General features: G+C 42.7%; 1 long non-coding RNA gene and 1 other non-coding gene across 2 annotated transcripts; both read right to left on the reverse strand.

Moving 5' to 3' along the window:
* Window positions 1–2,887: 2,887 nt before the first annotated feature.
* LOC116526765 lies at window positions 2,888–2,950 on the reverse strand. Its single transcript, XR_004258266.1, has one exon. It is a non-coding gene; the product is annotated as a U7 small nuclear RNA (small nuclear RNA).
* A 36,268-nt stretch (window positions 2,951–39,218) lies between these two features.
* LOC116526745 lies at window positions 39,219–49,749 on the reverse strand. Its single transcript, XR_004258251.1, has 3 exons — window positions 49,738–49,749; window positions 49,021–49,026; window positions 39,219–39,303 (listed from the first exon to the last, which is right to left on the reverse strand). It is a non-coding gene; the product is annotated as an uncharacterized LOC116526745 (long non-coding RNA).
* Window positions 49,750–72,089: the final 22,340 nt, after the last annotated feature.

The following is a 72,089-nucleotide window of genomic DNA, read 5'->3' on the forward strand; positions in this document are numbered from 1 at the left end:
TTGTGCCACTACACTCCAGCCTGGGTGACACAGCCAGAACTTGTCTTAAAGAAAAAAAAAAAGGCTGGGTACAGTGACTCACGCCTGAAATCTGAACACTTTGGAAGGCCGAGGCGGGGAGATCACGAGGTCAAGAGATCGAGACCATCCTGGCCAATAGGGTGAAACTCTGTCTCTACTAAAAATACAAAAATTAGCTGGGCATGGTGGTGCACACCTGTAGTCCCAGCTACTCTGGAGGCTGATGTAGGAGAATCACTTGAACCAGGGAGGTGGAGGTTGCAGTCAGCCAAGCTCTCATGAGAGCTAATGGAGGGAGAACTCACTGGCACTCAAGGGAGGGCATTAATCTATTGAAGGATCCGCCCTCATGATTCAAACACTTCCCATTGGCCCCCCTGCCTCCCAACACTGCCACACTGAGTATCAAATTTCAACATGATTTTTGGTGGGACAAATATTCTAACCAGGGCACTGATACATGCAGCAGGTGCATATCTACTATATGGCTCAGCAATTTCATACCTAGGTATTTTATCTACATCACATGAAAACACACATCTGCAAAAAGACCCGTGCACAAATGTTCATAGCAACCTTATTCACAATAGCACCAAACTGGAAACAGCCCAAATGTCCCCCAAGAGGAATATGGATAAACACATTGTAGTATGTTCACACAATGGAATACAGGTTAAATATTCCTTACCCAAAATGCTTCGGATCAGAAGTGTTTTGGATTTTGGATTTTTTTCTCTCAGATTCACATGATACTTACTGGCTCAGCCTTCCTAATTCAAAAACCCCCAATCCAAAATGTTTCAGTGAGTAATTCCTTTGAGCAGCATGTCGGCACTGAAACAGTTTTGTATCTTAGAGCATTTCAGATTTTGGATTTTTGGATTAGGGATGCTCAACCTGTTCTGCTCAGCAGTACAAAGTAATAAACCACTGATACCTACAACAGCATAAATGAACCTCAAAAACATTGTTTGACAAAAGAAGTTGGTCGCAAAAGGGAACATACTGTCTGATGGCACTTAAACAGTCTAGGCTTAGTCTACACTAATTGAATTTATGGTGACAAAATAATTAGATCGACCAGAAAGGGACATGGGATGATGGAGATGCTTCATATCTTATTTTGGAATGGTTGTTACACAGATGTATACAATAATCAAAACTCATCATAAGGTCTGGACATTTCATTCCGTGTAAATTATACATTGATTTTTTAAATATGTTTTTAAAAACTCTGCAAGTCATGTTTTCCATTTTTATAGGTGAATATCAAAGTTCAAAGTGAGTAAAGAGGTGGAGCCAGAATTTATGACCAGCTTTGACTGATTTCAAAGCCCATGCTATGGCGTATGACCACTATATTAAAACATTCAAAAGTTCTTCTGCTAGGAAAATTAGGCAAGAAAAAGAAAGAAAAGGTATTCAGGTTGGAAAGCAAAAAGTAAAACAATCTCTATTTGCAGATGACATAATCTCATATATAGAAAATTCTTTTTTGTTTTTGTTATTGTTTGTTTGTTTGCTTGTTTTTTGAGACAGAGTCTCACTCTGTTGCCCAGGCTGAAGTGCAGTGGCACAATCTCAGCTCACTGCAACTTCCATCTCCTGGGTTCAAGCAATTCTCTTGCCTCAGCCTCCCAAGAAGCTGGGATTACAGGGATCCACCACCTCACCCAGCTAATTTTTTTTTTTTTAGTAGATCAGGGTTTCACCATGTTTTGGTCAGACTTTCTTGAACTTCTGACCTCAAATAATCCACTTGCCTCGGCCTCCCAAAGTGCTGGGATTATAGGCATGAGCCACTAAGCCTGGCCATATATAGAAAATTCTGAGGAATACACACACACACAAACTAGTAGAACTAATAAACAAATTCATCAAACTTGCAGAATATAAGAGCATTATACAAAAATATTCTATACAGTAGCAATGATCAATCCAAAAATGAAATTAAGAAAACAATTACACTTACAATAGGATCAAAGATAATCAAGTATTTAGAAATAAAATCAAAAAGAGAAGTGCAAGACTTGTTCACTGACTACTGCAAAGCATTGTTGAAAGACTTAAAGAAGACTTAAATAAATGGAAAGACATCCTGTATTCATAGATCAGAAAGCTTAATATTGTTAGTCTATAGATTCAGCACAATCACTATCAAAATCCCCACAGCATTTTTTTACAGAAATTGATAAGCTGGCCCTAAAATTCACACAGAAATCCAAGAAATTCAGAATAGCCAAAACAATATTGAAAAAGACAGAGTTGAATAATGCACCATTCCCCATTTCAAACCTAGAGTTTCAAACCTAGAGTAACAGAAGAAGATAGTGTGGTACTGGCATAAGGATAAACACATAGATCAATAGAATAGAATTGAGAGGTCAGATATTTATAGTGAATTGATTTTCAATAAGTGTGCAAAGACAATTCAATTAGGAAACAATAGTCTTTCCACAAATGATGCTGGGACAACTGGATATCTCTATGCAAAAGAATAAAGTTGGATCCCTACCTCACATCATAAAGAAAAATAAGCTCAAAATGAATCACATCTAAATGTGAGAGCTAAAACTATAAAATTTCTAGATGGAAACTCAGGAGTAAATCTTTATGACCTTGAGTTAAGCAGTGGTTTCTTAGGTATGACACCAAAAGCACAAATGAAAAGAAAAAATACATAGATAAATGGGACATCATCAAAATAAAAATAAGTTTTGTGCTTCAAATGACACCATCAAGAGAGTGAAAAGACAACTCACAGAATGAGAGACAATACTTGAAAATCAAATATCTCAAAACAGCCTTGTATCTAGACTACAAAAAGAACTAATGCAGTTTTCTTTTTATTTGTCTTTTGGCTGGGGAGGGATTCCAGATAAAAATCAGAAAACCTGCTAGACAAATTTCTAAAAGAACTGCAACACTAATGCAACTCAGTAATAAAATGACAACCTAATTTTAAAATGAGCAAGAGATTTGAAAAGAATTTCTCCAAGGACACATAAATGGCTTATAAGCATATGAAAAGATATTCAGCACCATTAGTCATTAGGGAAATGCAAATCAAAACCACAATGAGAGATACCACTTCACACTCATGAGAATGGCAAAAATATGAAAGACAGGCGATTACAAGTAGTAGCAAAACTGTGAAGAAATTGGAACCCATATACATTGCCAGGAGGAGCATAAAATGGCGTTTCTCAAAAAGCTACCATATGACCTAGCAATTTAATGGTAACTCAGTTATCATTTTGAGTTACCACATGACCTGGCAGTTGCACTCTTATAGATATACCCAACAGGATTGGAAAGTAGGTCTGCACCAAAACTTGTACAAAATGTGCATAGCAGCATTATTCATAATAGCCCAGGATGGGAAACAACCCAATTGTCCAGACGATGAATGGAAAAATCAAATACATATCCATATAATGGAATATTTCTTACTCTGCCATAAAAAGAAATAAACTACTTGCATCTGCTACGACATGAATGAACCCTGAAAACAACATGCTAAGTGAGAGAAGCCACACCCAAAGGCCACATATTATATGATTCTATTTATATGAAATGTCCAGGATAGGCAAATCCTATTTTGAGACAGTAAGTAGAAAAAGTAGATTCGTGGTTGCCAAGGGTTGAGGAGAGGGAGAAATGAGGAGTCACTACTAACAAGTATGGAGCTTCTTTGGGGAGTGATAAAAATGTTCTAAAACTAGATCATGGTGATGATTGTACATCTTTGCCAATAGAGTAAAAATCACTTAATCATTTAATGGTACATTTTAAAGGAGGTAGGTTTTATGGTATATGAATTGTATCTCAATAAAGCTGTTATTTTAAAAAAAAATTTATCTCCTGGAGAGGAGAGAGTGGGGCTGGAATACTGAGTACTGAAGGACTTGAAATGATTAATGAGGTTTGAAATTGATGGCAGTGGGTGTGTAATAGGATTGCTAAGTGATGATGAGTCCCTGTCTGAGATATAATACCACAAAATTATAATGGCACCCATCTGTATGGTTGGGAGCATTTCACGCCTGTGCCTTTTAGTTTATAGGTCACAAGCTCAGAAGCCCCAGGCATTAAAGAAGTTCCCCCCTCCACCATGATGGGTACCATATCTGGCAGTCTTTAGCAGAAAGAGCTGATGGATACCTGCTTTTCCTTCCTGCCCTCATCCAAAACACCCTGGTCTTCATGCCCAACCAGAAGAAAACTGAAGACTTGGCTCACTATTTCTCAAGTAGAATTTCTGGAACAAAAATATCTACTAAACCTGCTGCCTAAGCGTCAGGCAGGGGAAAGAATAAAAAGAAAAAAAGAAAAGGAAGGCATTTTTCCTAGTAATTAAATCTGAATTATTCACAACCTGTTAGACACTTTTTTTCCCTCTGCTACAGAAGCATGCATTTTCATTTCTCCCCTAAGTCCTAAATGCCTTTGCAATCAAAGTTGAATTCTTGGCTGACAGCCTTCACTTTATATGGAGAGCCAGGGTCCCAGGCTACACCTTCACCTGAGTCATCAACAGACCCTGAGCTGATCAAAGGGGCTAGCTTTACCTAATGCTTTCATCACTACCCCTCAATTAATTCCCCTAAGGCTTGTGTATTACGAAAGTTCTTTCAAGTGTTGCAAGTGGCCTAGTTTCAACTAATAGAGGCAAAGTGGGGAATTTATCGATCAAAGTAACTAAACTTTGGGAAGCCTAGGAGGCAGCTGCCTTTAGGGACGATAAAACCAGGAACTCAGGTGATCCTGCTTAGTAAAAGACACCTCCCCTTCTCTCCCCTTTCTCTCCCATACAAACCACTCCCTGCTGGGTGGTATTTTTCTTTTTCTCAGACCTGTTTTCTCCATGAAGCTGCAAGCATGGCAGCATATGGTGGCCAAGCTCACGTCTCCTCTCGTAGTTCTAACCCAGAAAGTCCCCCAGCAAAGCTCTGGTTGTCTTAGCTCAGGTCATATGCCCTGTAACCAAAGAAACAGGGCATGTTGTGGTTGGCAATCCTCATTAAAATAATATCGTTGGAATGGGAGCAGGAGTGCCCCTAGTGAAGGGAGGCCAGGGCAAGCAAGGGTACAGATGGCCATATCCATGGAGCCACATTTCTGCAGCCTGGTGGGAAAAACTTCGGATCTGGAGCCATAGTTTGGCTCAGGTTTGAACATAGCTATATCAGCAAGCAATGTGATCTTGGGCTCAGTTTCTTTATAAAATGGGCATAATCATTCAAAAGAGCAGAGAAAACCTCCATCTCTTGATAGGAAGAGCCGCAAATTATCATGGCTGATTTTGAAATCTACCACAGTTGGAAACAGCCAGAAGAGGGTGCACAGGTTATAGGTGGAGAAACTGCTTAGAAGGTCAAAGAAGAATATTCCATGGGAGTTAGGGCTGAGACTGGGAGCGGGAAGAGGTGACCAGGGACATCTTGAGTAACTGACCTCGAAGGTGGGTGGGAGAATGAATAGGAATTGACCAGATGAAAGAAGAGAGGAGAATGTTCCAGGCAGAGGTAACAGCATACAGAGAAATGTGAAATTGAGGGAAACAGAGGGCACTCGGGGAGCTAAACATACTTTAATGTGGCTGTTGCATGGCATGCAAAGGGGGCACAGGATGGTAACAACTAGGCTTGAGAGACAAGCGGTAATTTATCCAGCAAGTGGGTCTTCCAAGTCAGGCTAACCAATTAGGGCTCAACCCTAAAAGCAACAGGGAGTTGCAGAGAGTTGTACGCAGGGAAGGAGTGTGACCAAATGTGCAATTTATGCAAATGGGGTACTACTGTACACCCATTGGAATACCTAGAATTATAAACACAGATGATAGTGAGTTTTGGCAAGGATGTGGAACAACTGGAATTCTCATACGCTGCTGGTAGAAATGCAAAATAGCAGCACCATTTTGGAAAACAATTTGGCAGTTCTTTATAAAGTTAAACACACACTTATCACATGACCCAGCAATCTCACTGCTATATATTTACTGAAAGGGAATGAAAATGTGTGTTCACACAAAAACCTATATGCAAATATTTGTAATATATCTGTTTATAATAACCAAAAACTAGAGATGATCCAAATGTCCTCCAACTGGCAAAAATGGCTAAATGAGCTGTGGGTCATCCACACAATGGAATACTCATCAGCAACAAGAAGGATCAAATGAATGATACACAAAATAACTTGAATGAATGCCAAATGCAATATGCTAAGTGGAAGAAGCCAGAGAGTCTACATGCTGTATGTGATTCCATTTATAGGACAGTCTGGAAAAGGTAAACCAATAGGGACAGGAAATATATCAGTGGTTGCCAGGAATTATGAGTGGGAATAGGGGTTGATGAAAACCTGATAGCATGATTGAATTTGGTTGGGGCTACTAAAAATACAAAATTAGCCAGACATGGAGGTACATGCCTGCAATCCCAGCTACTCGGGAGGCTGAGCCAGGAGAATTAGTTGAACCCGGGAGGCAGAAGTTGCAGTGAACCAAGATTGCACCATTACACAGGGCAATAAGAGCAAAACTCTATCTCAAAAAAAATAAATAAAAGAGTACAGATAATAGTAAAACAAAATTATTAGGAAGCATTTCAAGTATTTATTACCTTTCAAAATATAATTTAGTTAATTATGTTTATATAATTTAATTTTTAATAATAACTATGTTTAATAGCCAGCTTGCAAAAATCCTCAAAACTTAACAATCATCTCTACAAGTCAGCCCCAGCACACCACTAGACAGATCCCAGCATTGGGAAGGAACTCAGCCACACATTGGGAGGCTTCAAGTTTCACTCACATATAGGACTAAGGCAGACTCACCTCAAAGCAGGCGAGGAGCCAAGATGCAGGTTTGGGGGTTAGAAAACAGTATTAGTCTTCAATATCCATGCTCCCTTCATCCCACTTCTTACCCAGATAGGGATGTTCCTAGAGCATAGGTAATGGCCATGAAATTAGGGACCCCAAGAGTCGGTTTAACATCAACAAACAGATGAAGGAGGGAGAGTTCACTCTACAAAGGTTGTAGAGTAAAATCTACAGGTGACGTGGAAGGAACACTCAATAAAATTATTCCATACCCAGGAGACCCCAGGCCAATGAAACCCGAATCTTTAGGGATGAAGCCTGGTGATTTTTTTTTTCAAGCTCCCAGGTGGTTTTAATGCTCTGAGGATGGAAGAAAGAATCCAAGTTCCAGCCAGTGAATACACTTGGGAAGTTGCCTCCATCCTACACCCACCCCCATTCTATTTAAGATGCAAAAGTAAAAGGAGCTTTAATTGCTCTGGAGGAACAAAGGATTAAACTGATAAAGGAAATTCATAGTGTAAAAACATTGAGTGGTGCTATGTCTACGGAGTTTTACATCACAAGTGTTGCACAAGAAGAGGCAGAGCAACATTCTCTTGGTGTTTGTCTTTTCTCTTAGGGTTCTTATTTATGGGTCCCAATCTTGGTTTAGTTTTCTCTGATCCCAGGCCACTGGCAGGGTAGGGATGGGTCCAAGCCTTCTCCTACATAGAGGACCAAGGGGGATCCAGAGTAGAATATACAAGAAGGAAGCCTGAAGTGGGTTATGTAGATTTTACCAACTTGAGGCAAGTGATGTGCTCTGCATTCACATGAACATCAGCTCACTCAACAGGGGAGTGAAATTGGAGTCTGCAGTCAGCAATAAAAAATTCCCCTGGCAACTGGGTGCAGTGGCTCACACCTGCGATCCCAACACTTTGGGAAGCCAAGGTAGGCAGATCACCTGAGCTCAGCAGTTTGAGACCAGTCTGGGCAATATGGTGAAACCCCATCTTTACTAAAAATCCAAAAAAATTAACTGGCGTGTGCCTGTAATCCCAGCTACTTGGGAGGCTGAGGCAGGAGAATCACTTGAACCCAGGAGGCAGAGGTTGCAGTCAGCTGATATCACGCGACTGCACTCCAGCCTGGGTGACAAAGTGAGACTTTGTCTAAGAGAAAAAAAAGAATTCCCCTGGCATTTTCCTCTGAACCTAGAGGCGGTGAGCCTCAGTAGGTTTTGGGTGGAGGTTCATTGGAGGTTCAAGAATTTGGGTGGAGGTTCATTGCTCAGCTTTTTCTTAATCTTCTTCCTATGTATAAGACCAATGGTGTTATGGAATTGAACTGGTGTCCACTCACCTGGTGCAGTAACATCCACACCGAGGTTTGTAGCAGGAGAAATGTGGATGTTTATTTGCGGGGCACCAAGCTGCGCCAAGTAGGCAGCTTTCAAAGTTCTGAGCTCCCTACTGGCTTGCAAGTAACGGTTGTTTGCTTGTTTGTTTGTTTTTGAGACAGAGTCTCACTCTGTCACCCAGGCTGGAGTACAGTGGCACCTCACTGCAAACTCTGAATCCCCAGTTCAAATGATTCTCCTGCCTCAGCCTCCTGAGTAGCTGGGATTATAGACATGCACAATCATGCCTGGTTAATTTTTGTATTTTTAGTAGAGATGGGGTTTTACCATGTTGGCCAGGCTGGTCTCAAACTCCTGACCTGAGGTGGTCTGCCTGCCTCAGCCTCCCAAAGTTCTGGGATTACAGGCATGAGCCACTGTGCCCAGCCAAGTAAGGGTTTTCAAAGGCAAGCGTACATTTCAGGAAAGCAGACATTATAGGCAAAATCATAAATCAATCCATGAAGGTTATGCATCGGTTTGGTCTAAAAGGGTGAGATATCTTGGCTTGCCGGTCATGGGTAGATTCAAAGATTTTCTGATTTGCAATTGGTTAAGGAAGAGAGGCTTGGTTTAAAATTTTGAAGTCAGCAAAAGAGAATGTTGGCTCTGGCTCATGGGCATGACCTCCTCCAGGTCCCTGAGGAAGAACTTTAGAATAAAAGATGGTAATCAGAGTTCAGTTCTTGCTTCTCCCTTCTCTGAGGTCTATTTGCCAGCAGATCCATTCAGTGGGGGTCTGGGTTTTTTAAAATAAAAATTCAGGAATTCAGGAGCTGATGTTATATTTAGTGAAACCAAACATCCTGTGATTCTAAATTCCTGTCTATTGTTTCAAGCTACTATTGCAATTGCCTGATGAGTTCTTCCTGCCTGCTGCACAGACAAAACCAATTCAGTGAGATCATGGCATTGCAGTAAAAAATAAAAAAATAAAAAATTTTAAAAGTGTTTAATTGACACAAAGCTGGCCCACACAGGAGAACTGGAGTTATCACTCAAATCAGTCTCACCAGAAATTCAGAGGCTAGGGTTTTTTTAAGACAGTTTGGCAGGGAGGGGGCTAGGGAATGGGTGCTAATGATTGGTTGGGGAATGCAATCATAGGGTTGTGAAAAACAGTTCTCTTGTGCTGAGTCTGCTCTGGACTGGGGTCACAGGACCAGTTGAAAACAGTGTAGCAGGTCTGAATGGAGACAGCCAGTAGTCAGAAACGCAAAAATCTGAAAAGACATCTCAGAAGGTCAATCTTAGGTTCTAAGTTTCACTAAAAGTAATGGCAAAAAATCACAATTACTTTTGCACCAACCTAATACAGTAGTAATGTCATTTACAAGAGCAATTGGGAGGTTACAAATCTTGTGACTGGTTCCCATTTAACTATGCCTACATCTTAGCAGAATTCAGGCTCCTCTCATAATCCTAACCTTGTGGGTTTTCATTAGTTTGGTGGTTTAGCTTGGGGAAGGGCCATTATCATCCTTGTTTGAACATTAAACTATAAACTAAATTTCCTCCAAAGTTAACTTAACCTATGCCCAGGAATGACCAAGGACCGTTTGGAGGTGAAAGGCAAGATAGAACTGATAGGTCATATTTCATTCACTGTCATAATTTTCCCACTGTTACAATGTTTGCAAATACAGCTTCACTGTTACTCTCTTGATTATCAGGTTGTTTATTTTGTTCTCAGGGCAAGCTGGGCACCTGGAATTTCCCCTGATGAAACTCAAGATTTTCCTTTATTTCTGTGCTTGGCAGGGGGCAGGCAGGGGGGTAGGGTGTGCCTGCTGGCCTCCAAAATGGACCTCTGCTTCATCTCAAAAGGTATCAGTGGCCTTATATGCCTTTATCATGGAGGTATAACAACAGAACCAGCCCAAACTAGCCCTACTCTGTTGATAACAGAATGTTTACTGTCAGGTTACCTTTCAGGTATAACAGAGCCAAAATTCAAGTCATGTAGCCCAGGCTTGCAATAGAAAATGCATTGACCTCTAACAATGCCCCAAATCAACATTTCCTCCCTGCAGAAACAAGAAGACCGACATGTCCAGAGCCTGAGATGAACCTAAATGCTGGAACCCTTTCAGACGAAAAGGTTCTTCTGAACCCTTCTCAGAAGGGATCTGTTGGTCAGAACAATCCAGTGCTGAAATTTGCTTGAACATATATTACTGTGAATGGTCACTTTGAAGACCTCCAATCAGACTCTGCCAAGCCAACATTCTTGACACTGTAACAGTACTGATTCCACATTACAGAAAAGCTTGTTTAAGTGAATACAATTATTATTTTGCCTGAGTTTGTAGATTATTCATTAGAAGCAGCCTCAGGAAAACAGGACCTGGGATAAAAAAGAAATAGAGATAAGAGAGAATATGCTGACCAACAACTCTGGGAACTGGTTGACCAGCCTGATAAGAACAGCTTGAGGACACCAGCAGAAGGCTGCAAGACATTGGCCAAGAAAGCAATAATCAACTGCACCTCTGAGACTGTGCAGATTTCACAAGAATGTTTTAATCATCGTTTGCACTTTCCTAATTTCCCTCAAAAACCCCTGATTCAGGCCGAGCCTGGTGGTTCATGCCTATAATCCCAACACTTTGGGAGGCCAAGACAGTGGACCACTTGAGGACATGAGTTCAAGAGCAGCCTGGCCAACATGGCAAAATCCCACCTATACTAAAAATACAAAACTTAGCCGGGCATGGTGGCAGGTGCCTGTAATCCCAGCTACTTGGGAAGCTGAGGCAGGAGAATCACTTGAACCCAGGAGGCAGAGGTTGCAGTGAGCTGAGATGGCACCACTGCACTCCAGCCTGGGTGACACAGTGAGACTCCATATATATTTAAGAAAAAAAAAAAAAAAAAAAAAAAAAAAAAAAAAAAAAAACCTGATCCAGAGTCACAACTCGTGGAGAGGTGATCTTTGAGCACAAGTTCATTAGCCTCCCCTCAACCACAAGCTCATTGCTGGCTTCTCAAATAAAGCTCATTTTCTTTTTCACCAAATGCTTGTCTCTTGAATTTTAGCTTTCAAGCAATGTGTGGCGCAGAACTAAGTTCAGTTACAATCCTTTCCCTTGATCTCCCACCCCTTTAAAACTTGCCCAGATTCCAAACTGGGAGATACATTTGAGCCACACCTTGTGCCTCCTTCCTGACTTCTCTCAAAAGTCAATACCATCTTATTGGCTTCTTTATGCATCTGGTAGCAAACCCCATTACTCAGCAACAGAGGGAGTTGTTAAGAGCTAAGAGTTTGGACATTTACCCTTCCCTCTTAGCTCCTCCAAAATCAGTTTTCCCTTCTGTGTTCTCTAATGTTGAAGTCCAGAAACCGATATCCCAAAATACAGCACTTTGACATGTTGAACTGAAGACGTCTCAAGGTTTCTCTGACCTTCCCCCACCCCCAACCCCATCGTCTCTTCCAAAACACAGGAGGAAGTTGAAGTTCCCTTATCTGCCTAAAATCTAGGCCTACCAAGAAGAATAATTATTTTTCTCTTTCCCTCCCTGTAAGATCAAAAATGTAAGCATACCAGAACAGACCTTTCACAAAATGATGTCTGTCCAAGAGAACTATTTACAAGTTAATCTGTGTTCCGGGATCCATTCATTCTTCCTAGTAATCCCTTATTGCTCCCCAACAGAATTCCTCCTTTTCTTTCTCCCATAAGCTGATTTTCCATGATCCAAGCCCCCATTCTTTCTGTAACCTCAAGATGGAATTGAAGCTTCTGAACTCCTTTGTGGATAGGTAATCACTCTGTGTACGCATTAACACATTTTATATGTTCTTTCTCTAATTCATCTGCCTTTTGTGAGTTGATTTTTCAGTGAAATACTTCAGAGGGTGAAAGTGTTAGAGTTGGTAGACAGACAGACATGAGCAAGGCAGGACAGAACCCCAAGGAATGTCAGGCGAAGTCAGGTGAATGTCATGTTCCTCTTCAGGAATGATGGTTGCAGCTAGCACCAAGGAGAGCAAAATTTCCTAACAAACAAGAAACATCTTGAGCTTGTAAGTAACAACTTCCCAATAAGATCCTAGGAATGAGCAGACACATCCAGGTATGCATAGTAGGGAACAAAATGGTGGAGTTTGACCAGTATATGACCTTCCTCTGGGGGTGCTAGACTGGAAAGAGAGAATTGCCCTAAGAGAGTATCACATAACTTCATTCATCAAATGGCATATGAAGTCCTCCCAGACACTAGCAAGACACTGTGCATGCAGTGATTAGCCAACAGCCTGCCCAAGGGGAGGCTACCCGAAAAAACAAAAAACACAGGAAACAATACATCTATAACAGCCCTGAGCCAAAGATCAGGTGGAGCACTCAATCTTTCAAGTTGTCCACTTGCTCCCTTCCAAGAGTATTTTTCTTTGCTTCAGTAATCTCTCATTTGTATCTTAAATTTGTTTCTGTTTCTTGGCAAATTATTTCCTCCAAGAAGACAAGAACAGAGTGAGGCAATGTATTCTCTTCCCGGGTCCACAAGGGGGTGTAGTTTCAAAGGCAAGAACTTCCCAGTGCCATACCTCCACCCACATCTCCATCCAGGAGCTTAGGGGTCTTGTTTAACTTTCACACGCACAGGAAAAAAAATCAAAGATCAATCACTCCAGGGGAAATGTAAAGGAACTCCTTTCATAGGCCAGAAAACTTGGATGGGGCAGGAATATCTCTCAGGTTAAAAGTCCCCTTCCCCCACATCAGTGCAGACTCCATTTCTGGATCCCCTTCCCTGACCTCGTGGGAGCTGTGCTCTCTCTGTCTCTTTCTCCTTTCTCTCTCTCTCTCTACCTAAACAAATCACTTTCTGCAAAACTCTATGGGTCCAATATTTACTTATGAGCCCACCATGCCCGGCAGGGTCCTCTCTCCCATTCTTGGGTGAGTGAGGGACCAAGAGTCTGGAAGAACATACCCTATGGGGGAGCTAAGCCTCCCCCAAGTAAGAAACCCGGTCTCAAGAGGACCATGGACCCCACCCAGACTTGCCATTGTTAATAAGAGGAAAGCTTTCTCTTGGGCCCAACTCTAATGGAATGAGAATTCCACCCAGTCACCTAAGCTCAAAGCTGAAAAGTCCTCCTAGGCTCCTCCATGTCTACAGATACTTGAAAATCTCTTGGTTTTTACCTCCTAAATACCTCCCTCTTCTATCTCATTTTTCTCCATCTCCTTTACTGATACATTATTTACGGTTACCATCATTTCTCTGATGTAGTCACAATAGTCTGCTTTATTTATTCTTTCAAATTATTTTTAATTGCAGAAAATATGGATATATTATCATTTTTTAAACATTCAAACAATATAGATAATCAAACATTCAAGAGTTAACCATAGGAAACAGCTGGGAGTGTTCCAGATATTTTCTATGCATATCTACACAGAAATTGTTTTGTGATGAATTTTTTTTTAACATAAATGGTCTTGTAAATGATTTTGTCTCTTTCTTTTTTTTTCCTTACAACATGTCTTGAAGATCTTCCTTGTCAGTATATAGAAAACCACCTAAGGCCGGGTGCTGTGGCTCAAGCCTGTAATCCCAGCACTTTGGGAGGCCGAGGCAGGTGGATCACGAGGTCAAGAGATAGAGACCATCCTGGTCAACATGGTGAAACCCCGTCTCTACTAAAAATACAAAAAAATTAGCTGGGCATGGTGGTGCGTGCTTGTAATCACAGCTACTCAGGAGGCTGAGGCAGGAGAATTGCCTGAACCCAGGAGACGGAGGCTGCGGTGAGCCGAGATTGTGCCATTGCACTCCAGCCTGGGTAACAAGAGCGAAACTCCGTCTCAAAAAAAAAAAAAAAAAGAAAACCACCTAATCTGGGCTGCTACATAGTATTCCCTGGTGTGACAGGCACCCTCTAAGATGAGTCCTGCTTCCTGTTTTCTGGTATTTACAGCCTTGTGTAATCCCCTCTGGGTGTGTCTGTGAGGGTATTTCCGGAAGAAATTAACATTTGAATCAGTAGACTAAAAAAGATCCACCCTCATCCATGTGGATGGGCATCATACAATCTGTTGAGGGCCCAAATAGAACAAAAAGGCAGAAGAAGGGTGAATTTTCTCTCACTCTGCTAGGGCTGACATGTCTATGGCTTTTAAATTTGAAACGAAAAAAAAAAGTAAGTAGCTGAAAACAGTCAAGAAAATAAGGTATACAAAAATTAGCTGGGTTTGGTGGTGCATGCCTGTGGTACCAGCTACTCGGGAAGCTGAGGTGGGAGTGTTGCTGGAACCATGGGAGTCGAGGCTGCCATGAGACAGGATCATGACACTGCACTCCAGCCTGGATGACAGAACAAGACCCTGTCTCAAAAAGAAAAAAAAAAAGGAACGAAAAGAGAAAGAAAAAAAGAAAAAGTATGGAGTGGTGAGACTTGCCTTACCAGATATCAAAATTTACAATAACAGGCTGGGCACGGTGGCTCACACCTGTAATCTCAGCATTTTGGATGGATCACTTGAGGTCAAGATGGATCAGCCTGGTCAACATGTGAAACTCTGTCTCTACTAAAAATACAAAAATTAGCTAGGCAGTGTGGCACACACTTGTAATCCCAGCTACTTGGGAGCCTGAGGCAGGAGAATCACTTTAGCCCAGGAGACAGAGGTTGTAGTGAGCCGAGATCACACCACTGCACTCCAGCCTGGGTGACAGAGGGAGACTCCATCTCCAAAACAAAAAACAAAAAAATCACATTGCAATAACATAATTACAATCAAAACAATACTATAAACTACATTAAAAGACAAATGAATGTGAGGTGCAGTGCTATGTGCCTATATTACCAGCTACATGGGAGGCTGAGGCAGCAAAATCTGCTTGAACCCAGGAGTTCAAAAGTTTGTGGCTGTAGTGGACTATGATTGTACCTGTGAATAGTCACTGCACTCTAGCCTGGAGGATCCTGTCTCAAAAAAAATAAAAATAAAAATAAAAAATAAAAAGACAACCAGGTTCTGATACTGAACTAGAGTTACATAAGATGTTACCTGATATAGTTTGGATATGTGTCTCACCCAAATCTCATATTGAAATGTAATCCCCAATGTTGGAGGTGGGGCTTGGGGAGGTGATTGGCTCATGGGACAGGTTTCTCATGAATGGTTTAGCACCATCTGCCTTGGTTCTGTCCTTGTGATAATGAGTGAGTTCTCATGAGACTTGTCATTTAAAAGTGTGTGGCACCTCCCCCTTCATTCTCTTGCTCCTGCTCTGACCATGTGATGTGCCTGCGTCCCCTTTGCATTTCATCATGATTGTAAGTTTCCTGAGGCCTCCCCAGAAGCTGAGTAAATACCAGCACCATGCTTCCTGTATAGCCTACAGAGTTATGAGCTAATTAAACCTCTTTCCTTTATAAATTACCCAGGCCCAGGTATTTCTTTACAGAAAAGCAAAACATACTAATACATTACCCTTGAGGGAAGCTGGGTTAAGGGCACCTGGGTCTCTCTGTACCAGTTTCACAACATCCTATATTAACCTCAAGTTATTTATTTTTATTATTTTTTATTTTTTTAATTTTTTAAATTATTTAATGTTTTTATGTTTTATTTATTTTATTTTTTATATTTTTTATTTAATTTTTATTTTTTATTTTTTTAAACTTTTTATTTTTTATTTTATTTTTTTATTTTTTATTTATGTATTTATTTATTTTATGCCTCTATTTCTAATTTAAAAGGGTTTTTTAAAAGACATGATAATCTGATTAGAGAAGAGAACTTGTACAAAATATATGGATAAATATTAACAGTTACTAATATTCAAAAAGCTTTTACCAATTGAAAAAGAAAAGACAACTGAATAGCAAGCAATTCACATAAGGGAAAATGCAAATTGTCACTAGACAGCATAAGATCCTCAACATCTGTAATAGTCAAGGAAAGGTAAATTAAACCAGCCTTTTTTTCACCCATCACATTTGCCAAATTTTACAAGCTAAAGAACAATAATGTCCAGTTCTGGCTGACAGTGTTGAAAAATAGGAACTGCTATAATCTGTTAGAAAAGTAATCTGAAAACACCTATTAAAATTAGAACTGCAAACATCCACTGACCCAGAGATTCTACCTTTGTAAATCTGTTTTACTGAAAGTCTCAATATACCCAGGAATATTCTCAAGGAGTCATACTGCAGTAATTGTATCACTGTTAAAAACAGAAATTAAGCTTGATGTCCACCAAAAGAGAATGGTTGAATAAACAAAGAGTTAATCTAATTCATTCAGAGGGAAAAGGGCAAGTTGCAGAGTAATAAGTATATAATGTCATTTTTGCAATCCATGCTAGATCAAATAATCAACCCTGCATAAAAGAAAGGTGTATACTATTCATTACTAGCTCTGGTTACCTCCAGGATAGGAGAATACAGGTATTATTACCTTTCTGTTCTTTTTACATCATTTTTCAATTCTTTAAAATAAACATGAACCAGGTGGAGTAGCTTACACCTGTAATCCCAGCACTTTGGGTGGCTGAGGTGGGTGGATCACCTGAGATCAGGAGTTCAAAATCAGCCTGGCCAACATAGCAAAACCCTGTCTTTACTAAAATTAGAAAACTTAGCTGGGCATGGTGGCAGGCACCTATAATCCCACTACTCAGGAGGCTGAGGCAGGAGAATTGCTTGAACCCAGGAGGTAGAAGTTGTGGTGAGCTGAGATTGTGCCACTGCACTCCAACCTGGGCAACAGAGAGAGACCCGGTCTCAATAACAATAATAATTACAATAATAATAAAATAGAATTATAACAGTATATTGTAATAAAAGTTATGTAAATGTATTATCGCTTTCTCTAAATATCTTTTTGTTTGTTTTTTGAGACAGGGTGAGACTCTGTTGCCCAGGCTGGAGTGCAGTGATTCAGTCATAGCCATAGCTCACTGTAGCCTTTAACTCCCAGGCTCAAGTGATCCTCCCACCTCAGCCTCCCAAGCACCTGAGACTACAGGCACGAGTCACTATGCCTAGCTAAATTATTTTATTATTTTTAGTAGAGACAAGGTCACTATGCTGCTCAGGCTGGTTTCAAACTCCTGAGCTTAAAAGATACTCTCACCTCAGCCTCCCAAGTGCTGAAATTACAGGCATAAGCTACCATTCCAAGCCTCAAAATATCTTACTGTACTGTGCTTACCCTTCTTGTAATAATGTGAGATAATATAAATGCCTATTGGATGAGATGAATTGATGTGAATGATGTTAAGTACTGTGACGTAGCTTTAGGCTCCTATTGGCTTTGTTAAGATATGTCAGCAGGAGGGTCATCTGCTTCAGGAGATCCTGAATCACTGAGCCATGATGATGTCTATGGTTGAATGTCTGGAGCAGACCATATAGGTGACTAGTGGGTGGATAGCATATACAGTGTGGATATGCTGGACAAAGGGATGACTCATGTTCCAAGTAAGACGGAACAGGACAATGAGAGATTTCATCAGGCTACCCAGAACACCATGCAATTTTAAACTTATAAATTATTTCCTTCTAGAATTTTCCATTTAGTATTTTCAGACCATGGTTGACTGACCATAGGTAACTGAGATTACAGAAAGTGAAATCACAGATAAGGGAGACTACTTGACAGAGATAAATACTGTGATGAGTATTTATCTCAGATAGAGTAACTCCACCTGAGTTCTTTTGGTCTGTGCTACAGAACAAAAAATATCAGGGCTGAGTAACCCGATTAAAAAAAAAATAATAATAAGCCTCATGAAAGTTAAAGTTGTTAAATAAAATTCATGGCAGGCCATTGTTTTGGACTGAGTTCCAATAGACCAGAGGAAACCAGAATGAAATCAGTCATGCTAGGTGCCACGTAATCAAAATGAACTTACAAAGGGGTCCATTTTCTGCAAAAACAGGATGTTCACAGCAACCAATCCAAAGTGGCCTGGTAAACCTGAGGCTACGTTCTAAGGAAGTCCCCAGGGCTTTAACCCTACAAGGGAAGTAACTTCAAGTAACCTGATGTTAACCAACCCACTTTTTGCCCTATTCTGATTTCTTGTTCCTGCTCAAGCTACCTTACAAAAGCCAACTGGCCTGTCATGCCTGGCAGAGCATCTTTCCATTTCCATTGATAGGATGCTGCCCAATTCATGAGTCACGAATAAAAGCCAATTAGATTCAAAACTCAATTTGTTGAACTTCTGTTCTTTGACAAAGCCTTTTCTATAGTCCCACCACTGTATCTCCATTGCCTGACAAAAGATCAGCACACGGTCACTGGAGAACACATGTTTACTGAATACAAATAAAAGATGTGTATATGATGCTAATTGAGATGCAGATGAGAAGGAATTCTGAGAACAGGGAAAATCCTTACAAAAACAGGTGATTTATAAAATTTAGACTGAGAAAGAGTTGTCAAATTTTGGCAGGCAGAGAAGGGGATTGAAAGGAAAACCAAAGGTCCAGCATGAGCAACACAGAAGAGTGTCAAAATGTGGGTTAACTTCCCTGAGATGGTGAAGCTGCCCTTCTGGAGTCATCCTGGTACAATCATTACCCATATGTTTCTCTGAGCCCGTCTCTCTGAATATTCAGAAAGTGATTTGAGGCCTAAGCAGCTCATAGTTGGCAAAGAATGACTGCATTAACCTTCAGGCTGCTATGAAAAGTGCCCCCCCAATAAAGCTGGGTGCAATGTGAGTTTGGACAATTTCTCCTTGGGATTTGGGTGTTTTTGAATGCATGCCCAGAGGCTGCTGAAATAAATCTCTTTTTAGAATCTAAACAAACACACAGGAAAGCAGGGGAGTCAGAGGCAATAGCAATGGTTCTCAGGGGAGCTTGGTTGATGAGAAAGACATCTGGATCAGGGGATGAGAGGGACGCTGGTGAGAGTCAGAGGACTTAGCTCAAAGTCCTTTACCAAGCCACCCAGCCTGCTTCTCCATGAAAGAATAAATGAAACCTCCCTTTTTTTCTATCTGGGACCCCGTAAGACATCCAAAAAAGCTCCACATGGGATAGCATAATTCAACTGGGAGAACCTGCAGCCCCCTCCTCCTGCAGAAGTCAACCAGACAGGACAAAAGACCATTTAGAGGAAGAGAACCTGTATTGGTTCTTGATATTATATGGTGCTTCAAGTTCAAGGTGATTCAGAGTCTTAAATTCTCAACCCTGACGCTTAAATCTTAGAGCAATGCTCAACTTTTCTTCTCCCCCATGCTACCAAACCCTATAGACCCTTGTTTCAGTTTTTTTTTTTTTTGAGACAAGAGTCTTGCTCTGTGGCCCAGGCTGAAGTGCAGTGGCGCAATCTTGGCTTACTGCAAACTCCACCTCCTGGGTTCAAGCGATTCTCCTGCCTCAGCCTCCTGAGTAGCTGGGATTATAGGTGCCCGACACCATGCCTGGCTAATTTTTGTATTTTCCGTAGAGATGGGATTTTGTCATGTTGGCCAGAGTGATCCGAAACTTCAAACCTCAGGTGATCCCCCCACCTTGGCTTCCCAAAGTGCTGGGATTACAGGCATGAGTCACTGTACCGGCCAATCCTAATAGTTTTTAGGTGTACAGTTCAGTCATATTAAATACATTCATAATGTGCAACCAACACCACCATCCATCTCTGTAACTCTTTTCATCTTGCAAAACTGAAACTCTGTACCCATTAAATTATAACTCCTATTTCTGCCAGGCCCCACTCCCTGCCCCAGTTCCCGGCAACCACCATTCTATTTTTTTTTTATTTTTTTTTATTTTTAATTTTTGTGGCTACATAGTAGGTATATATATTTATGGGGTACATGAGATGTTTGCTACATGCATGCCACACATAATAATCTCATAATGGAAAATGGTGTACCCATCCCTTCCAGCATTTATCCTTTTCATTACAGACAATCCAATTATACTCTTTTAGTTATTTTTAAATGTACACTTAAATTATTATTGACTATAGTCATCTGGTTTTGCTATGAAATACTAGGTCTTATTTATTCTTTGTAAGTATACTTATTTTGGCCCATTAATTACCCCCACCCCTCACTACCTTTCCCAGCCTCTGGTATCCATACTTCCACTCACTATCTCCATGAGTTCAACCGTTTTGATTTTTAAATACCACAAATAAGTGGGAACATGCAATGTGTGTCTTTCTGTGCTGGCTTATTTCACTTAGCATAATGACCTGCAGTTTGATACATGTTGTTGTAAATGACAGGATCTCATTCTTTTTCATGGCTGAATGGTACTCCATTGTTTATAGGTACATTCTGTTTATCCATTCATCTATTGATGGATACCTATGTCGTTTCCAAATCTTAGCTCTTGTGAACAGTGCTGCAAAAAAACATGTGACTGCAGATATCTCTTTCACACAGTGATTTCCTTTCTTTTGATTATATACCCAGCAGTGGGATTGCTAGATCATATGGTACCTCTATTTTTAGCTTTTTGAGGAACCTCCAAGCTGTTCTCCCTAGTGGCTGTATCAATTAACATCCCCATCAACAGTATATGTGGGTTTCCTTTTCTGCACAACCTCCTGTCTTCTGGATAGAAGCCATTTTAACTGGGGTGAGATGATAGCTCACTGTGATTTTGATTCACATTTCTTTAATGACCAGTGATGTTGAGCACCTTTTCATAGGCCTGCTTGACATTTGTATGTCTCCTTTTGAGAAATGTCTATTTAAATCTTTTGTCCATTTTTTAAATTGGATAATTAGATTTTTTTCCTACAGATTGTGTTCTTTATATATTCTGGTTATTAATCCCATGTCAGATGGATAGCTTGCAAATATTTCCTCCCATTCCATGGGTTGTCTCTTCACTTTGTTGATTGCATCCTTTGCTGTGTGGAAGCTTTCTAACCTGATGATCCCATTTGTCCATTTTTGCTTTGGTTGCCTGTGTTAGTGGGGTATTACTCAAGCAATTTTTACCCAGACCAATTTCCTGGAGAGTTTTTCCAATGTTTTCTCATAGTAGCGTCATAGTTTGAGGTCTTACATTTAAATCTTTAATCCATTTTGATTTGATTTTTGTATAAGGTGAGAGATAGGGGACTAATTTCACTCTTCTGCATATGAATATCCAGTTTCCCAGCACGATTTATTAAAGAGACTGTCTTTTCCCCATTGTATCTTCCTTGTATCCTTGTTGAAAATGAGTTCACTGCAGGTGTGTGGATTTGTTTTTGGATTCTCTCTTCTGTTCCATTGGTCTATGTGTTTGGTCTATGTGTTTGTTTTTAGACCAGTAACATGCTGTTTTGGTTACTATTGCTCTGCAGTACAATTTAAAGTCTGGTAATATGATTCTTTCTGTTTTGTTCTTTTTCCTTAGGATAGCTTTGATTATTCTGGGTCTTTTGTGGTTCTGTATAAATTTTAGGATTGTTTTTTCTATTTTTGTAAAGAACGACATTGGTATTTTGATAGATATTGCACTGAACATTGAATCTGTAGATTGCTTTGGGTAGTATGGACATTTACACAATATTGATTCTTTCAATTCATAAACATGAAATATCTTTCCATTTTTGGTGTCCTCTTCAATTTCTTTCATCAATGCTTTATACTTTCCATAATAGAGATTTTTCACTTCTCCAATTAATTCCTATATAATTATTTTTTGTGGCTATTGTAAGTGGTATTGGTATTACTTTATAAATTTCTTTTTCAGATTGTTAACTGTTGGCATATAAAATGCTACTAATTTTTGTTGTTGGTCCTAATCGATTTTGTGTGTGTGTGTGTGTGTGTGTGTGTGTGTGTGTGTGATGTCATGTCTTTAGGTTTTTCCAAATATAAGATCAAATAATCTGCAAACAAGAATCATTTGATGTCTTCCTTTCCAATTTGGATAGCCTTTATTTCTTCCTCTTGTCTGATTGCCCTAACCAGGACTTCCATACTATGTTGAATGACGGTACTGAAAGTGGGCATCCTTTTCGTGTTCTAGGTCTTAGAAGAAATGCTTTTAGCTTTTCCCCATTCGGTATGATACTAGCTGTGGGTCTGTCATACATGACTTTTATTATGTCATTCAACTTTCTGTCTCTATGATTTTGACTACTCTAAGTACCTCATAAAAGTAGATCCATATAATATTTGTCTTTTTATGACTGGCTTATTTCACTTAGCAAAATGTCCTCAACATCAATATTGTGGCATATTGCAGAATTTGCTTCCTTCTTAAGGCTAAGTAATATTCCGTTGTATGACTATACCACATTTTGCTTTTCCATTTATTCATCAATGGGCACTTGGGTTGCTTCCATGTTTTAGCTATTACAAATAATGCTGCTATGAACATGAGTGTACAAATACCTCTTCAAGACCCTGCTTTCAATTCTTGTGAGTGTATACCCAGAATTCAAACCCTTTTGATTCTTACTAGTGTTCCTAACCCCTGCCCTTCAGGGATGGCAGGTTTTCCATAGGTTAGAGGAAATTCACACTTTGGGTAGGGGTCAGGTAGTGTTCTGGTCTTAGACAAGAAGATTGAAAATCAAGGACTGGAAAAAGTGAGAGGGCCAGTGAAGAGTACAGAAAACAGTGAATTAAGAATGGCATTGGCCAACATTTCCTTGTCCTGATTATTGGGCAGAGTTCCTTTGGGCATGCAGGTAGCTAGTTTGTTTTTGTATACAAGATGATTTCTCTCCTCTCAGAAGGCATGGCTACACAATCTTTCTGTTTTTTATTTTATTTTATTTTATTTTTATTGTGAAGATGGGTATGGAGAGTCTCCCTATGTCATCAAGGTTGGTCTTAAACCTGGCCTTAAGTGATCTTCCTGCCTTGGCTTCACAAAGCTCTGAGATTACAGGTGTGAGCCACTGTGCCAGCACAATCTCTGTTTATTTCATATGGTGCTCAGCTGAGGCTCACTTCCTTATTGCTCAAGGCATTGCAAAAACAAAGGGGTGCAGCCATAGAGAAGGAACTCCATGAATAGGAAAATGACCTTAAAGAGAGAAGACCTAATTCAAAATTTTTAATGCAATCAGAATCAGGAGAGAGCAGATTGGTTATTGTAGAAAAATCAATAAGTAGGCCAGGTATGGTGGCTCATGCCTATAATCCCAGCACTTTGGGAAGCTGAGGCAGGTCAATTGCTGGAGTTCAGGAGTTCAAGACCAGCCTGGGCAACATAGCAAAATGTCACCTTTACCAAAAATAAAAAAAGTTAGCCAAGCACGGTGGCACACGCCTGTTGTCCCAGCTACTTGGGAGGCTAAGGTAAGAGGAAGATGGCTTGAGGCCAGGAGGCGGAGGTTACAGTAAGCCATGTTTGTGCCACTGCACTCCAACGTGGGTGACAGAACCAGACTGTGAGAAAGAAAGAAAGAAAGAGAGGAAGAGAGAAAGAGAGAAAGACAGAGAGAGAAAGAAAGGAGAAAGGACAGAAGGAAGGAAGGAAAGAAAGAAAGAGACAGAGAGAAAAATAAGGAATTTAAAAAACAAGCTCAACAAAATCTGGAATCTCTTTATGTATTTACAATAAAGAGATAAAAGTTATGAGGAAAAAGATAAAACATGAAAAATAGATATGTGACATCCAAAAATATATGTATATTTAGCCACTTCAGAAAGAGAGAACAGAAAAACCAAAATACAGTATTCAGCAATTTAGCATAGATTTCACGGAAAAAAAAAAAAAAAAAAAAAAAAGACTTCAAAATCATAAATGCTTGTGCTTAAATCTGAGCTCTGGCTTTTTTTTTTTTTTTTTTTTTTTTTTTTAATTTTTTTTTTTGAGAATAGTTTTGCTCTTATTGCCCAGGCTGGAGTATAATGGCACAATCTCGGCTCACTGCAACTTCTGCCTCCCGGATTCAAGTGATTTTCCTGCCTCAGCCTTCAGAGTAGCTGAGATTACAGGCATGTGTCATTATGCCTGGCTAATTTTTGTATTTTTAGTAGAGACGGGGTTTCTCCATGTTGGTCAGCCTTGTCTTGAACTCCCGACCTCAGGTGATCCGCCCACCTCAGCCTCCCAGACTGCTGGGATTATAGGCATGAGCCACCATGCCCAGCTCCTCTGGCACTTTTAACTGTGTAAACTTAGGCAACTTCTTACCCTCTCTACTTCAGTTTTTTGGTTTTATAAAATGGGTTATAATAATCGTATTGATCTCTTAGGATATTTGGGAAATTATGTGAGGTGATGTTTGTAAAATATTTGCATGAGGGTAACACATAATAAATAATAAATGGTACCTGGTATGGAATGAATGGTGTCCCCTCAAAATTCCTATGTTGAAGCCCTAACACCTAGTCCTTCAGAATTTGACTGTATATGAAGACAGGACCTTTGAAGAGGTAATTAAGTTCAAATGAGGTCAATAGAGTGAGTCATAATTCAATCTGACTGGGGGTTTTTATGAAGAGAAGATTTGGACACACAAAGAGACATCAGGAGTCCGGACACGGTGGCTCACACCTGTAATCCCAGCACTTTGGGAGGCCAAAGCAAATGGATCACCTAAGGTCAGGAGCTCAACACCAGCCTGGCCAACATGGTGAAACTCCATCTGAAAATACAAAAAGTAGCCAGGTGTGGTGGCAGGTGCCTACATTCCCCCTAGCAACTCAGGAGGCTGAGGCAGGGGAATCACTTGAACCTGGAAGGCAGAGGTTGCAGTGAGCCAAGATCATGGCACTGTTCTCCGCCCTGGGTGGCAGAGGGGGAATCTGTTGAGAGAGAGGGAGAGACCAGGGATGACCAGGCACAAAGGAAAGACCATGTGAGGACACAGCAGGAAGACGGCCATCTGCAAGCCAAGGAGAGAGGCCTCAGAAGAAATCAACCCTGCTAACACCTTGATCTTGAACTTCCAGACTCCAGAACTGTGGGAAAATAAATATCTGTTGCTTAAAGCACCCAGTCTGTAGTATTTGGTTATGGCAGCCCTAGTGAACTAATATGTCACTCATTGTAATTATTTTTAAATCCAGATGCATAGTTGAAAATCAAGGTGTTCTTTGTTTTCTATACTAATGAAGGTTCTCAGACTATTGTGCAGAGGAAGCCAAAATCCATACTCCTTTCTTGCACATTGGCTGGCTCGCTGCAGAGACCATTGCAGAATGACTCATCCCATTTATGGATTCAGTATAGTCTGCAGAGCTTGGTAGAGACCATCTGACAATTGCTATGAGTCAACAACAGGGAAGTCCCTGAGAGTCTACGACCTGTTCCATTCCCCAGCCCCCAGCTCCTCTGGGCATGCCAAGACCATGACACCCCAAAATAACACAGTTCTCCCTTGGTTTCCAAATCATCAGAATTGCCCTCCCATCACCCTCCTGAAAGTCAGAAGGTCAGATTCCATCAAAGACGACCACAGATGTGGTTTTAAAATAGTCCCTTCAGAAGCCCACAATTAAAACCTAATTACATATTCTTGCCAATTAGAGAAGGAGTTGCCCTCTCTAGTGATGGCAGAGTCCCCAAAAATCCATAATCTGAAAAAAGGATGCGTGCTGTCCCCTAACAAACCACCCTCCTCTCAGTGGCAGATACCTTACAAACCTCTGCCATTATTTGTAATCTTGAAGAGCTATTTAAACTCTGACCCTGATGAATTATCTTTAAAATGGTGCTAACAACGCCCACTGTTTGAAGGATCAAATGAGATCGTTCAGGGTACTATGCTCACTTCCTAGGTGATGGGTTGTACCCCAAACCATAGCAACACGCAGTATACCCATTTAACCAACCTGCACATGTACCCCCGAATCTAAAAGTTGAAATTATAAAATAAAAAACAAAAGATGACAGCAACATGTTTTTAAATAATTCATTTGTTTATTCAACCCATATTATTTGAGCCCCTCTCCTGAATTCCTATGTACTCATTCTTTTTTTCACTTAACAAATATTTACTGAACATCTGCTACATACCATCCCCCGCCCCCAGGGATGCAGCAGTGAATCCTATCTAGAGAATCTCAGCTATTATAGAGTTTGCCTTCCTTCTAGGAGGGAGACAAAGAACAAGTAGATAGATAAACCAGATTAACATCAGGCAATGATAAGCTATCCGTGAAACAAGACACCGTAATGGGTTAGAAAGTAATAAAGGAGTACATTAGAGGTTGTGTGGTGGTGGAAGACTTCTCAGAGGCCTGAATATCAAGCTGGCCCTAGGAAGACCAGGAAAGAACATGTTGCCAGAAGAAGGCAAAGGGAATGATAGGTGTGTAGGTTCTAGAAGGAGAGATGTATTTGAAGAACAGAAAGAAGGGCAGTCAGGGAGAGGATAAGAGATCAGGGTTAGATTGGAGATATGGTAGAGACAAGAACACCAGAGCTATTTATCTCCCTGGGTCAGTGGTCTCAGAAGACATGAAAAGTACTCAACACAGAGCAAAGAACTGAAACATAGGATACTTAACCTCAGTTAAGACACAGGACACAGTCGGGCACAGTGGCTCACGCCTGTAATCTCAGCACTTTGGGAGGCTGAGGCAAGTGGATCACCTGAGGTCAGGAGTTCAAGACCAGCCTGGCCAACACGGTGAAACCCTGTTTCTACTAAAAATACAAAAAACATTAGCTAGGTGTGGTGGCGCACACCTGCAGTCCCAGCTACTTAGGAGGCTGAGGAATGAGAATCGCTTGAACCCAGGCAGCAGAGGTTGCAGTGAGCAAAGTTGTGCCACTGTACTATAGCCTAGGCAACAGAGCGAGACTCCCTCTCAATTAAAGAAAAATAAAAGGGAGAATAAATGTTCAGAGATGAGATCTGAGAGAAAGGTAGGGGTCAAATCAGATAGAGCATCCCTGGCTGTGGTCAGATTATTGGATTTAATTCAGAATGTAATGCAGTGGGGTTTTTTTCCTTCTTAATTTTTTCTCTTAAGAGGTGGGGTCTGTCTCTCTCACCTAGGTTGGAGTGCAGTAAAGTGATCCTAGCTCACTGCAGCCTCAAATTCCTGGCCTATAATACAGTGGTTCTTAACATTGCCTGCATTGGGAATCACTCAGGAACCTAACAAATACTGATTCTGGGCAGCAGCCTTACCGATTCTAACATAGTTGGTCTCAGGGGTAACCTGGACATTTGGGGTTTTTAAAGCTCTCCCACGATTCCAATGGGTAGCCAAAGTTGAGACCACTAGAATGAGAAGCCATGAGAGAAAAGGGGGGAACAGGAGACTGACATGATCTGAATCTCTTCAAGAGAGATCTCTGTGGACAGACATGGTGGCTCTTGCCTGTAATCCCAGGACTTTGGGAGGCTGAGGCAGGAGGATCAGTTGAGGCCAGGAGTTTGAGACTTTTTCTTTAGCTATGTAAAGACTAGATGAAGCTTGGCCGGGTGTGGTGGTTCACGCCTGTAATCCCAACACATTGGGAGGCAGAGGTGAGCAGATTACCTGAGCTCAGGAGTTCAAGACCACCCTGGGCAACATGGTGAAACCCCTTCCCTGCAAAAAGAAAAAGAAAAAAGAAAGAAAGAGAGAAAGAAATCACTCTGGCTGCCACATAGGTACAAGATGCTCCCACACAATCTCCAGTGTTTTCTTCCTTCTTTCCCCGCTTCCTGACAACCCTCAGAAATTTGACATTACTGAACATTGCAAAGAGAAAGCCCAACCAGATATTGAGAAGTGAGTATCCCACTGGTTCTGCCTCCAGCTAGTGACTTTTTCCCTTTCTCTGTTTCTGGAATTGCTCATCCATTCCCTCCCAGGACTCGCAGCCTCCTCTCCTGAATTTTTCAGATCCAAACTTTGCACCTTCTTTGGCAGCCCTGAGGACCCCAGCCCCCAGGAGAGCAGCTCCAAGGAACATTCAGAAGCAACTTGGTGAGTTTATTTTGATGAAATACAATAATTAGTGTGCTTAGCAGCTGTTGCTATTTAAAATAAGAAAAACCTGGGCTTGAATTTAAACTGTTTGGTAAAAGCATGTGCCCCACCAATCTGGTTCAACAAAATCAGACATTATGAAATCCGCAGAAGAAGTGGAGCTTGTTACAGGAAGTTAAGATGCAAATCATATTTTGTTTCAAATGAGCCCAATGAATGCATAATTTTCCACAAAGAAATACTTTTGTGTCAAGATCCTTTTACCAAGAACCGAAGTTCTTGGGCTGCAGCTGTTAGCAGTGTCTGATTGTCCATTTCATTCTGCTGGGAGTTCTGCATTTCTAAGGAAGATTTGGAGCAAAGGTAGGAAGAGGACAGAGCAGCTCTCTCATCAATTGCCTTCCAGAATAGTCTCTGTGAGATCTGCCTGTGCTTCCAGATGAAGGAGAGATGGAAACTTCACCCCAAAATGTAGCTCTTTGGTATAATGCATATTTTAAATTAAAGAACCTTAGAGATTAAAATATGTAGTTAGAGACTTTTCCTTTCGCTACGTGAAGACTAGACGGAGCTTGGCCAAGTGTGGTGGCTCACATCTGTAATCCCGGATCTTTGGGAGGCAGAGGTGGGTGGATTACCTGAGCTCAGGAGTTCAAGACCACCCTGGGCAACATGGTGAAACCCCATCTGTGCTAAAATACCAAAAATTAGCCGGGTGTGGTGGCACGTGCCTGTAGTCCCAGCTACTTGGGAGGCTGAGGCAGGAGAATCACTTGAACCTGGGAGGCAAAGGTTGCAGTGAGCAGAGATTGCACCACTGCACTCCAGTTTGGGTTACAGAGTGAGACTCTGTCTCAAAAAAAAAAAAAAAAAAAAAAAGGACTAGACAAACCCTGTAGGAAAAACAATTGTTCTTCCTTCGCTTCCCTATCTTATTGCAGAAAAAAAGATCAACAAGAAGGTAACCACACCTAAACAGACCCTTTCACAAGATAATGTCTGTCTGCCTCTCAGGCTCATTCAATCACCAAAAATAACTATTCACAAATTAATCCCTGTTTCATTCTTTCTTCCTAGTAATCATTTATTGCCCTTCAACAGCATTATCGATGTTTCCCATCTTTCCACTCCCCTCTGAAATAGGCTACAGTAAGTATCTGGGCCTTGTTGAGATATTGGAAAATCACGCTATAATTTCACCCCATGCATAATAAATTTGCACGCCTTTTCCCTTATTAATTTGACTTTTGTCAATGAATCTTCCAAGGACAGAGGAGAAGTTTTCCCTTTGTGCCTACACAGACTACCGTACTTGTCCTCAGAATTTGCAGAGACCGGGTGTGGTGGATAATACCTGTAATCCCAGCACTTTGGGAAGCTGAAGTGGGAGGATGGCTTGAGCCCAGGAGTTTGAGACCAGCCTGGGCAATATAGCAAGACCCCATCTCTCCAAAAAAATTTAAAGATTAATCAAGGCATGGTGGCATACACCTGTAGTCCCAGCTATCAGAAGGCTGAGGTGGAAGGATCCTTAGAGCCCAGGAGTTAGAGGCTACACTGAGCTATGATCATGTCACAGCACTCCAGCTTGGGTAACAGAGTGAGATTCTGTCTCAAAAACAGGAAAAAAAAAAAAAAGAATTTGCAGAAACTGGATGTCAAATTGAATCAACGCTACTCCCACATTATCATTCATTCAAAAGGGGCTTTTTCCCTTCTTCCCTAGCGCCTTCTCTAAGCTTGGGGTCATTAATTCTATTTGTCAAGAGCCTTTTGATTTCAAGTGGAAGAAGCCCAATTCAAACGAAATAAACAAACAGAAAAGGCAGGAGAGGAATTATTTGCTCTTGTAGCTGGAAAGTCCAAGCATGATTTGGCTCCAGGCGTACTGGGTCCAGGTTGAGGGGGCAGGAGAAGGAACCCGTCATGGACAAGTAAAAGGATTAACGAGCAGCCCTCTGGGCTCAGCATTCGTTGCCATGGATTTGCAATGCACTAGTTTTCAAGTTGTGCAATTTTCTTCAGGTATAGATAGAGAAATGGCTGATTGAAGAATCTGAATTGAGTTTAGTTTGACAGGTATGGTTAAAAAAAAAAAGAAAAACAAAGGCAAAAGTAGAAGTCAAGAACTATAAATGACTATTCAGGTGACCTCCCCCAAGATGGGTCTAAGTTGAGAAGGGGATGAAATCACTTTTACAAAAATTATGGCAGCGATGGTCAGGTACAGTGGCTCACACCTGCAATTCCAGCACTTTGGGAGGCTGAGGCAAGTGAATCACTTGAGGTCAGGAGTTCGAGACCAGCCTGGCCAACATGGTGAAACTCCATCTAAAAATACAAAAAGTAGCCAGGTGTGGTGGCACCTGCCTGTAGTCCCAGCTACTCAGGAGGCTGAGGCAGAGGGATCACTTGAACTTGGGAGGCAGAGGTTGCAGTGAGGTGAGATCATGCCACTGCACTCCAGCCTGCACAACGGAGCAAGACCCTGTCTCAAAAACAAATAAATAAAAGAGAAAGAAAATGAGAGGCAGTCGTGAATGAAAATGAAAGAGAAAAGAAAGAGGAAAAAAGAACGGTTGTTAGTGCTGGATCAGCTCTTGTCTGATTTTTCCGGTTTCTTTTTTCACACAATGATTAATAGACTCAGCTACTCCGGGACCAGCTAATCCAGTGCTTCTCAAACTTCAGCATGCATCGTAATCTCCTCAAGGGTTTGTTAAAGCATAAAAGTACTGGGCTCCTTCCCAAGAGAGTCTTGGTGGGGGTCCCAAGGGAGATAAATTCTCCCAGACCAGATATAAAAGGTCTAGGAGGGGTCCAATAATTTGTATCTCTCTATTCTTTTTTTTCAGATGGAGTCTTGCTGTGTCACCCAGGCTGCAGTGCAATGGCAGGATCTCTGCTCACTGCAACTTCCACCTCCCGGGTTCAAGCAATTCTCCTGCCTCAGCATCCCAAGTAGCTGGGATTACAGGCATGTGCCACCACACGCAGCAAATTTTTGTATTTTTAGTAGAGACAGGCTTTCACCATGTTGGCCAGGCTGGTCTCGAACTCCTGACCTCAGGTGATCCACCCACCTTGGTCTCCCAAAGTGCTGGGATTGCAGGTGTGAGCCACTGTGCTGGGCCAAGAATTTGTATTTTGGCCAGCACCTTATTAAACACCAGGTGATGCTGATGCTGCTTAGTTCACAGTAGACATAGCACTGACCCAGTGCCACATTCCTAAAACAGACGCCCACAGAGGTAAATGTCTCACCCAAGGTCATCCTGCAAGCCAGTGAAGGAGAAGGCCTCGGGGATTTGTTTTGACTTCTATGGGATCACCCACCCATCCCTGGACAAATCCTGCTGATCCTACTGGAGTTGGAAGAACGCAAGGCTCTAATTGGCCAGACCTGAGTCAAGGACCACCTCTGTAGATGAGGGCAGAGTCAACCCCATCAGAACCACCTTTTTGTTTTTTAGACAGATCTCACTCTGTTGCCCAGGCTGGAGTGCAGTGGCACACTCTCGGCTCGCTGCAACCTCTGCCTCCTGGGTTCAAGTGATTCTCCTGCTCAGCCTCCTGAGTAGCTGGGACTACAGGCACAGGCCACCACGCCTGGCTAATTTTTGTAGCTTTAATAGAGACAGGGTTTCACCATGTTGGCCAGGCTGGTCTCGAACTCCTGACCTCAGCTGATCTGCCAGTCTCAGCCTCCCAAAGTACTGGGATTGCAGGTGTGAGCCACCACACCAGGCCAGAATCACATATTCTTAATGGAAGAGAAGTTTGTTCCTAGTACTAACCTACAGAACTCTTCTGACACCAAATGTCTAGGGGCTTTTTCTCCTGTCAGCCAATTCTCTTAGACCTGCTGGGTGTCCTACAGTGTAATTCAATTCTGACACTATATGCCAGGATTTAACCTCTGTCAGTAAAAAAATAAAATTTCATAAAATATTTTAAAGAGGTTTATTCTGAGCCAATATGAGTGACAGTGGCCCAGGGAAAACCCAAACCCAAGAAGCCTTGAGTAAAGGATCCTGAGGTGGTCAAATTACAGTTTGGCTTTATAATTTTAAGAAGGCAGGAGTTACAGGCAGAGACATAAATCAATACAAGGAAGTTTTACATTGGTTCGGTTGAAAAAGTTAGGATGGGCTTACATCTTATAGGCAAGGGCTTACATCTATAGGCAGATTCAGAGATTCTTTCATTTGCAATTGGTTAAAGGCATAAGGCTCTGGCAAAAACTTGGATCAGCAGAAAGGAGAGTTTTAAGTTAAGGATGCTATGTAGCAAGATTGATGGCCTGCAGGCATGATTAAACCCTTGTCCTACAAGGCCTTTGGTCCTGATTATAATTTGACACAAAGAGTCTGTTCTATCAGCCTTAATGGTCTGTAGGTTAACATAAACGTTGTCAGTTGTTGTATCTAAACCCTGAAAGGGAAAGGGTATAAGGAGGTGTGTCCAGACCTTTCCCATCATTGCCAGACACTGAGTTTGTCTGTTTTTTTTTTTTTTTTTTTTTTTTTTTTTTTTGGACGGGGTTTCACTTGTTGCACAAGCTGGGGTGCAGTCTTGGCCCACTGCAATCTTCATCTCCCAGGTTCAAGTAATTCCCCTGCCTCAGCCTCCCAAGTAGTTGGGATTACAGGATCTCGCTAACATGCCCGGCTTTTTTTTTTTAGTAGAAACGGGGTTTCACCATGTTGGCCAGGCTGGTCTCAAACTCCTGATCTCAGGTGATCCACCCACCTCAGTCTCCCAAAGTGCTGAGATTACAGGCGTGAGCCACCACACTCAGCCAGAAGCTGAGTTTTTAAGGTTTCTTTGGGGTCCTTTTGGCCAAGAGGAGGTCTGTTCAATCAGTGGGAGGCTAGGATTTTCTTTTTAGTTTATAGATCAGACCCCACAGGTTAAGAGCTCAGTCCCACAAGACTGCCCTCACTTCAGATACCAATCCTGGGTCTCCAGTACTTTTTTTTGGGAAGGGACAGGATCTCACTCTGTTGCTCAGGCTGGAGTGCAGTAGTGTGATAATGGCTCATTGCAGCTTTGAACTCCCAGGCTCAAGCAATCCTCTTCCCCCAGCCTCCCAAGTATCTGGGAGCACAGATTTGTACTACCACACATGGCTAACTTTTAAATTTTTTATAGAGATCATGTCTTGTTGCCCAGGCTGGTCTCGAACCCCTGGCCTCAAGTGATCCTCCCGCTCGGGCCTCCCAAACTGCTGGGATTACAGGCACAAGCCACCATGCCTGGCTCCTCAGTACTTCCAACCAACCAGCTCTAAGTTTCCCAGGGTCCTCTCCTTGGGTTTGATAATTTACTAGAATGGCTCACAGAGGTCAGAAAGACAGCTTGCTTACTAGATTACCGATTTATTATTTTTTTAAAAAATAACCCAGGAACAGCCAGATTAAAACATAAAACAGTATAATTGATTAAATTACTGGCCATTGGTGGCTGGCTCCCTTTCCAGCCTGTCTTTCCTCCCTGAAGGTGGGAGTGGGGTTGAAAGTTCCAAACTTGATTGATCGATTGATTGATTGATTGATTGAAACAGAGTCTTGTTACCCGGACTGGAGTGTAATGGTGTGATCTTGGCTCACTGCAACCTCCGCCTCTCGGGTTCAAGTCATTCTCCTGCCTCAAGTAGCTGGGATTACAGGTGCGCACTTCCACGCCAGGCTAATTTTTGTATTTTTAGTAGAGACGGAGTTTCACCATATTGGCCAGGCTGGTCTCAAGCTCCTGATCTCAGGTAATCCACCCACCTCGGCTTCCCAAAGTGCTTGGATTGCAGGCGTGATCCACCGCGCTCAGCCTGAAAGTTCCAAACGTCTAATCCCATGGATGTGACTCCTCTCGCAACCAGCCCCAAGCCTAAAGCTATCTAGGGGACCCCCCTTAAGTCACCCCATTAGCATATACTCAGGTGTGGTTGAAAGGACCTTATTATGAATAACAACAGATGCCCCTAACATGCTGTCACTCAGGAAATTACAGGAAGCTCCTGTACCAGAAACTGAGGAGGAAGACCAACTATATATTTCTCATTACATTGCAATATTACAGTTTCCCAAATGAAAACAAGCAAAAGCGAGGTAAATTGTTGACACAGGACTGGAAACAACAAATTTAATAGACCAGGGGTCCATAACTCCTGGGGCCACAGACCATGGGCTGCACAGCAGGAAGTGAGCAAGGCAAAGGAGCATTACCGTCTGAGCTCCACCTCCTGTCAGATCAGCAGAGGCATTCCTTTCTCATAGGAATGAGAACCTTATTGTGAACGGCGCATTCAAGGGATCTAGGTGGCATGCTTCTTATGAGATTCTAACGCCTGATGATCTGTCACTGTCACCCATCACCCCAGATGGGACCGTCTAGCTGCAGGGAAACAAGTTCAGGGCTCCCACTGATTCTACATGATGGTGAGTTGTAGAATTATTTTATTTTATATTACAATGTGAATGTGATAATAATAGAAATAAAATGGACATTCAACATAATGTGCTTGAATTATTCCCAAACCATCCACCTCCCTCCCTGGTGTCCATGGAAAAACTGTCTTCCACAAAACTGGTCCTGATTGTCGGGGAGGTTGGGGACGGCTGCTATAGACCATAAACTACAGGGGAGAGCCTACAGGGAGACTCAGACAGATCTACTTCACAGGTAAGAGCAGAGTCTCAGAGGGAGCTTGTCCAGGTTCAAAATGCCCCTTGTTATATGACCCTGGGAAAGTCATATAATGACAGTTACAAAAAGAGGAGAGACTGGACATGGTGGTTCACACCTGTAATCCCAGCACTTTGGGAGGCTGAAGTGGGTGGATCACTGGAAGCCAGGAGTTCAAGACCAGCCTGTGCAACATGATGAAATCCCTTCTCTACTAAAAATACAAAAAAGTAGCCAGACTTGATGGCATGCAGACATCTATCACGCAGCTGTAATCCCAGCTACTCAGGAGGCTGAGGCACAAGAATCTCCTGAACCTGGGAGGTGGAGGTTGCAGTGAGCCAGGATCATACCACTACACTCCAGCTGGGCGACAGAGTGAGACTCTGTCTCAAAAGAAAAAAAAAAAAAAAAGGAGAATATCAATTACTGCTTCATAGGGCCTTTGTGAGGACGGAATGAAATGACACATCAAGCATTTAGGAAGGTGCCTGGCTCATTGCAAGTGTTGAAAAAACATGCCCTCCATATCCAGTGGATGTGGGGAGAGACAGTCTAGTCCCTGACCCCAGCCCTGACCAGCTTAATACCTACCCTCGAGCGCACCCTTTGGAACAGAGTGTAAACTTCATGTTCAAAGCCTTAGGGCTCAGTCAGGGATTATTTGTTTTTTCTTCTTTTTTTCAATGCTGCCAATGCTGGGGATGAGGGTTGGCAGAAAGGAGATTTTTAGGGGATGGGCTTTTTATTCCCATGAGATATGTGTAACTCTCAGCTGTGCCTCTCCCCGTGAAGGTGTTGTTGAGCAAATGGCTTGCAGCCTGACGTGCATGGAAGCCGATAACTGTGGCACCAGAATTTGAGAAAAGAAAGGCTTTATTGTGTAACCGGCCAGCAAAGAGACAGGAGTCAGGCTCAAATCTGTCCCCCTAGAGCCAGGCACAGTGGCTCACATCTGTAATTCCAGAGCTTTCGGAGGCTAAGATGGGAAGATCTATTGAGTAGAAGTTCGAGACCAGCCTGGGCAACATAGTAAGACCCTGTCTCTATAAAAAATAAAAAATAGCTGAACATGGTGTTGCGCACCTATAGTCCCAGCTAATTGGGAGGCTGAGAAGGGAGGAACACTTGAGCCTTGGAGGTTAAGGCTGCAGTGAGCCATATTTACGCCACTGCACTCCAGCCTGGGTGACATAGCAAGACCCTGTCTCAGACAAAAAAAAAGGTAAAAACATCTCTTTCCCTGATTTGGGGTCTGGGACAAGTTTTAAAGGATCAGAGGGCAAGGGAAAAGATTTAGGAATGTTGGCTTGGCAGGATCTGATTGGAAGGCTTCAAATTTGACCATTTACAGTAAGATATGTTGAGGCTGGGCCGGGTGCGGTGGCTCACGTCTGTAATCCCAGCTCTTTGGGAGGCCAAGGTGGGTGGATCACCTCAGGTCAGGAGTTCAAGACCAGCCTGACCAACATGGTGAAACCCTGTCTCTACTAAAAACACAAAAATTAGCTGGGTGTGGAGGTGCTCACCTGTAATCCCAGCTACTTGGGAGGCTGAGGCTGGAGAATCACTTGAACCTGGGAGACAGAGGTTGCCGTGAGCCAAGATTGTGCCATTGCACTCCAGTCTGGGTGACAGAGTGAGACTCTGTCTCAAACAAACAAACAAAAAAATGTTGAGGCTGATTTTGATCCCAGATCTTTCTAGCCAGTGAACCCCTTGCTTTTGAAGAGCTATGGTATTCAGGTTTCGGCCGTGTTCTGGTCTTCTTGGTTCCAAGGGGAGGAATTATTGGTTCTTGGTGTTGTCAAAGCTTTTTCTATTGCATATGCCCAGGCTGCCTGACTTGCAGCTTTTGGCTCTGTTACACTTAAGAGAAAACTCCACATTTGCTTATAAGCAGAGTAGGTCCAGTTTGGATGGTCCTATGGTTATAAATGGATGTGACCCAGTCACAGGAATTAGGAAGCATAGATTGGCCTATTGGGACCAGAACTTTGGTGGCCATCTGACAAGGAAAGAGATGGGTCCCAAGCAGCACCCACCTGCCCTCTCTTGATACTTTCCTTAGTGGCTGCCACCATAGCAGGCATCACTGTGGTTTCAGAGCAGCAAAGGCTGGGGTGGGGCCCAGGGTGTCACAGGAACCTTCTGTAGGGATGTTCCCATTTGGGTCGGAGGGTGGGTGAGACTAAAAATACCACCTACATGATATATTTACTCTGCTCTTGTTAATACCCCAGAGAGATTGCCAAGAGTCACTACCCCCAAGCCTGTGATTAAGCTGTAATAACCACTTTCATGTTTATAAATTTTGTCCTTGATATCAGAGAGGAGTATTTTTAGGCTAGAACTTGGAGCTAACAAACCCCATCACAGGAGTGCGGATTTAGGCAAGCATCTCTCAGTGAGAACTTCCCAGGCACAGCAACAAGGGCAGGAGAGATCGGTCCATAGGAATAAATTGGGAGACTCCAGGCACCATGTCTCCATCCTTGCGGAAAACTTTATAGGGAAAACTCTCCGCAAACTGCCCTTTTCCTCTACTCTCATGCTACAACAACCATCAACACAGAAGAATACTTTTGTGGCCAAATGTGTGGATCTACACACCAAACAGTGGACCCCAGCTGGGTGTCCTCTAATTCAGTTTCCTCACTATCTACCTGGAGACAGTGTCAGATCCCACGGGTTGAGAGCTCAGTCCTCAGGACTGCCCCCCTATTACACAAGTTGCAAGTCTGGCATCTGGAACTTCAAGTTGGAGTTTCCATGATTCACTGAACTCAGGAAAACGCTTACTTACATTTGCCGTTTATGATAACGGATATTTCAAAGGATAGGATGAAGAGATATACAGGGCTATGGGGAAAGGGGCGTGAAACTTCCATGCCCTCTCCAAGTGCAGCATCCTCCAGGAACCTCCACGTGGTCAGCCATCTAGAAGCTTTCTGAACCCAGTCCTCTTGCGTTTTTATAGAAGCTTCATGAGGTAAACATTCCTTCCCCCAGAGTACAGGGTGTGACCCTCTAATGGGAGAGTCTTAAGACCCACAATCAGAAAGGCAGGTAATGTTAGAGTCCTGCCTTGGGGCAGGTGAAAAGAGGGCAGAGAGAAGGTCAGAGGTCTGCCCCTGAGGCCTAACATACCCAACATGACCACAAATCACTGTAGCAAAGGCTATGGGAGTTAGGAGCCAGGAACCATGAATGAAAACCAGTACATATCATAACACCACAGAAGCTAGTCACATTAGGGTGCACATCCCTTTAACTCAGAGCACCTCAGCAAATGTGGAAGCTTTGTGGATATCTGTGCCTTTCGGTTTTTTTTTATTTTTCGTTTGGGACAGGATCTCATGCTGCCACCGAGGCTGGAGAACAGTGGCATGATCACAGCTTACTGCACCCTTGACCTCCCAGACTCAAATGATCTTCCCACCTCAGCCTTCCAAATAGCTGGGACTATAGGCACTCACCACCATGCCCAGCTAATTTTAAAATTTTTGGTAGAGACAAGGTCTCACCATGTTACCTAGGCTGGTCTTGAATTCCTGAGCTCAAGTGATCCTCTGGACTCGGCCTCCCAAAGTGCTGGAATTACAGGTATAAGCCACCACACCCAGCCATATCTCTGTTTTTCTATCTTCCCACCCTCATAGTGCTACTTATTCATCCAGCCATCCATCTATCCATCCATCCATCCATCCATCCACCCTCCTACCCATCCATTTATCCACACATCCACCCACCCATCCATCTGTTCATTAATGAATTCATTCAACATACATTTATTCAGACATGGTCCCTCCTTTCATGAAGTTTACCTTCTGGTGGTGGTGGTGGTTGTCAACTAGGGGACCAGACAATAAGCAAATTAAAAACACAGTGCCATTTTGGACTGAGTACTCTGATGGAAATAAACAGGAATAAATGCTGTATAGGACCTGGGCAGGCAGGGCTACTCGAGATGGGTACAACCAAGGAGATAACAAGCCACTTGGGAAGGAGCCAGCCATCTGAAGAGCCAACTCTCTGCACCTGCTTTGCTGACCCAGACCCCACTTTCCCCTCCCTCTTAAGCTTCTCCCTATGCTCATTTCCAAGGTAAGGATCTACAAGCCCTCCATGAACCTGTCTTGAGGGAAACTTGACTCTCCTTGACGATATTGCTTCCCCTTGAAGCTCTTGCAAATACGGTTGTTCATTCTCTGCCTCCCACCATATTCCCAGCCAGAAGAGGGGGTGTCGAAACCCCTATTCCTGGTGCTGTTTCCACGGGCATATAAACGTCCCCATTCCTTTACTATATGAATGTATGTATAGAAGAAAAACATGGTATAGACAGAGTTCAGCACTATTTGCAATTTCAGGCATCTACAGGGGTCCTGCAACATATATCCTGCTGCTAACAGGGGATTGCTGTGCACCACACAATATGCAGGAAGACTTCCTAAACATCTGTCTTAATCTGTTTGTGTTGCTATGAAGGAATATCTGAGGTTGGGTGACTTACAAAGAAAAGAGGTTTATTTGGCTCATGGTTCTGCAGGCTGTATAAGAAGCATGACACCAGCATTAGCTTTTGGTGAGAGATTCAGGCTACTCCCACTCATGGTGGAAGGGGAAGGAGAACAGTGTGTGCAGATTTTACATGGCAAGAGAGAAAGCAAGAGAGAGAGAGAGTGGGGAGAGGTTTCAGGCTTTTTTTTCTTTTTTTCCCCTCTTACCACATCCCAGCCAGGCTCTTTTAAACAAGTAGCTCTCTCAGGAACTAATAAAACTCACTCATTACCAAGAGGATGGCACCAAGCCATTTATGAGGGATCTGTCCACTATGATACAGTTTCCAATGGGCTCCACTTCCCACACTGGGGGTGAAATTTCAAAGTGAGATTTGGAGGGAACAACATTCAAATCCTAGCAGTGACCTTTTCTCATCTCTCTTCCCAAGATTCTGCACCTTGGAATCCTCCCAAGATTCTAGAAGAGAACAGATATGGATTCTGTTCCTTACCCCTTTTCCTCTACCCCACTCAAAACTTCTGGTCCACTTAATTCTTTTGTCTCACGCATCCTTCCCATCCACTGCCTCCTCTTCCCAACTCTTTTTCTTCTCTCTCTCAAGTAGGATCTATGTTTTTATTTTATTTTTTACTTTTTTTGAGACTGAGTCTTACTCTGTCACCCAGGCCGGAATGCAGTGGTTCCATCCCAGCTCACTGCAACCTCCACTTCCCAAGTTCAAGTGATTTTCTTGCCTCAGCCTGTCGACTCTCCCTTGACTCTCCGTGACCTTCTGTAGGGATGTTCTTACACCTGGCCTTAATTTTTAAAAATAGAGATGGGATCTTACTATGTTGTCCAGGCTAGTCTTGAACTCCTGGTCTCAAGTGATTTTCCCACCTCAGTGCTGGGATTACAGGCATGAGCCACCACTCCTGGCTGACCTCCTACTTTCATCTCAGAGGCTCTCCCATCCCACCCTTGGGCAGCAGGAAATGTGAAGAGAGTTTTATGCCCCCTTTGCATGGCCACAGCTAAGCCACAATAGACTCGAGAATGCAAACAAGAACTGTGTCTGGGTTTTTTTGTTCGTTTGTTTTACTAGAGGTAGGGTCTCACCCTGGCACCCAGGTTGGAGTGCAGTGGCATCAGGATCCTGGCTTACGGCAGCCTTAAGCTGCTGGGCTCAAGCAATCTTCCTTCCTCAGCATCCTAAATAGCTGGAACTACAGGCACGAACTACTACACTCAGCAATTTTTTTTAAAAGGTTTTTTTTGTAGGGGGGGGGTCTCATTATGTGGCCCAAGCTGGTCTTGAACTCCTGGATTCAAGCAATCCTTTTGCAATCCTAAAGTGCTGGGATAACAGGCACGAGCCACGGCACCAGACCAAGAACTGCATCTGTTGGTTCATGGCTACATCCAGTGCCTGGCATCTGCGTGGTCCTCATTAAGTTATTTATTGAATGCCCCGGGAGCTGTGGCTCACACTTACAATCCAAGCACTTTGGGAGGCCGAGGAGGGTGGATCATTTGAGGTCAGGAGTTCGAGATCAGCCTGGCCAACATGGTGAAATCCAGCCTCTACTAAAACTACAAAAATTAGCTGGGCATGGTGGCACATGTATGTGGTCCCAGCTACTCAGGAGGCTGAGGCAGGAGAATTACGTGAACCCAGGAGGTGGAGGTCACAGTAAGCCAAGACTGCACCACTGCATTCCAACCTGGGCAACAGAGAGAGACTCTGTCTCAAAAAAGGGTATCTATTGAATGAACAAGTGAGGGCTGCCTTTTTCCTGACGCCCCCTAGGGAGACAGGGAAATCCCCACACACCTGTCCTGGAGTCTATATTAATTTGCTCAGCTGCCATAACAAAATACCAATGACTGCACAGTTTCAACAACATAAATTTATTTTCTAGCAGTTCTGGAGGTGGGAAAGTTTAAGATTGAGGTCTGGCAGGGATGGGTTTCTCATGAGAGCTCTCTTCCTGACTTACAGATGACTGTTTCTCACTATGTCCTCACAGGGCCTTTCCTCAGCAAGTGTATTTGGAGAGAGAGTGAGGTGTCTGATGTCTCTTCTTTTTTCATTATTTTTAATTTATTATTATTATTATTTGAGATGGGGTCTCACTCTGTCACCCAAGCTGGAGTGCAGTGGTGCAATCTCAGCTTACTGCAACCTCTTCCTCCTGGGTTCAAGCGATTCTTTCTCAGCCTCCCAAGTAGCTGGGACTACAATTGTGTACCACCATGACTGGCTATTTTATTTTTATTTTTGCTTTTTTTATATATACATATAAAATATAGAGATGGGGTTTCACCATGTTGGCCAGGATGGTCTCGATCTCTTGACCTCGTGATCCGCCCGCCTCAGCCTCCCAAAGTGCTGGGATTACAAGTGTGAGCCACCGCACCCGGCCTTTTTTTTGCATTTTTAGTAGAGATAGGATTTCACCCATGTTGGCCAGACTGGTCTCGAACTCCTAACCTCAAGTGACCCCACCTGCCTCAGCTTCCCAAAGTGCTGGGATTACAGGCCTGAACCCCTGTGCCCTGCCTTTTTTTTTTTTTTTCATTTTAAATAACTTTTATTTGATTCATTTAGACTAAATTAAGAGGACAAAATCAATATAAATATTACATTAATATCATTCAAGAGTCATTAAAGAAAATATTAAAATAAACTCAGACAATTATTTATATCTGAGGAAAATAATATTCAATGCCTAAAAATAAGACATATGTAAGATAGTGAATTAGTCTTTTCATATGCTGCTAATAAAGAAATACCTGAGATTGGGTAATTTATAAAGGAAAGAGGTTTAATTGACTCACAGTTCAGCATGGCTGGGGAGGCCTCAGGAAACTTAACGATCATGGCAGAGGGGAAGCAGACACATTCTTCTTCACATGGCGGCAGCAAGGAAAAATGCTGAGTGAAGGCAGGAAAAGCCCCTTATAAAACCATCAGATCTTGTGAGAACTCACTCACTATCATGAGAACAGCATGAAGGTAACTGCCCAGTGATTCATTTACCTCCCATCAGGTTCCTCCCATGACACACGGGGATTATGGGAACTATAGTTCAAGATGAGATTTGGGTGGGGATACAGCCAAACTATATCAAATGGTAACGCTTTTCTCTGCTGTGTTTCTTATAGGGATGCTAATTCTATCAGATTAGGTTCCTACCCTTATTGCAAAGCAGTTTCACTGTTCATTGGTGACCACTTCAGCCCACTGCAAACAGGGCTGCAATTTCTATCACTTGTACAAGTCTGATGAGACAGAACACTCACACGAGTTCAGCAAAGCAGCCCTATTACTCACAGGTAGACAGTAGAGGACAACAGAAGCCTATGATTTGGGCCAAGCCAGTCTCCCAAGGCTCAGGGAAGCTGTCGGGGAAGATGGAGTCTTGTTTGTGCATGCCCAAGTGCACCACAGCTAAGGAACTCTGAAAAGCAACCCACTCTTGGTTTTATACCCCAGGGGCACGTGATCACTAGGCTAAAGCATTGAAAGATAGCCTCCTGTTCTAGGAGCTTTGAAACAGAGCCCAAACTGTTCTTTCCAAGAGAGCCCAGACGCTCTCTTCCCAGCACTTTCTACAGCTATTCTTTTTTTTTTTTTTTTTTTTTTTGTTGTTGAGACAGAGTCTAGCTCTATCACCCAGGCTGGAGTGCAGTGGAATGATCTCAGCTCATTGCATTGCAACCTCTTCCTCCTGGGTTCAAGCAATTCTCCTGTCGCAGCCTCCCAAGTAACTGGGATTACAGGCATGCACCACTGCATCCTGCTAATTTTTGTATTTTTTTTAGTAGAGACGAAGTTTTGCCGTGTTGGCCATGCTGGTCTCGAACTCCTGACCTCAACTGGTCCTTGCATCTCGGCCTCCCAAAGTGCTGGGATTACAGGTGTGAGCCAGTGCACCCAGCATACTGTTATTCTTGAGAAGTAGAGGTGAGAAGGCAGAGTGGGAGATGTTGTTGGGAGGTACTGGGCTGATCCAAGGCCATAGGGAAAACTGTTCTGCACTTATGACCTCAATTAAACTTCATCATTTATGCACTCCAAATACAGCTACACTGGGGGTTAGCACTTCAACTATGAATCTGTGGGGCTGGAAGAGGGTGAAGACACAAACATTCAGTCCATAACACAGTCCTACTAATTTCCGTTCCCCATCTCAAAGACTCACACTTCCATTGCATTCTCTACTCTTCACGTCCGCTCATGCTCAGGAGTTTTTATCTCCTCTACAGCAGGAAAACTCAGCTAAGCAAATAGCCTTAGCTTTAGAAACTGGAAATCCCTTCTGCTGTACCACTCTCCCTCAAGGCAACAGATGCCTCATTTCCGACAGCCCAAATGGAAGAGGGCCATCGGGTACAGGAAAAAATAAGGAGAAACTACAAGAGAAAACAAAGAATTCACATGGCTTGCATATCAGTATATTACCCTTCCATAGGAATAATCAAAGTATAGAGCATTGAGTAAATAATGAGTGATAATTTTTATTTCTTCCAAGTTATAGAGGAGGAAAGGAAATAAGGTTTAAAATGTGAACAATTATAATATGTAAGAAAAAGCAAACTGCAGAGCAGTGAGGATAGTGTGATTTTGTTTGTTTGTTTGTTTTTTGAGATAGGGTCTCACTCTGTCACCCACGCTGGAGTGAAGAGGTACAGTCATAGTTCACTGCAGCTTCAACCTCGTGGGCTCTAATGATCGTCCCACCTCAACCTCCCAAGTCACTGGGATTCTAGGTGTGTGCCACCACACCCAGCTAATTTTTTAACTTTTTGTAGAGATAGTGTTTCACTATGAAAACAAATATGTTTAGATACTTTATCAGTTTATAGGAAGAAAAAAACCAAAACCTGAATGGGCACACAGCTTTTTCACAGTAGCTTTCATCTAGAGAATAGAACTAGGGAGGGAGCATCTGAACTTTTTATTTTATACACATCTGCATTTAAATAAATCTGTGAAACGTTTCATGTGAATAATAAAATGTTAAAACATGATGAGAAGAGTTTATTAAAAGAAAAGACTAGATACTTAAGATAAATGTTTCCTTTGGTTAAAATTCCAATAAAATGGTATCTGTAGGACTAATAAAGAAAAAAAATCCAATAAAACAAGGCTGAGATAAAAGGACAAAAACAGATGCAGTCTGAAATAAAATAATGAAAATGAGAAGTTATAACAATCATACATGCAACGTTAAAAATTAAAAAGCACCCTGAGATGAAATGTCAAAGATGTAACAATGAGAAAGGCAGTATAATCTGCATTTTTAAAAAATGTGTTAGAGAAAATAAGAAGACAAAGACCAAAGTTTAGAGATATAAAAGAAAGCCAGGGAAGTCAATCATTAGAAACAGTTAAGACTGAAGCTTTGTTAACACGATTTTTGTCTGGCTTCCTGTAAAAAGTCTCCTGTGTCAGAATTACTTTTATTATCCCCGAAGCACCATCAGCCCCTCTACCTTCACTCACAGACCCTGTGACTCCAACTTCCACCTCTAGTTGACTTTCTGGTGCAACCACTTTTGAGCACAGAGTGCAGCTCCTTAGAGCCACAAAAATGCACTCAAGGCCGGGCACAGTGGCTCATGCCTGTAATTCCAGCACTTTGGGAGGCCTAGGTGGGAGGAATGCTTGAGCTCAGGAGTTCAAGATCAGCCTGGGCAACATAGCAAGACCCCATCTCTCCCCCCAAAAAACAAAGATAACAATTAGCCTGGCATGGTAGCATGTACCTGTAGTCCCAGCTACTTGGGAGGCTGAGGTTGGAGCCCAGAAGATCAAGGTTGCAGTGAGCCATGATTGCACCATTGCACTCCAGCCTGGGTGACACAGAAAGATTGTCTCTAAAAAGAAAAAACAAAACATGCTCAACTTGGCTAAGCACAATTGACCTCAGGGATCCTGAGCCACAGAGATGCAATTCTGTCCTTTGCAACTGAATCGGCTTTGTAGAAATTTCTGGAATCTTAGCTCACAGAAGGAAGGTACCTCCACCCTCCCCAGAGCAAAGCAGAACTGCGTTGAAATTCCATGTTACTCCTCTAAACCTCCATTTCCTCTTTTGTCAAATGGAGGAAGTAAGAGCCCACCTCACAGAACTGTCATGGACACCAAATACACATAAGGAGAGTTGGAAAACATTCAGATGAGAACACTTGCCTCCTTTTGCAAAGGAATAGAATGTGGTTTGAGATTTGTCCAACATCACACAGCAAATACATTTAATTCAATATCCTCTCTCTCCGAAGCATGTTCCTTTATGCTAGGCTTGGTTTGGGGATTATGTTTTTTTTGTTTGTTCATTTTCTTCCAGGGACGTTTTTGGTTGCATGTCTTCAAAGTTGTCAAGGAGCAGGGATTTCCAGAGACAGGCTGCCACCTGCCCCAAGAACAATCTTTAGGATTAGTTGAGTTCCCTGAAGTTGGAATAGAGGTTCAGCTTCCACTCAAGTGGAATTTTCTAGCATTAAATGAAGGCAAGATTCATGTGTGTTCCCCTTTCATTTTGCTGTCATTCAAGTTTCCTTATTTAAAGACATAAACTGAAAGATTAGAAGGGCAATGTAAGAGTCACCTTTTTGTAAAATGAATTAAAATGATATAGATACTAAAACTGGACCAAATAGTCATTAGGTAATTAGGGATTGCCACTCCCACCTCCACCCCAACCCAAGGCTGCTTAAAACCCTCTAATGCCTGGCTTTAAAAGCTGGGAATGAAATCAACAAGCAAGAAAGGGGAGCCATGAGGTGGGCAAGACTTTAGATTTTCTGGGTCCAGGCCTGCATATGGAGGCCTGACAAAGACTAGCCTGGGCAACATAATGAGACTTCGTCTCTTAAAAAAGAAAAAAAAAGTAGTTCAAGCCCTTAATGGTGTTGACTTAAAGTCAAGAGAACTATCAATGTTTAAATGAGGACTTCACTTCTTGAGAAGGATTGCAACCTGCAGTTGGGAAGTGGAGCCTCCAGGTGAGACCAAAAACAGGCACTTCAGTGGAGGAAGGGTGGGGCAGGAGTTTTATGCTAAATGGGTTGACTGAACATATATATCTAAGAGGTTACGGGGGAGCTATGAATATTCATGAAGGGGGTGTGGGCATGCATGCTAAGCAAACATGCATGTTACATGCATCCCATGTTCACTCTAGGATGGAGAGTTAACACTAAAATGCAGTAAAATTCGGCTCTATACGTCAAAAGGCGAAACACAGGACACAAAGTCATTTTGTGTGCATCCTCCATAAACTGGCCAGAACCAGTCCGTGGTTGGTGGTCATTTATTGGGAAGGAATGCTTTGTGAAACTGGCCAGCTGCCATGTCAAAAACAGAAAAATGGAGAGGACTCTGGCCATGGTGCCAGGCAGTTTATTGAAGTTGGAGTCAATGGAGGAGTTTTCCTTTTTTTTGTAGGGCTAGTTTTTGTTTAATTCTTAGGAAAATATGTCTGGTATCAGCTAGTAAAGAGAGTAGACCAACTTCCTGTCATCATAGCTGGGAAAATTAGGTTTGTTTTGTTTTGTTTTGTTTTTTGAGACAGAGTTTCGCTCTTGTTACCCAGGCTGGAGTGCAATGGCGTGATCTCGGCTCACCGCAACCCCCGCCTCCTGGGTTCAGGCAATTCTCCTGCCTCAGCCTCCTGAGTAGCTGGGATTACAGGCACTCACCACCATGCCCAGCTAATTTTTGTATTTTTAGTAGAGACAGGGTTTTGCCATGCTGGTCAGGCTGGTCTCGAGCTCCTAACCTTGTGATCCACTTACCTCGGCCTCCCAAAGTGCTGGGATTACAGGCGTGAGCCACCACACCTGGCCAGGATTTTATTTTTATTTCACATTGGTATAGTTGTTTTATTTGACCACTTGACCCTTCTGAAAGGTCCCTCAATGTAGAGACAGATACAGTTCCTCTAATGTCACTGTTCAGCCCCTTCCTTCCCAGAAAGCATGAGCACTCTAGCGCATCTAGACCCAGAGTCTCTGCCCTCTCAAACTCCTGAGCCTTGCATGGAGCCCAGACCCCAATATCAGACTGTTCCCCATGGGAAATATGGTGATGGTTATCTGGGGGGTTTCTGTAGCCCCTTCTGCTATGGTTTGGCTCTGTGTCCCCACTCAAATCTCATCTCATATTGTAATCCCCATGCATTGAGGGAGGAACCTGGTGGGAGGTGATTGGCTCATGGGGGCAGTTTCTCCCATGATGTTCTCATGACAGTGAGTGAGTTCTCATGAGATTTGATGGTTTAAAAGTGGCAGTTTCCCCTGTGCTCTCTCTCTCTCTCTCTCTCTCTCTCTCTCTCTCCTGCTGCCATGTAAGACATGCCTTGCTTCCCCTTTCTCTTCCCCCATGATTGTAAGTTTCCTGAGGCCTCCCCAGCCATGTGGAACTATGAGTCGATTAAACCTCTTTTCTTTATAAATTACCCAGTCTCAGGTAGTACCTGTATTGCAGTGTGAAAATGGACTAATACACCTCCCTAAAGTCAAGTTTCCATCAGGGCCATCCCAAGTTCATTAGACAGGTCTGAACATGTTCAAACCCAAATTGCAAACTTTCCTTGCCTTCTGGGACCCAGACAGATGAGGCTGAGGGAATGAATCAGGTGTCCACAAGCATTATATGCAGTTAGGGCAGCGCTGTTTCTCAACATTTACAGAAAGACCTCTAAGATAATATTATCTAACTGCATAGCACAGAATATTTTAGTCCTAGTGAAGATGCCCTGTTACATACACACACACACACACACACTATTTACATGACATTTGGGATTGAATGAAAATACAAATAGTTTTGTGTTTCATTTTCTTAATAATACACTATGATTTCTTGGGGCTGGGCATGATCGCTCACACCTGTAATTCCAACACTTTGGGAGGCCAAGGAGGGTAGACCACTTGAGGCCAGGAGTTCAGACTAGCCTAGGCAACATGGTGAAACCCTGTCTCTACTAAACATACAAAAATTAGCCAGGTGTGGTGGTGCATGCCTAAAGTCACAGCTACTCAGGAGACTGAGACACGAGAATCGCTTGAACCTGGGAGGCAGAGGTTGCAGTGAGCTAAGATCGCACCACTGCACTCCAGCCTGTGTGACAGAGCAAGACTCTGTCTCAAAAAAAGGGGGGTGGGCCTATGATTTTTTATTAAACATTTATTTCTCGCTTGTTATTAAGCATTTATTCAAAAAATTTATTTTATTACATAGGATGAGTGTACCATAACGTATTTTTTCACTTTTTTTTTAAGACATGGTCTCACTCTCTCACCCAAGCTGGCGTAAAGCGGCACTGTCACAGCTTACTGCTGCAGCCTTGGCCTCCTGAGCTCAAGCAATCCACTCCTGCTTTGGCCTCCCAAAGCGCTCGGATTACAGGCATGAGCCACCGTGCCCAGCCTTTTTTCTTTCTTTTTAACTTCTTATTGGGAATATTTCTTATTCTCTGCTCTTGTGAGAGCATGATGATGACCAGTTATACATAGCCCTTTATTATGTCCCCATTTGTTTCCTCAAGATAGATTCCTAGAAGTAGAATTGCTGGGCCAAAGGGCTTTTTCCAGACCCTTGGTATATATTGCCAAATTGCTTTCCAGAAGGTTTTCCAAGTTTACTCCTATCAGGAGAGGGTGGATCTTACTTCAGCTTCTTCAGAATTCAGTACTTTGTGATTAGTTTTTCTTTATTCTTTTCCTTTTCTTTTGATTCATTTTTCTTTAACCTTTGCCTATTTAATAGAAAAAGGTTTCTTGTTATTTTAATATGCGTTTATTTCAATACAAGCAAGGTTAAACTATTTTATTATAATTATTATCTATTAGTGAGCACACCAAGAATTTATGTCCTTTGCTAATTTTTCATATTTAGATATTACTGGAGATTTTCTTCTTGAATTGCCAGACTACTTTTGATAGTAAAGTTTTTGTTTGTTTCTTTGTTTTTTGAGACAGGGTCTCACTCTGTTGCCCAGGCTGGAGTGCAGCGATGCAAATACAGCTCACTGCAACCTCCACCTTCTAGGCTCAAGCAATCCTCCCACCTCAGCCTCCTGTGTAGCTGGGACCACAGGTGTGCACCACCACACCCAGCAAATTTTTTTATTTTTTATAGTGATGTGGTCTCACTTTGTTGTCCAAGCCGATCTTGTGGGCTCAAGCTATCCTCCCACCTCAGCCTCCTAAAGTGCTGGGATTACAGGCATGAGCCACTGCACCCGGCCACAGTACATATTACTTTAAATATTTTTAATACATTAAACCTTTTAGGGCTCCCTAATTCCTTCAGGCACTCATCTTGGTGCAGTGTACAAAGTCCCCCTTTTCTTTTTTTTTTTTTTTTTTTTTTTTGAGATAGGGCCTCGTTACATTGCCCAGGTTGGTCTTGAACTTCTGGCCCGAAGGAATCCTCCTACCTCAGCCTCCCAAGTAGCTGGGATTACAAGTGTGTGCCACTGCTCCCAACTTACAAAATCCTTTATTTTTATTATTATTATTTTTTTTTTTTTGATACGGGGTCTTGCTCTGTTGCTAGGCTAGGATGGAGTGCAGTGGCATGATCTTGGCTCACTGCAATCTCTGCTTTCTGGTTTCAAGCGATTCTCCTCCCTCAGCCTCCCAAGTAGCTGGGATTACAGGTGCACGCCACCACACCCAGCTAATTTTTGTATTTTTAGTAGAGACGGGGTTTCACCATGTTGGCCTCTATCTCCAGACCTCATGATCTGCCCACCTCAGCCCCCCAAAGACAAAGCCGTTCTTAAACTTGTCTTCTTTCTTCTTTAACTGCACCACAGGGCACTTCTGCCTCAGTTGTCTGAACTATTGCTAGAAAAGACTTATAGGTACCTGATGCTCCTTGATACTTCAATTCCTTTAAAGACGCATTTTCTTCCTCCTAGTGCAAAGTTTCTCAACCTTGGTACTATTGACATATTGGCCCAGGTAGTTGTGGGGGGCTGTCCTGTGCACTGTAGGATGTTGAGCATCAATCCTGGCCTCTACTCACTAGATTCCAATAGCACTCCCACCCCAAGCTGTAATAACCAAAAATATCTCCCAACATTACCTACTGCCTGTAGAGGAGGGGAAGGTTAGGGGAGGGAGGAGTTAACCCACCACTGAGAACCATCATCACACAGTGACAAACCCTCCACCCCATCCCCAAGTGTCTCACCTACCTGCATCACTCCTGCTTATGCTCTGAGACTCAGGTCAATCCGTCCCTCTGCCTGAAATTTTTCCCTGACCTTCCCGGGTAAGCAAGCTGTATCACATCCCACAAAAGTGGATGCAACCCTCTCTTTTTTCCTCTCTTATTAAACTGTTTTGTAATCTTGAAGTCTGTCTGTTACCCCATGTGACCTTATGAACTCCCCCAAGTGTCTGCATCCCCCAAACATGATGCGTAATAAGTGTTTGTAGAGTATATGCAAAAATCCTATAGCCTGTGTAGCCTGTGGCAGTCCCATATGAAATGTCATCTGCCTGTACCTGGGAGATGGGACACAGGGAGTGAAACAGTGGAACTTTCTAGGTCCAATAGGATGAGTACCTTGACCAGCCTTGGGGCTACAAAATTACAACTTCATATCTGCATTTTATCTCTGTGATGGCAACATCCTTTGGGGATCTACAAATTGGATTCAGCCACCGCCAGCACCTCTTTCTAAAGCCAGACCACCCTGTATTCACCCATGTATTAGTCAGGGTTCTCTGGAGGGACAGAACTAATAGGATAGATGTATATATGAAGGGGAGTCTATGAAGGAGTATTGACTCACACAATCACAATGCGAAGCCCCATAATAGGCACTCTGCAAGCTGAGGAGCAAGGAAGCCATTCCGAGTTCCAAAGCTGAAGAACTTGGTGAACTTGATGTTCCAAGGCAGGAAGCGTCCAGCACAGGAGAAAGATTATAGGCTGGGAGGCTAAGCCAGTTTAGTCTTTTCACATTCTTCTGCCTGCTTTTATTCTGGCCACGCTGGCAGCTGGCCACCCAGCTTGAGGGTGGGTCTGCCGTTCCCAGTCCACTGACTCAAATGTTAATCCCCTTTGCCAACACCCTCACAGACACACCCAGGAACAATACCTTGCATCCTTCAAGCCAATCAAATTGACCCTCAATATTAACTATTACAACCCAGTTGCAGGCATAAGAGCTGGACTATAAGGTCACAAGGCTTTCTCTCCACCTTGTGTGGTAATAAAGAAGTTGCCTGCCAATCACAAGTGGAAAAACCCCCAGGCAATAACTCCTTACAGACATTGCTTGCAAGACCGCAATATTTCACCATGTTGGCCTCAATCTTCTGACCTCGTGATCCACGAGGGTCTCAGCCTCCCAAAGACAAAGCCTTTCTTAAACTTGTCTTCTTTCTTCTTTAACTGCACCACAGGGCACTTCTGCATCAGTTGTCTGAACTACTGCTCAAACAGACCTATAGGGACCTGATCCTCCTTGATACTTCAATGGTTTAACAGGGCAATGAAACTGCCTTGCTACAAGCCTGATACAATGGCATTTCGTGAAATCAGATGTTGTCAAAGAACCATGGAACACATGATCATACATATTTTCCTGGTGTAAGAAATGGCCCTGGGCATTACACCAGATTTGGGCTTCTGGGAAGCTGACATGGATGCTTTGCAGGACGCAAGTGAGGCCTCCCAGTCTTCTTGTTTGAAGATTCCATCCTGGTACCACCCATGTCAAATGAGGAACTATCGTGCTCCAAAACATCCAGACAGCCTGCTACATACTGGAGACCATGCTTACGTTCCAGTACAACAAGAAATATTTCCTTGCCAAGCCCATAAAAATACCTTTTTCTCCCTTTGCTATTATTGGAAATCTGAATGTAATACTATTTTTTTTTCCAAGAGGGAAGACCAATCTTAGTATAATGACAGGACATGGAAATATAGAAGACAGAAATAGATATTGACAAATTATTTTTTCTTTCCATTTTCATTTGTGTGGGGATTTTTCATGCAAAGCAGGGACATAAAGCATTCGTGCAAGTCAAAATGTTTACTGAACAATTCTATAATAATCACAAATAGACCTGTTAAGTTTTTTCTAGACCATGCCAGCATTTGGATTTTTTTTAAACAGGTAGCATTTTTTAAATCAATGACAACTAAATGATGTTTAGAGCATGTTAAATGTATAGCAGAATCCATTCATTCCCTTTTTTTTCTTTTGAGACAGTCTTGCTTTGTCACCTGGGCTGGAGTGCAGTGTCACGATCTTGCCTCACAGCAGCCTCCACCTCCTGGGTTCAAGCAATTCTTCTGCCTCAACCTCCTGAGTAGCTGGGATTACATGTGTAAACCACCAGGCCTGGCTAATTTTTGTATTTTTATTAGAGACATGATTTCATCATGTTGGCCAGACTGGTCTTGAACTCCTGGCCACTGAAAGTGCTGGGATTACAGACGTGAGCCACTGCATCCAGCCCACTTTTTTTTTTTTTTTTAAGCAAGTTATCTTACGTGTAAGTACATGTTTTGTTTGTTTGTTTTGAGGCGAATTTTCACTTTGTTGCCCAGGCTGGAGTGCAATGGCACGATCTCAGCCCACCGCAACCTCCGTCTCCCAGGTTCAAATGATTCTCTTGCCTCAGCCTCCTGAGTAGCTGGGATTACAGGCATGTGCCGCCATGCTGGGCTAATTTTGTATTTTTAGTAGAAATGGGGTTTCTCCATGTTGGTCAGGCTTGTCTGAAACTCCTGACCTCAGGTGATCTGCCCACCTTGGCCTCCCAAAGTGCTGGGGTCACAGGCGTGAGCCATTGTGCCAAACCAAGTACATGTTTTTTTTTAATGAACTTCCCTGTTGTTCCTGGGGATTTGTTATTAAAATGCATTGAACTACTCATTTTTAATGCTAGGAAGGGGCTGGACATTTTTATTTTACTAATTAACTGAAGCCCTACAAGGTGTTTTGGGATTTGTTTTTGTTTTTTTTTTTTTGTTTAAAGACTGAGTCTCACTCTGTCACCCAGGCTGGAGTGCAGTGGTGCAATCTTGACTCACTGCAACCTCCACCTCCCAGCTTCAGGGGATTCTCAAGCCTCAGTCTCCCGAGTAGCTGGGATTACAGGCATGCGCCACCATGTCCAGCTAATTTTTGTATTTTTAATAGAGACAGGGTTGCAGCATGTTGGCCAGGCTGATCTTAAACTCCTGGCCTCAAGAGATTCCTCACTTTGGCCTCCCCAAGTATTGGGATTACAGGTATGTGCCACTGTGCCCAGCCCCCCTGAGGTTTAAGACAGTAGTTTGAGACAAGGTGCAGTGGCTCCTACCTATAATCCCAGCATTTTAGGAGGCCAAGGTGGAAGAATCACTTGAGCTCAGGAGTTTGAGGACCAGCCTGGGCAACAGAGTAAGACCCTGACTCTACCAAAAAACAACAACAACAAATTTTTTTTTAAAAAAGACAATCGTTTACACACTGTAATGCACAGGTAAATCTGCTGGGAGTCTTGTTAAAATGTGTATTCTGGCTCTGAAGATCGGGGGTGAGGCCTAAGAATCTCCATTTTGAACAAGCTCCCAGGTGAAGCTGACTTGCTGGTCCAGGGACCACACTTTGAGAGTGAGAGTTTGCCATTACCAAACCCACAGAGCCCATTTATCTTCTGGCAGGGATTAGAATCCAAGTCTCCAGGTAATCTAGCTATTGGTCAACTATCCCACATGGACCTTAATAAGATAACCATAAAACTCATCATCCTGGCCGGGCATGGTGCCTCACGCTTGTAATCCCAGCAGTTTGGAGGCCAAATCTCACCTGAGGTCAGGAGTTCAAGACCAGTCTGGCCAACATAGTGAAACCCCATCTCTAGTAAAAATACAAAAAATTAGCCAGACATGGTGGTGAGCACCTGTAATCCCAGCTACTTGGGAGGCTGACATAGGTGAATCGCTTGAACCCAGGAGGCAGAGGTTGCAGTGAGCCGAGATGGCGCCATTGCACTCCAACCTGGGCAACAAGAGCAAAACTCTATCTCAAAAAAAAAAAAAAAAAAAAAAAATTCATCATCCCAAATGTGACTTTTTGTAATAAGGAAAAAAGAAGTGCTGTTAATGATTCCTGGGCCAGAGCAGGACTGTCCAAGGCAAATACATACTTATTATTACATTGGCAATAAAAGAAGCAGAGATTGAGTCAGGTGACGTGGCTCATGCCTGTAATCCCAGCACTTTGGGAGGCCCAGGTGAGCAGATGACAAGGTCAAGAGACTGAGACCAGCCTGGCCAATATGGTGAAACCCTGTCTCTACTAAAAATACAAAAATTAGCTGGGCATGGTGATGTACCATGCCTGTAATCCCAGCTACTAGGGAGGCTGAGGCAGGAGAATCACTTGAACCCGGGAGGTGGGGGTTACAGTGAGACGAAATCATGCCATTGCACTCCAAACTGGCAGCAGAGTGAGACTGTGTCTCAAAAAAAAAAAACAAAAACATCCCAAATGTGACTTTTTGTAATAAGGAAAAAGGAGGTGCCATTAATGATTCCTGGGCCCAGAGCAGGACTGTCCAAGGCAAATAGAGACTTACGATTACATTGGCAGTAAAAGAAGTAGACATTAACGTGAAATGAACAAATTATTAAGCATTTTTAAAAAGCCATTGGGAGGAAATGCAGCATTTACTCTAGGAGGAAGTTAATCAGGAATCTGTTGCAATTGCGAGATTTTCGGAAGCAGTAAATAAGGAGGGAGGATAAGAGGGATAGATTTAATTTCTGTAGTTTTCAAAAGGCTATTGATAAGGTTCTCCAGGAAAGGCTGATAAAGATGAGTCACCAGAGGATGGAAGGAATGTTTCCTCGTGATAGGAAAGTGACTTAGAGCCTGGAAACAAAGGCGAGGGACAAACAAACACTTATCTACGCTAGGGCGGGTGGCAAGCCTGGCACAGTACTGGAGAGAAAGGAGGGGAGACGGGATGGGCTGTAAGCCAAGAATGTGCACTTGCTTTCATTTAAGGCAATGATTGTATTAAAAAGGCAGTTTCAAGGTGTTGCAGTTTAGGAGTGAGTGAATGGGAGGCGGGAATAAGTGCCAGATGAGATAATACCTTGAATAGAACCGACTCTTCTACTCAAAGAACAACTAACTTCAAGGCAAATGCAATTAAAAATAAAATGCTTAGGTTGTCAGTTTGGGTGAATATTGGAATGAAGTGGATGACTAAGGGAAATAATATACTATGTAGAAATTGCAACAGAAGAGCATAGTTTAAACCAGAGGGTCTCTGCTTTAAGCCAGAGGCTGCAGATCACCATTGCTTGGGGAATGTCTGCAAATTGCCAAGGTCTAGGCTCCAAGCTGAACCTGCTGAATCAAAATCTTAGAAGGAGGCAGGCTCAGGCATCTGTGTTGTGTAGGGAGAAACACTCCACTGGAGATTCTGATGCACAGCTAGGACTGAATCCCAATGAGCTGGCTTATTAGAATGATGCATAAAGAGAGACTCGTATTTGTCAACCGAAGAAAAATGTTTTTCAGTTAGTTAATGGAACATAATAGCATGGTACATGGTTCTTAATATTCATTTTTCTTCAATAATTTATTGAGAAATAGAATGCAAATACAGAAAAGAACACAAAACACAAATATACAGCTTACCACATTATATCAACACCTGTGAAACCCCCACCAGATTAATAAATAAGATTATTGCCAGCACCCCATGAGTCTCTTAGGTGCCCCTTCTCAATTACACTCCCCTACTTACCCTCCAAATTAACTGCAATCCTGACATTTTAAAGACTCAATTCCTTGTTTTGCCTCCAGTTTCACCACCTCAAGATGCTCCCTTTTCATGCTTTTGAACTTTTTATAAATAGGAGTACGTATTCTTTTATCTTCAATTTCTTTCATTCAGTACTTTTCAAAGACTTATCCATGTTGTTGTTTGTAGCTAGGCTCTTTCATTTTCCATCTTTTCAAAATTTTACTTTTTTCTTTTTTTTGAGACATGGCTCTGCTCTGTCACCCAGCCTGAGTAATATGGTTTGGCTGTGAACCCACCCAAATCTCATCTTGAAATGTAGCTCCCATAATTCCCATGTGTTAGGGGAGGGACCCTGTGGGAGGTAATTTAATTATGGGGCAGGCCTTTCTCATGCTGTGCTCTTGATAGTGAATAAGTCTCATGAGATCTGATGGTTTTATAAATGGGAATTCCTCTGCAAATGCTGTCTTGACTGCCACCGTGTAAGACATGACTTTGCCTCTCCTTCGCCTTCTACCATGATTGTGAGGCCTCCCCAGCCATGTGGAACTGTAAGTCCATTAAACCTCTTTCCTTTATAAATTATCCAGTCTTGGTTATGTCTTTATTAGCAGCGTGAGAACAGAGTAATACACTGAGCATGGCTCACTGCAAGCCTCCACATCCTCAGCTCAAATGATCCTCATATCTTAGCCTCCCAAGTAGCTGGGACCACAGGCACGGACCACTACACCTGGCTAATTTTTTAAATTTTTGGTAGAGATGGGGTTTATTGGTCCATTCTCACACTGCTATGAAGAAATACCTGAGACTGGGTAATTTATTTAAAAAAAAAAAAAAAAAGAGGTTTATTGGTTCATGGTTCTGTAGGCTCTACAGGAAGCATGGTGGGGGAGGCCTCAGGAAATTTGCAATCATGGCAGAAAATGAAGGGGAAGTAGGCTTGTCTTATGTGTCTAGAGCAGGAGGAAGACAGAGAAGGAGGAGATATCACACACTTTTAAATAACCAGATTTCATGAGAACTTACTATTACAAGAACAGCAAGGGGGAAGTCCATTCCCATGACCCAATCACCTCCCACCAGGCTCCTTCTCCAACACTGGGGATTACAATTTGACATGAGATTTGAGCAGGGACACACATCCAAACCATAACATGGGGTCTCACCATGTTTCCCAGGCTGGTCTTGATCTACTGGCCTCAAGCAATCTCCCTGCCTCAGCCTTCCAAAGTGCTGGGATCACAGATGTGAACCACTGCACCTGGCCCCTTTTACTCTCAACATTATAGAGTGGTGGTCACAGAACTGTGGCCTCTGGGCCAAATCCAGTTCCCCATCTGTTTTGTAAACCAAGTATAATTGGAACATAGTCACACCTATTTATTTCCCTAACATCTGTGGCTGCTTACATGCTACAACAGCAGAGTTGAGTAGTTATGACAGAGATCGTATGGCCCTTAAAGCCTAAAATATTGGTTCTCTGGCCCTTTACAGAAAAAGTTTTCCAATCCTTGCTGTATAACATTTTATTGTACAAATGCAATTGACCCTTGAACAATGCATGGGGTTAGGGATATCAACATCTCACAGAATTAAAAATCTGTGTGTACTTTTGACTTCCCCAAAACTTAACTGCTTATAGCCTACTGTTGATCAGAAGTCTTAACCGATACTAAACAGTTGATTAACACATCTTTCACATGTTATCTCTATTACACACTGTACACTTACAATCAAGTAAGCTTAGGGAAAAGAAAATGATATTAAGAAAATCAAAGAAAGAGAAAATATATTTACTATGAAAGTGGATCAAGGAAGATAGGGAGTTGGTCTTGCCATCTCAGGGGTAGCAGAGGTAGAAGAAAATCTGCATATAAGTGGACCCAGAAAATGTGCATTTTTTTTTTAAGATGGGGTTTCACCATGATGGCCAGGCTGGTCTTGAACTCCTGACCTCAGGTGATCCACCCACCTCGGCCTCCCAAAGTGCTAGGATTACAGGCGTGAGCCACCGCGCCTGGCTGAAAATGTGCATATTAAGTGGACTCACACAGTTTAAACTCATGTTGTTCAAGACTCAGCTGCTACCAAAATTCATTTATCCATTCCATTACTGATGGACATGTGGATGGTTTCCAATTTGAGGCTACTACAAATATTCCTGCTATGAACATTCATGTACATGTCTCCTGTGCACAGGATCATGCACTATATACCTAGAAGTGGAACTGTGAGATTATGTAATAGGCATAACTTTAAAATTGTAGGTATTGCCACCTGGTAATGCATTCCAAAATAGTTTTTCCAATTTCCTTTTCCACTCACACAATATGAGCATTGCTGTGGCTCCATGACTTTATCTACACCAAGTATAGTGTTTAGTGCTCTCTCATTACATTTAGTGTTATCTCATTGCATTTCTTGACTCTTGCTTCAAAACAAATTATCCCAGAACTTAGTACTTAAAATACCAGACACATGATCTCACACAGTTCCTTTGGATCAGGAATCTAGGATTGGTTTAGCTGGGTAGTTCAGGCTCAGGCTCTCTTACGAGCTTGAAATCAAGATTTTGGGCAGAACTGCAGCAAATCCTCGTGTAGTCTTCTGAAGGCTCACCTGGGCTAGAGGACCCATTTCCAAACTTACCGATGTGGCTGCTGACTGGAGACCTCAGTTACATGGCCCATAATCCTCCCTGGAGGGCTGTTTGTCACATGACAGCTGGCTTCCCCCAGAGCAACTGATCTGTGTGTGTGAGAGAGAGAGAGAGAAAGAATAAGAAACCAAGGTGGTTTCTTTTATGACCTAAATTCAGGAGAGACATACCATCACATCTATACTCTATTGATTACACAAACCAATGATGGTACAAGGTGGCAGGGATCACTGGGGGCCATCCTGAAGTCTAGCTACCACATTCACTGTGGTGTTAATTTGCTTTTCGCTGGTTACTAATATGTGGAGCACCTTTTCATTTGTGTTGGCTATCAGAATTTCTTCTTTTGCAAGTATTTTCGTCATTTTTTTCTGTGGAGTTGTATGAGTGCTTGAATGTTTGGGGTTCTCTTTTCTTTTGCTTTTTTGAGACAGGGCCTTGCTCTGTCACTCAGGGTGGAGTCCAGTGCCATAATCATGGCTCACTCCAGCCTCCACCTTCTACTCAAGCATTCCTCCTGCCTCAGCCTCCTGAGTAGCTGGGACCACAAGCATGCACCATTCTTGGCTAATTTTTTTATGTTTTGTAGAGATGGGGTCTATCTGTGTTGCCTAGGCTGGACTTGGACTCCTGGACCCAAGTGATCCTCCTGGCTTGGCCGCCCAGAGTACTGGGATTACAGACAGGAACCACCACTCCTGTCCTGTAAGAATCCTTTTTTTTTTCTAGAGGAAGTCCTGCTATGTTGCCCAAGCTGAAGTACAGTGGCTATTCACTGGTGTGATCAAGGTGCACTACGGTTTCATACTCCTGGGCTCAGATGATCTTCCTGCCTCGCCCTCCTGATTAGCTGGGACAACAAGCACATAGCATCATGCCCAGCCTACTAATACCTTTTATATTCTGCAAATAAAGCCTTTGTTGGTGTGTTTTACAAACATTTTCCACCATGTGGCACCTTTTCATTTTTTTTAAAATTAGTGTCTCACTATGCTGCCCAGGCTGGTCTTGAACTCCTGGCCTCGAGCTATCCTCCTGCCTTGGCTTCCCAAAGTGCTGAGACCATTTCACTTTCTTAATCATTCATACACACAGACACACACACACACACACACACACACACACACACACACACACACATTAGAGATGGAGTTTCGCTCTTGTCACCCAGGCTGGAGTGAAATGGTGTGATCTCAGCTTTCAGCTCATTGCAACCTCTGCCTCCTGCGTTCAATCAATTCTTCTGCCTCAGCCTCCCAAGTAGCAGGGATTACAGGCATGTGTCACTACACCCAGCTAAGTTTGTTTTTTTAGTAGAGATGGGGTTTCACCATGTTGGCCAGGCTGGTCTGAAACTCCTGACCTCAGGTGATCCATCTGCCTTGGCCTCCCAAAATGCTGGGATTGCAGGTGTGAGCCACTGCACCTAGCCCCTAATCATGTCTTTTAATAAACAGAAGTTCTCAACTTGAACATAGCCAAATTTATTGACCTCTTCATTTATGGTTGGTGATTTGGATCTTATTTAAGAAATCTTTCTCTAATGCGAGTTCAGGAAGACATTCTCTCATATTATCATCTAAACGCTTTATTATTTTGCCTTCCAAAAAATAGGTCTATAATCTTCCTGGAATAGATTTTTGTGTAAGTATGATGTAGGTGTTCAATTTTATCTCTTCTCCATATTGATATCCCATTTTCTCTATACAAGTTACAAAGCAGACTGGCCTTTCTTAAAGTTCTGCTGAGTACCTCCTGTGATAAATCAATTGTCCATATATTGTGTCTGTTTCTGGGCTTCCTTTTCTGCTTTATTGCTCTATTTTTTTGTTGTTTTTCTGGGTTTTTTTTTTTTTTTTTTCTGAGACAGGTTCTCCCTCTGTCTTCTATGCTGGAGAGCACTGCTCACTACAGCCTCAAACTCCTGGACTCAAGCAATCCTCCCACCTCAGTCTCCCAATTAGCTGGAATTACAGGTGCATGCTACCACAGTCAGCTAGTATTTGCATTTTTAGTAGAGACAGAGTTTTACCATGTTGGCCAGGGTTATCGGCTATTTTTTTTTTTTTTTTTTTGAGACGAAGTCTCGCTCTGTCACCCAGGCTGGAGTGCAACGGCATGATCTCAGCTCACTACAACCTTCACTTCCCAGGTTCAAGTGATTCTCCTTGCCTCAGCCTCCCAAGTAGCTGGGACCACAGAAACACGCCACCATGCCTGGTTAATTTTTTTTTTTTTTTGTATTTTTAGTAGAGATGGGATTTCACCATGTTAGCCAGGCTGGTCTAGAACTCCTGACCTCAGGTCATCTGCCTGCCTCAGCCTCCCAAAGTGCTCAGATTACAGGCTTGAGCCACTGAGCCCGACCTAACTTTTGGTGATTTTTAGAGACAGGACTTTGCTATGTTGCCCAGGCAGGTCCTAACACTACAAGTTTTTATAACCATACCTTTATAATAATCTTAATATTTTTACAGCAAATCATCCAGTCATGTTTCCAAGAAACAGAAAAAAAGAGTAATGCAATTCTTGCCCTTAGAATGGCTGATCTGGTTGGCTGGACGTGGTGGTTCATACCTCTAATCCCAACACTGGGAGGCCGAGGCAGGTGGATCGCCTGAGCTCAGGAGTTTGAGACCAGCATGGCCAACATAGTAAAACCCCATCTCTACTAAAAATATAAAAAACTAGCTGGGTGTGGTGGTGGGTGCCTGCAGTTCCAGTTACTCGGGAGGCTGAGGCAGGAAAATCACTTGAACCGGGTAGGCAGAGGTTGCAGTGAGCCGAGGTCGCGCCTTTGTACTCCAGCCCGGGCAACAAGAGCAAAGCTCCATCTCAAGAAAAAAAAAAAGGCTAATCTGATGAGAGATATACAGTCTCTGTCTTTAGAAGTCCCTAAATCCTGTTATTCCTCTAAAGCCTAAATTAATTCCTACCTTGTCCATGACATCTTCTCCAGGCAGAGAATTCCTCATCTGACCACCTCTGATAATGTGGATTCTGTCTCCGTCAAGTGGGTGACCACACATGCTACCTTATAACTTAACTCCTGTAGCTACTACATTTTCCATTCAAAGATAGGAATGGTGTTTTAGTCAAGGATTTTATTGTATTCATTTTTGTGCATCTAACACAGAACCTACATGTAGTAGTTGCTTAATAAATATATAATTTTTCATTATTTGAATTGTCATTTTTGCCTATGCTAGGCACCAGAATGAATAAATGAATGAATGAATGTTCATTTCCAAGACAAACAAGAGTAATCTTCAACAACATACAAACTGAAGATCCTAATCAGGGTTCATCCCCAGGAGTAGACCTAAATATCATTTGCTAAACTGTAATGTAGTATTCAACTAGCTCCATGCATGCCTTTCAATGGCCCCTGCAGCCCTTCAAGTCCAAGAATTGGAGCCCTATTTGTGATCACAAGCAAAGAGGCAAAGGACAATTGAATGCCCTGCACACACATCTCCTCTCTCTTTTGTCGTGCACACAGATACACAGTGTATTACACGAGATCTGAACTCAGTGGAGGAATAAGCACGAAAGCAGTTTCATTTTTCTCCAACTGCTCACTACCTTTAACTACACAGTTGACCTTTGAACAGCATGGATTTGAACTGCTTGAGTCCACTTCTACATGGATTTTCTTCTGCCTCTGCCACCCTTGAGACAGTGAGACCAACTCCTCCTCTTCTTCCTGCTCCTCACCCTACTCAATGTGAAGAGGATGAGGATAAAGTCATCTATGATGATCCACTTCCAGTTAATCAATAGTAAACATGGCTGGGTGCAGTGGCTCACACCAGCAATCCCAGCACTTTGGAAGGCCGAGGCAGGCAGATCACAAGGTCAGGAGTTCAAGGCCAGCCTGGCCAACATGTTGAAAGCTCATCTCTACTAAAACTACAAAAATTAGCCAGACGTGGTGATGCATGCCTGTAATCCCAACTACGGGGGATACTGAGGCAGGAGAATTGCTTGAACCCAGGAAGCAGAGGTTGCAGTGAGCTGAGATTGTACCAATGCACTCCAGCCTGAGTGACAGAGCAAGACTCCATCTCAAAAAAGAAAAAAGAAAAGTGAATATATTTTCCTTATGATTTTCTTAATATTTTATTATCTCTAGCTCACTTTATATGAGAATACAATATATAATACATGTAACACAAAACGGATTATTGACTATTTATCAGTAAGACTTCTGGTCAAAAGTAGGCTATGATAGTTCAACTTTTGGCCAGGCGTGGTGGCTCATGCCCATAATTCCAGCACTTTGGGAGACGAGGCGAGTGGACCACCTGAGGTCAGGAGTTCAAGACCAGCCTGGTCAACCTGATGAAACCCCGTCTCTACTAGAAATACAAAAATTAGCCAGGCTTGGTGGCACACACGTGTAGTCCCAGCTACTCAGGAGGCTGAGGCTCAAGAACTGCTTGAACCTGGGAGGCAAAGGTTGCAGTGAGCCGAGATAACCCCACTGCACTCCAGCCTAGGCGACAGAGTGAAACCCCACCTCAAAAAAGAAAAGAAAAGAAAAATAATGATTAAATGTTTGTAGAATCAAGTTACATGTGGACTTTTGACAATGCAGGATGTCAATGCCTCTAACCCTTGCATTGTTCAAGAGTCAACTGTACACCCAAATATTCCTCTCTCTTAGAAGCATAGCTTTTCAGTCCCATTAGGGCATTTAAAAGCCTAATACATACAACTCAATAAGTTTAAAGCTTGAGTATCCCATGCAATTTCAAGGTCCTCTCCTCATAGCTCAGTTTGACTACTAGTCAAAAGGACCTTTGTCTGTTTCTCAGATGGTTGTAGAATCTAACTGATGCATGCATACATGTGCACATATGTGTGCACATACACACACACACACATACTGGCATATACTTATACTAAGAAATAATTTGTGGTTTATCTGAAATTCAAATGTAACTGAGAGTCCCATATTTTATGTGGCAACCCTACTTCCCACTCCCTCTTCTGGGTTTCCCATTCTCCTCTGAGGTGTTGGGCTCCAGGAAGAGAGATGGAGAGCGAGGAAGTGTGAACATCTTCTACTTAACTGCTGCTGCTGTAATTCTCCTTCAGCTGTCATCTACCGTGGTTGCAGCCTGCCAAATCTGGCTCTCCCCAGGCACTTGTACAAGCTTTCAGGCAGCCCTGCTGGGTGACACATTTTCTCTAAGACAGCTAGTCACGTGCCCAATGCCCATGAGTTCAAGAGCTTCCCTTCCACCCACCCAAAGCCCTTATCCCCAAGGAGGTGAGATTCATTTCTGATCAAGCAGGCCTTGTCCCAGCTGTTATTTAGTTGTTATCTCTCAACTCCAAACTCAACCTTCTGTGTTCTGCTTTGTCATACAGAAGTTGAAATTGAGAAAAGCAAATTTCTGCTGTTCCAGCTGCTTCCTGTTAGGTTCTACTCATGGGGGTGTTAGGGGGCAACTGCAAGGCTGGAGGAAGAAGGAACTTGCTCTTTCTGTTCCTGTGAACATTCTCCTAGCAAGGCGTCTTTTCTCCTGCAATGACAGTTCCTTCCCATAGCAGCATCTGAATCCAGTTTGCAGTTTTCCTAACACTGGCAGAACCAGCCTAATTGCACCCCTCAAAGACTCCAGCCCTTGTACCTCCTTAGAGATCTGAGTTTCCGTTCGCAGGGCACTTTCCTCCTATGATTCTAGTGATTTCTTGGTTGGTTGGCTTGTTCGTTTGAGATAGGGTCTCGCTCTGTCTCCCAGGCCGGAGTGTAGTGATGCAGTCATAGTCACTGCAACCTTGAACTCCCAGGCTCTAGTGATCCTCCTACCTCAGCCTCCCAAGTAGCTGGGATCACAGGTGAATGCCACTCTGCCTGACTGATTTTATTGTTTTTTTGTACAGACAGGATCTCACATGTTGCCAGTCTAGTCTCAACCTCCTGGCCTCAAGCAATCCTCCCACCTTGGTCTCCTGAGTCTCTGGGATTACAGGTTCAAGCCACTACACCTGGCTGATTCTAAGTATTAATTCCAACCTTTTCTCTTTGTTCTCCCAGACCTCTCAGTATAGCTGTTTCCTTCAGTTGCTTCTTCTGTGCTAAATTAATACTATGGTTGGGTTTTGTTGTTGTTGTTGCTTACCTGTTTAGATGTCTGGTTATCAGCTTTATTCCTAGTTAACAATTCTAGGCCAGGTGAGGTGGCTCATGCCTGTAATCCTAGAACTTTGGGAGGCTGAGGGTGGGGGATCATTTGAGGTCAGGAGTTTGAGACCAGCCTGGCCAACATGGTGAAACCCCGTCTCTACTAAAAGTACAAAAATTAGCCAGGCGTGGTGGCAAGCACCTGTAATCCCAGCTAGTCAGGAGGCTGAGGCAGAAGAAGTGCTTGAACCCAAAAGCAGAGGTTGCGGTGAGCTGGGAATATGCCACTGCACTCCAGCCTGGGCAATAGAGTGAGACTCTGCCTCAAAATAAAACAAAACAAAACAATTCTTCATATTAAATTCTTTTCTTTAGGTGGGGTCTCACTATGTTGCCCAGGCTGTTCTCAAACTCCTGACTTCAAGTGATCCCCTACCCTCAGCTTCCCAAAGTGCTGGGATTACAGGCATGAACCACTGTGCTTGGCCCATACTAAATTCTCTCTGTTAAAATAACTGATAATGGCACCACAGTTTAGGAGGTTGAGGCAGGTGGATTGAGTGAGCCCAGGAGTTCAAGACCAGCCTGAGCAACATGGCAAGACCACATCTGTAAAAAATAATAATTAATTAATAAATAAAATGAAATAACTGGTGCAGTTTCTGTCTCTTGATTGGACCCTGACTGATATCAAATGGTCCTGATTCTCCTCTGAGCAAAGGACTTTCCTGTTCTTACCCATTCAATAGTGCCTATAGCAAAAAGCCCAGGCATTGTACTCCGAAAATCTGCCCTTTACCACTATTCAGTGCCAAATCTAAAACAAGCTGCCTAAAGTCTCTTGGTCTTTATTTGACTAACTGAAATCGGAACAGTAATATCCACCTTCAGAGGAGGGTCTGGACGTCCATAAAGATAAACAATGAAACATGCTAATTCAAGAAATATCAATTATAATTCCACCTATTTGTACCATTTTTGTACCCATTACCTTAACTCATGCATTCATACGACAAACATGTATTAAAAGCAAATACATTCTAGGTTCTGGGAAGGCACTAGATCATCAGAAGAGCACTATATGATGATTATCATTCATTGAGCATTTGCTTCATGCTGTTATGTGGACCATTCTGCATATGTTATTTTTTTTTTATTCTATCATGGCAAAGAGCATTATCTCTCCACCAAAAGTTCATGCTGTTACTTCCATTGTATAGAGGTATTCCCAGCTATCCTCCCAGCAAGAGATGACATTTCCTAGCTACCTTCATAGTTAGATGCACCATGTGACCAAGTTCTAACTGTAGAATATGAATAGAAAAAATGTTCACCATTTCTTACTCTTGTCCATTAAAAAACAAAACCCACATGGGGCTCCTTCGTCTTCTTTCCCTTTCCTCTGTCTTGAAACAGAAAATGCCAAGACCCAAGGAATTGTAGCCATAGATCCTAGAATATGTATCCTTGTTATGTAAATCATTGGGAACCATCTTAGAAGTTGCCTGCCAACTTTATCCCCATGTATTTTCACTCTTATATTGAATAGGGTAATCTTGTGCAACCAATAGGTTGTTATGAAAATGATAAAATATTAGTTACAAGGTCAATTCATAAAAGATATTGTGGTTTCTGCCTTCTTCATTCTGGATTACTCACTCTGGGGGAAGTTACTGCCACGCTGTGAGGATGCTCAAGCAGCACTGTGGAGAAGTCCGCATGATAAGTTACTGAGCCTTCCTGCGAACATCCAAGTGAATGTGCCATCTTGGAAGTGGGTACAGTCCCAGTCAAGCTTTCAGTTGATGGCAACCCTAGCCAGCATCCTGACTACAACCTCAAGAGAGACTGGTCAGAACACCCCAGCTAAGCCACTCCCAAATTTCCGACCCTTTGAAAGTATGCAATAATAAATGGTTTTTAAGGGGTACACAGAAATAGATAACTAATATGCTTGGATTCCTGAATGACTGCAAGGAAAATTACTGCTAACACTCATGCATTGAATGAGTGATAAATTAATGTCTATAGTGTTAAGCCACTGAACATTTGAGGTTTGTTACATTGCATAACAACTACCCTATTCCAGTATTATTAATTCAAATTTTATCTAATCTACTATGCTGTATAAGAGGTCCTCATGGCACTGAGGTTGGGACAGAATAATATTTGAATTTTATGCACTTGATTGTTCTTGTAGAAGGTGGTTGCCTTCAAGTTTCATTTGCTAATGGAAACATTTTTTTTTTTGATAAATCCTTTCCAAATCCCCCAATACAAAACAGAGAATATCTGAGCTTGTTCATATTGAATGAAACAAGATTAGAGTAGTGACAATCTCACACCCTCTGTCTCAGCCTCTAAGCCACTCCTTGAAGTCACCTTGGGCCATAATAACAGCATTTCCAACAGGGAAGACATGGCCTGAGGAACACAGATTCACCAATATAAAATTCTGGGACACACTATAATGGAAATAGCACTTGGAAGAGTTAATTATTTTATTAGTTTGCTAAGGTTGCCATAACAAAATGCCACAGAACAACAGAAATGGAATACATTTTCTCATAGAGTTCTGGAGGCTGGAAGTCCAAGATCAAGATGCTAGCAGGGTTGGTTTCCTCTGAGGCCTCACTTCTCAACTTGCAGGTAGCTGACCTATTGTTGCCTCTTCACATAGTTGTCTGGGCACGCACATGCCTGGTATCTCTGTATCCTAATCTCTTCTTCTTATGAGGACAACAGTTGGATTGGATTAGGGCCTACCCCAATGGCCTCATTTAAACACAATCACCTTTTCAAAAGCCCTATCTCCAGATAGTCATAGTGTGAGGTACTGGGGTGTTAAGGCTTCAACAAACTAATTTGGGAAGAAAACAATTCTCTCTCTCTCTCTCTGTCTCTCTCTCTCTCTCTCTCTCTCTCCTCATCCTCTCCTCTACCCATCCCCCTCCCTCTGTCTTTGCTTCATCGCTGCTTCCCTCCCTCTTTCTCTCCAGCTAGCAAATTAGCCTGAAATAATTTGTTCAAAGTGAGTAGGCAGGGCTGGGTACAGTGGCTCATGCCTGTAATCCCAGCACTTTGGGAGGCCAAGGCAGGCGGATCACTTGAGGTCAGGAGTTCAAGACCAGCCTGACCAACATGGTGAAACTCTATCTCTACTAAAAATACAAAAATTAGCTGGGCATGGTGGCATGCACTGGCAATCCCAGCTACTTGGAGGGCTGAGGCAGGACGATCACTTGAACCCGGGAGGCAGAGGTTGCAAGGAGCTGAGATTGCAGCACTGCACTCCAGCCTGGGTGACAGAACAAGACCCCATATAAAACAAAAACAAAAACAAAGTAAGTAGACATTATGTATAAGGTGAACTCCAATAAATGTAATTTGGTTGAGGAAAAAATAAGTTCATCAAGGTAGATGCAATTTTGGAGAGTTAGAATTCTGAATGTTAAAAAGATAGCCAAATTATACTGCTCCAGTCAGCGTGAGCCTCACATCTCTGGTCATCTCAGTGGTTAAAACCCAGTTCTTCTTGAAATCCTTTTAAGTTCCAAGACTTCCTTTCTTTCATAGGGACAGGCAAAGGTCATTCTGGTTAAAGCCAAAAAGCAGCGGTAGGTTTGATGTTTAACTGCTCTCAGTTCACGTTCCAAGCAACTCTAGAAGATATATATATATATATATAATTTTAATCATACACTTTTAAAAGGAAAAAGGATTCTTTTGTTCATGTTACAAGTGTGTCTTCATCTCTTCCCTTAGGAAATGTCTTGAAGGCAAATAGAAGGGGATCCTACCATGTGAAGTAGATCCTGCTATCAAACCCAGAGAGTTCAACAGCTTAGGAATAAAGCTTGCTTAAAGGAAGAAATTCCAAGTGCCTTTCAAAGTTAATGACTATTAGCATCATTTTCTTTTTTGCAATCATATGGATACAATGATAAAGCAAAGGCCTGGCATAGTGGCTCACACCTATAATCCCAGCGCTTTAGGTGGCTGAGGCAGGAGGATCCCTTGAGGCCAGGGATTCGAGACCAGCCTGAACAACATAACAAGACCCTGTCTCTACTTTAAACAAACAAACAAAGTTTAAAAATAAAAATAGATTCAAAAATTATGTAGCAAGACTAGCAAGGTTGAAAATTTGCCCACACTCTGTCTCATTAAGGATGCCTTTGGCTGGAAGTAACAGATACTCATCTCAAGTAGATTTACATTAAAGAGTTTATTCTCTCACATAACAAAAAAGGGTAAAGGGAGGGTGGTCCATTTAGTAGTCTAACAGCATCATCAAGGACCCAGGTTTCTTCCAATTTCCTGGTAGCCCTTGCTTAACTCCTCTCATGGTTCCAAGCTGTCTGCCACAGTTCCAGTCATTATCTGCATCAGAATAGAGACTGTTTCTTCCACATGTGTCTCTTCTTTTCTTTTCTTTCTTTTTTTAAAGAATTTTTATAGAGACAGGGTCTTGCTGTGTTGCCCAGGCTGAAGTACAGTGGTGCAATCATAGCTCACTGCAGCCTAAAACTCCTGGGCTCAAGCAAACCTCCCACCTCAGCCTCCTGAGTAGCTGGGACTACAGGTGCACACCACCACGCCCAGCTAATTTTTATTTATTTATTTCAGCCTTGGTTTGTTACTCAGGCTGGCCTTGAGCTCTTAGACTCAGGTGATTCTCCCTTCTGGGCCCCCCAAAGGGCTCGGATTACAGGCATGAGGCTCCACACCCTGCGTCTCTTCTTTTCAATGAGAAAAATCTTCCCAGATTCCCCACAGTAGAAGTCCCAAGGTCTCATAGCCCGAATTGTTACACAATTCTTTGCCTAACTCCATCACTGACAAGGGAATGGGGCATGATGACCAGTTTAGAATAGTCAGTATGTGCTTCTGAGTCATGCAGGAGAGGGCCATTTTCCCCGAAGAAATGACTGTACAGAAAGAATGAGAACATCTGAAACCAGGGTAACCAACAGTACCTGCTACATACTACAAAGCAGTTGTACAAAACATGAACTTTCTTCTTTGTCTGTAAATATCTTGCTCATGCGCCCTTGTCCCACGGATGTCAGGGGTGGAAAAATCCTAACTTCCCATTAAGGTAACTTGGTTACTTCTAGTTCAAAACAGTCTCTCTCATGCTGGCTCAATTTCTTTTGGGTAAATATTCGATCTAATTCAAGGTTCAAATCCTTTACCAGGGCCATCTCTCTCTTGTCAACGGTTGGTTCCTCATTCTCTGTCTCAAGATGGCATGGCATCTAGGTCCTCAGAAAAGCCTGCACTTCTTCCTGATGATGGGGTGGGAGGCACATGTGCCCCACTGTGCTGTCTCCTGGATCTTCAATATGCTCTGCAGAAATGTCCTGTGTCCTGCCCGATCACTGGGACTTCTGCTGGCCTCTGCTGCTGGTGATATAGGAGTTAAAAAGAAATTATTTAGGCAGACAGTGAGGGTAAGGAAGTCCTCAGTAAGGTTTCCTTTTAACGAAAAGCAGCCCCTGAATCATTTCTTGTCTAACAAAGAGCAGCCTGCAAAATCGAGCTGCAGACATAGAAGCTTGAAGGGTGAATGTGGCAGCTGTATCACTAGGAAAAGACTACCTGGAGGCGGCATGTTCAAAATGACAGCTCCATCTTCCCTTTCCCTTTCCAACCACGTATGCAGCAGGGAGCAGACAACAAGGCGCCAGTCTAGTGGAAAGCCCATTTGCGTAATAAGATTAGGGTAGGGTGGCCAGCTTCCCCCGCACACTAGGTAAACCTCACACCTAGTCCAGCCAATCTGTAGGCCCTATGTGAATCAGACACTGCTTCCTCAAGCCTGTCTATAAAATCCAGCATACTCTATCATGGGCCAGAGGTCCCACTGGGGCACCCCTCTCTCACACAGGAAAGAGAGCTGTCCCCCTTTCTCTTTCTTTTGCCTCTGCTCCTAAACCCACTTCTTGGGTCCGAGAACTCAATTTTCTTGGCATGAGACAACAAACCTCGGTTATTTACCCTAGACAATGACATCATTTCACTGGTGGCCACAGCTGGTAGATGGTCAGATCTCCTAGTTGGGTTGTGCCATTGGGTGGCTGGGTCAGGACTCCATGTTGGATAAGTCCCACCTTAGCTTTCACTGGCTCTGTGGATCCCTCTGAGATTTGGTTGTGACTTCCTTTCAGTCTCCCTGGCCTCAGCAATCCATTCTGTAGCACTTGGCTCACAGTCATGTTGGACAGGCTGGGTGCAGTGGCTCACACCTGTCATCCTGACACTTTGAGCTGCCAAGGTTGGAGGAACGCTTGAAGCTAGGAGTTCAAGACCAGCCTGGGCATAGTAAGATCCTTGTCTCTACAAAAAATATTTTTTAAACTAGCTGGGCATAGTGGCACATACCTGTAGTCCCAGCTACTCAGGAGGCTGTGGCAGGAGGATCACTTGAGCTCTGGAGGTTGAGGCTGCAGTGAGCGGTAGTTTTCTTTCACATCGCACTTAGTTGACTCCTAGAGTTTCCTTTCATTGCTTTGCTCATACCAATGAATGCTTTGTCCCCCATAACATCTTCTAGCTCATCTATCGTCAGAAGGAATCAGCTCATCATTTCAAAAAAAAATAATAATAAAAATTGGGCCATAATTAGGTCCAATTAATTCATCCTTCAAACACATTCTCTGTAGTGGACATCTGTTGTTTTGGCTGCCTTTCGGGTAATTACAAACCAGTTTCCCTTCGGAGGAACATCCCTCCCCCAAATGTCTGCCGTATAATTGATTGGGAATGACCCCATCCAGGAATGGATACCAATTCCCGTAAGACAATCAGCTAATCAATCTAATCCCCCAAGCCACAGTTTAAAGATACACACACAACCAATTACAGCCAATGAGACTCAAGGGGGATGCATGGAAGAGAAGACTTCGCTCTTCTGAATATGTAGCCACCATCTCGCTTCCATTGTAGAGGCAGCCTAAGGATAAAGCCAACCTATGGGAGAAGGCAGTGAGGAGGGATGATCACACTGCTTGAGGTTCAATATAGATTATTTCCTGAACTTCTCAGTACTGTGAACCACTACTGACCTAAGTGCTTAGGACATATATCATTTGCACAACCCAGTGAGCGGTAGGGTATTACCCCACTCTATAGGAATCTTAGTACTCATATTAATTAAGAGGATTGTCTAGTGTCAAAAAAGGCAGGGTTTGCAACCAATTATCTTGGACGCCAAAGTGGCTCTTAATCATCCTACA

Source organism: Sapajus apella, unplaced genomic scaffold (assembly GCF_009761245.1).
Source record: "Sapajus apella isolate SASKATOON/1434 unplaced genomic scaffold, GSC_monkey_1.0 scaffold51, whole genome shotgun sequence".
In the NCBI taxonomy this organism is placed as follows: Eukaryota; Metazoa; Chordata; class Mammalia; order Primates; family Cebidae; genus Sapajus; species Sapajus apella.